Source organism: Cibotium barometz, chromosome 41, assembly GCF_041138505.1.
Source record: "Cibotium barometz isolate CiBa-2024 chromosome 41, ASM4113850v1, whole genome shotgun sequence".
Taxonomy (NCBI): domain Eukaryota; kingdom Viridiplantae; phylum Streptophyta; class Polypodiopsida; order Cyatheales; family Cibotiaceae; genus Cibotium; species Cibotium barometz.
This window is the reverse complement of record NC_141086.1, coordinates 20280201-20352289: the sequence shown is the minus strand read 5'-3', so window position 1 is coordinate 20352289 and position 72089 is coordinate 20280201. Positions and strand designations below refer to the sequence as shown.

General features: G+C 43.5%; 1 protein-coding gene across 1 annotated transcript; it reads right to left on the bottom strand.

Annotated features, from left to right (window-relative positions):
* Nucleotides 1-19967: 19967 nt before the first annotated feature.
* Nucleotides 19968-52673, bottom strand: LOC147614757 (ARM repeat superfamily protein). Its single transcript, XM_086780098.1, has 8 exons — nt 51481-52673; nt 24001-24085; nt 23660-23756; nt 23471-23534; nt 23292-23348; nt 22976-23013; nt 22793-22874; nt 19968-20399 (listed from the first exon to the last, which is right to left on the bottom strand). The coding sequence occupies exons 1-8, from the start codon at nt 52612-52614 to the stop codon at nt 20310-20312; spliced, it is 1647 nt and encodes a 548-aa protein (XP_086636224.1). The 5' UTR covers nt 52615-52673; the 3' UTR covers nt 19968-20309.
* Nucleotides 52674-72089: the final 19416 nt, after the last annotated feature.

The window sequence follows — 72089 nt, the reverse complement described above, 5'->3', positions numbered from 1 at the left end:
ATAAAGAAATTCTTTTTATTTTAAAAATATTATTCTTATTAAATTTGATTTTATGCATAAAAGGATTTTCTTTTATATAAAAGTGTTATTCCCATTGAAGTTGATTTTTATGCATAAATAGATGCATAAAGAATTTTTATATCAAAATTAGAATTCTCTTTAATTATATGTTTAATTTCTATGAGTATTTGATAAATGAATAAGTAAATACTCTGAGAGAGAAATTTCTATCGTTTTATATTCACTCGGATTCTAAAGAGACAATTCAGAAAATCTATCGAAGTCAAAATATTCAGATAAATGATTAATTTATTCCTCATCGGAATTGAAATCAGTTAAGTGAATATTCAATGAATGAAATTCAATAAAATAGTAACTGAAATATCACCCCCTTTTCGAGAAAGATAAGGAAAAATCTTATCAGACTCGAACCCTAAATCAAACTATGACTAAGACCAAACTCTTCCATCCGTTTCGAGGAAAGAAGATGTGACCAGTTCAGGAAAATACACTCAAATCTCTCGCCAAATCTGAAACTAAGTTTGAGACTTTCGAATTGATATGTGGATCAAGGTTACAGAATTCGAGGAATTCTGTTATGGAATTCAGAATTACGATCAAGAAGTTTTGGGGATACTGATTCAAGAAATACTCCTTGTATTCAAATGAAAATCAAACATAAAAACTTGCATAAAAATCCTATTTTCTTAAAGGACTGTCTTACGCCAGAATGCTGTTGGAGGGAGTATTTGGTATATGTGTTTTTCCAATTGCAACAGCTGGTGGGGAGTGTTCAAAGGACAGCTCACGTGGTAAAGCCTGACCAGCCTCGGTACGGTTAAAATGGTGCGCTTCCAGTATGATGGACGAGGGCCGGCAAAGCGGTCCCTGAGTGAAGTGCCACCAGGGCACCTAAGGAGGATCCTAAAGGGTTCTGTGACCAGGCAATGCACGGGCTTGCGGTGCCTAAGACACCCTGCGTATGTCGTGGAAGATATTGTATGATGGACAAATGATTATTGTAATTTGTTACTGGATCTCGTTGTGCTGACCAGCTAGTCTCAACGGAGAGTCCAGAGTGATTCTTTTTTTAAAAAAAACAAGGAACTAGATGGAAATTTTGAGTTATGACATCTGTAACCAATAACTATTTGTCAATGGATTGTTTTATAAGTTAAAGTTTTAAAGAGAAGTGTGTGTGTATCTGTATTCGAAAGCAAAAGTTAAGAAAGGCATTCAATTATGGGTGGGTGAGTAATTGTCTGGTTCTACCGATTCCAGTGGTTGGAACCCATGGGCCAGATAGGCTGGAATCAGTGGAGTTTTAATAATGAAATTGAATAATAGAAATACACTTAGAACTCAAGTAGTTTAATAAAAACCTGAAGACTTCTCAAATGATTAGATCAACGGCTGTGCCTGATTGCGGTTAGGAAAAAAGCGTTGATTTCTTCAAGTTAAGTCTGTAATAGTTTTCCTTCTCTGGTTTAATTAGGCGAAGGATAGTTTAGCCTCTTGACCCCGTTAGAAAATTCGTTTAAAAAATAAAAAAGGTAGAATCGTCCCCGTTTTCCGAGCAAGGGAAATTTTTCCGATTTCGGTTTCGGAATGGCCACCAAATTAGTCTCGTGCCCGGACATTCGAGGGTGAGACCCCGAGTGGGAAACCCTACCCCGTGCAAGAGGAAGCTACTTCCGCTGCTACCAACCGGGAATCCGATGCGCGGAGGGGGCAGAGGGGTCTCACACTCCTGAGTCCTCATCCATGATCTTCCAATTAACCATGCAGACAAAGGTTGTAGGGAGACAGCTCCAGATTCCAAATACTGGGTTCCCTTGGGCTGCATTACATCAATGGTAGCCAACACATGCATCCAGTTTTCATTGAAGTTCGGAGGGGGTAGTGATGCGTACATTTTCATTTCCTCTTCATCCTTGGAATCTTCCTCCGCGGGTTGGCATATCTGTATAAAAGTTGTTTGTTCTGTTTGTGACCAAGTCGTTACGAAACAACTACCCCTCCATGGGGTAGTTGTTTGTTCTGTTGTGACCAAGTCGTTACGAAACAACTACCCCTCCATGGGGTGGGCTTTCCATGTTCTTAGGTCAATCTTTAAGATTTACGAATCCCTACGTACATACATGTGATCCAAGGCCCAATCATGCACCAATTTGGACTCCCTCATGAATGGTCTTCCCAATATTATGTCGTATGTATCCGGTTGACATAGGAAGTCCATGACCACGAATGTATGATGATAACAGAATGCAAAAATCTAAGTTTAACATTTTCCAAAAGCCCCATGGGTCTTGAAGATGTTCCGTTAGCCATTTTAACGACCAGATCTTCTCTTTTTAGATTAGGTTTCCCCTAGTTTTACCAGCAACATTTTGCAATGATACACTAACCCCTGCCCCTCCATCCAGGATAGCCAATACATGGTATCCATTATGATGAATCAAAATGGTAGCGTTTATGTCGTCACTCTCGTAATAGCGTCCCAATTGGTTAATTGGTATCTTAATGACTCGGGTTGTCTTTGTATGCTGCTTCAAGGTTCTTTCTACTAGGGGTAGCAGAGTTTCATTATTTATAGTCTCAGCTGGCCGTAGATTGCCCTCTACCCATTCTTTTATGTCTATCCATAGGGTTGGTGAATTGCGTAGCAATTGCCCTAATGGAATTTGGACAGGCATGGATAGTACAGCCACAAGGCTTCCTATATCCTTGGGTTCTTTGGATGTAGAGGGTTCTTCCCATGTAGATGTCTCGTATTCTCCCATAGGGAAGGAATGGATGGACCCCCCCCAACTCATTTTCCTCAAACATTCTAGACCTTGTGTTTGTTTGGGAATCCTCTTCTGTTCCTTCCGAAATCAGGGCTGGCATGTTCAATACCCTATTTCGGATTGGCTCATCTCATGGATAGATGGTATCCCTTACCTATCTGGTCCTTAGCTTAGTTTCATGAAGTCACTGGTACTCTTCGACTAAGGCCTTGGCATCTTTGAGCTTTCTTATTTCTTCGTCGACATTGGGATATTCGCCAACCCCCTTAGGAGTTATTGGTTGCTCTCCTTACTTTCCCTGGTCAAATCCTCCAAGATTGATCCCTTGACCCCCATCTTCCTTTGATTGGGTGGATCCGGTATCAATTGTATCTTCTTCGGATCCATCTTGGATTGTAACCCGTGTGTCCCCCTTACCTACTTTCTTCACTCTTCTCCTGCGTGGTGGCCAGATCTGGAAATAGTTGCATCTGCCCAGTTTCTTCCCTTTTCTCCTAGTTGAGCTTGAGCTCTTGTTAGGACATTGAGCGGTGTGATCTTCCCAGATTGTACACTAATGGTCTGGATGGTGGCCTGATTATAGCAGTAGAAGTAGAGCCACTTGCTCGGTAGGGACAATACTTGATCAAGTGATTAACTCCACAGTTAGTGCAGGTAAGCACTGGCATGTCATTGGGCGAGGCCACCACTTGTTGTGGTTGATGTGTATGATTCATATTCTTGTTTGGGCACTCAGCTACTCGATGTGGCCCTCCGCCAGCCAAAGCATTGTAAAGGTCCTCTTCTCAAATTAGAGTTTATGTCCTTGCCCTTCCATTGTACCGTGGTTTGAAACATAGGTACTGGCGTGTTATTCTGTAGGACGTAGTATTCTGGCATAACCTCAGTCGTGTCCTTGTAGTATTCCCCACTAAGTTCTATTTCCCGCACCATGTCAACATCTTCTGATGGCTCTTCAATCACTACTTAATTGATCTTTGCCTATGGTGGTTGTGGCGGTAGAACTGGTGGTAGCAAGGGCGAAGAGTCTTGTACCTAGAACATCCCCCTAGGTAAGTAGGAAGAGTTGGGTTGTCCAGCTGTGGGGGCGGTGACCTGCATAGGTGGTGCCGGCAAAGCCGATGGGGAATTAAGTGTTGGTAGTTGTGCCACATTTTGAAACCTTGGATATCTACACATTGAAGTGTCATGATTTCCCAATTTTACACAATGAGCACAATAGAGTAATGGCCTTGCTCTTAACTGTGGACATTCGGTGGTGGTATGATTTAATCTGCACATAGGGCACCACACCAATTCCCTGTAGGGGTAAAGGTGGTTATGCCCATGCCTAGATGTTTCTCTTCCCTCCCTGACTTTTAATTTTTCTAATATGGCGTTACTGAGCTCATCCATAGTCATGTTTCTGACTTAATTGGAGCTCCAATTTCTTGGTGACTCGAGACACGCGAAGTCGTGGTTGCTGCAGATGTTTTAACATCTTCGGGTTGTGGCAATTCTAACATATTATCTTCATATTCGATCGCCAATTTGCAGCATGCATCAAGAGTAGCTGGTCGGGCTAGTACCAGGTAATCATGCATTTTATGGTCTCTAACCCCCCTCCGGAAACAAGGCAACAAATTGATCATCTATCAACCTTTCCGAAAGTTTGCACCTTGAATTTAAGTTCTTCAGACAAGAGACATAGTCTCTCATCGACTCATCTTCCTTTTGTTTGATGTTATGTAACTATGGCACAGGGCTCCATTTGTCACCACTGCGGGCAAAACTGGGCACAAAAATATTCTTTAGCCTTGTGAAGTTAACCTTATCCTTAGTCTTAAGGGTTCGGAAGCACTGATGAGCTTTTCCCTCTAAGGTCAGCGAAGGCATGTATCATTGTCACATCACTGACCGGTCCGCAAGTTTCACATGTGGATTCACAAATCTCTATATGTTGGATAGGATCCCCGTCTCCCCCAGAGAAATTTTGGACAAGTTTTGAAATGATATGGGGTTTCATCTGGGAAGGTCGGGGTTCTAGAGTAGAGGCTAGTTCCTTGACCATCCCCCGGCCCATTTCTGCTGCCATATTTAACAGGTCTGCCCTTGTGGCCACATTAAGGTCCATGGCTGGATCGTTCCTAGTCCTTTGGGGAATTTCTCCCCCCCTTCCTAGACCTCATCCCCTGCCTGTATTGGTTCTTCTAGGTATCTCGGGTTCATGGAATGGTCCACTTGCGGTACCTTGGTGGGATTCCCCATTAATCGCTTATGTGCATCTTTGTATAATTAAGAGCTCCATGTCTTGTGTAGGAATGTAGGGTCCACTTGCGGTACCTTGGTGGGATTCCCCATTAATCGCTTATGTGCATCTTTGTATAATTAAGAGCTCCATGTCTTGTGTAGGAATGTAGGGTTATTGATCATTAGCTCAATATCCTTTTTGGTATAGAGTCGGTCCTCTACTTCTACTACCATATTAGCTAGGTTACCCTCTTCTTCTCTGGTTGTAAACCCTTCCTTTGTTCTGGATTCCTCGTTGATGGGTTCCAAGTTCGGAATTTCTCCCTCACTTCTACCTGTAACTATTTCAAGTTCCTTTCCTCGTGGTTGGAGTGGGTTAACACTTCATGTCTCCTTTCTCTCAACTCTTATCCTACGAGTATCAAGCTTTTGTTTCCTTAAGCTCAATTCTCAGAGTTATCATTCTACCTCACTTCGTTGGAGGTCTAATTCCACTTCCCCGGTGGTGGGAAAGAATATTTGACCCGTCCTAGCCGTAATTTCTACATCTCATCTAATTCGAGTGGTGTTGTGCCAATATTTGACAGCCTAGAATTCAACGTTTGGAATGGCACTTCTTGTCTCTTGGATCGAGTTCAACGCTAGTTGATGGACCCATGCCCGCAGATTGCACTTCTTCATCATGATTGGTTTGGAGACCAAAAAATCCACGAGCAATATCAATGATCCCACTGGACTTGGTTGGGGAATGTGGTTTATCCTCTTCCCCAAACCCAGCGTACCTCAAGTCCTTTTTAGGCTATCGAGTTACTTTGTACTCTTTTCTTTTTTTCTAGAATCATGCCTCATCAAGCCACCTCATCAAGCCGGTAGAGTTATATCCAAGGGATTATTCAGGATGACCTCTGAGATATCTTGCATGGAACCCAACCTGGGATGATCTTAGCAGGCGAAGGCCCGAATATAGGAGAGACTCTGGGAGAATGGATAGTTATAATAAATCCAATAAGAAGTCGATCATGGCCTATTTAAAGCTTTGTGGCCCGACCAAGACTTGGTGGAAGTCTCCATATGCCAAACCCAACAAATAATCTTACATGGGAATAAATCAAATCTATTCTTAAAGAGAGGTACCACCCATCGACTTCGAATTAAAGAAGCTTGATACCTTCTTAGAATGCCAAAGAAGAGGTAGACCTCTGGATGTGTACCATTTAGAATTTATCCAACTTTCTAAGTATACACCTCCTTTCACGAGGTGCAACCGCCGGCGACGACTAAGGCAGTTTATCATTGGCTTGGGTCATCTACTTAATTCTAAAGTTGAATCTCTTCAACCAACCTCCATCTCTAATGATGTTCTCTGAGCCAAAGCCAAAAAGAAGAAGCCCTACAAAGACAAGGCAGGCTTCTTGGGGCAAGTCAAGCCTCAAGTCGGCTTTACACTTTGACTAGAAATCTAAATAGAAAGCATCTTCCTCAAGTTGACCTTACCCTATGAATAGAAAGCATTCTCCTCCTCCTCCTAGAAGTGGGCAATGTTGGCCAAGGTTTAAAGTCCCCTTGGCTTGAGACTAAAAGTTCCCCACCCTTGTTTTTTGAATCTTACTTCTAAACTTCTTCAGAGGGCCAAGGAGGAGAATTGATGCTTCAAGTGATTTGATAAGAACCATCGAGCTCGTGATTGAGGGAGACCCTTGACTTTGCCTCCCCCTCTATGATGAATCGACATTTGGCCCCTTCAATTAACTCTCGCCCCAACCCTCAAAATAATCAATCTAGTGGGAATGTAGCTCATATTCTACCACTCTTAAAGATCAAGAATAAGAAGAGGCCCATGTTCATGTAGTTATGGAGTCTCAAGGGCCCAATAGGCAATATTCTTGTTGGAGTGGAGATCAATGTAGCAACACATGCATAGATGCAGCAAGCAAGAAGAGATAGATAGAAGCACAACACTCAAAGTAGATTAATGAGAAATGAGTGAAGTACATGTGAAGTGACATGATAAGGTCACTTAAACATTCATAAGAATGGGTACATACGCTAGGGGGGGAAAACCTCCTAAACAGGGAAAAAGTGTCCCAACCTATTATTGGCCTACATCCACACATTACTACCATATAAATGCTACAAATCCCCCCATCATCATGTAGTGATGATGTAAACATGTACATGGACCATGTGGCTGAGTAATCCCCAAATGGCAATAAGCCCAAAGCTTTGCAAAAAGCTTCAAACTTCTCTCTCGTTGAGTGAGTTTTCGTGAACATATTAGTCACAATCGTGAACGTAGAGATATGAGCCAAGCTAATCTCTCCTACAATTAGCCTCTCCCTAACATAAGGATAATACAACTCAATGTGCTTTATGTAAGTATAAAACACTAATTTCCTCGGAATAGTTAATGCACTCTAGCTATCAGTGAAGATGAAGGTGGGGGAACTATTGTGTCCAACACTAAGATCTACCAAAAGGTATCTGAGCCATACACACCCCACAGTCACTCTAAAAGTTTCCCTTTACTCAAGAATCACACCTCAAAGTCGCCACTATTGGCTACTTCTTAGGGAGACATGATATACATGAATCACTAAGCTGAAAGAAAAAGGCACTAGTTATGCATGTAGCTAAATGGTATGAAACTCGCATATCATAACATCCATTCCAATCAAAATTATTAAAATCATGTAATTGAACATCACCCCCCTTCAAATCGAATAAGCCAAGGGACTGAGTGCCTTGTAAATATCTAAATACTCACTTGGTAGCCTACCAATGCTCACTTCCAAGACTGTGCATAAACCTGCTCAACTAAGAGACCCCAAATTGAATGTCTCGCCTCGTATTACATAGATAGATGGGGCATCCAATAGACACCTAACAGCGTGTTGATAAAGTGATGCATCAAATGGTTCACCTTTATCTTGGAGAGACTAAGCTTAGAAATTGTCTCTACTGATGTAGCAATAGGTTTATAGTCTTCAAGACCAAACCATGTAAGCAACCTCCATTCATACTTTGACTACAACATCGCAATACCATCATCACGCTACATAAATTGTATACCCAAATAATAATGCAACCTCACAATACCATCATCACGTTGCATAAAGTGTATACCCAAATATGCAACAAGCCCAAATCTGTCATCTCAAATGACACATGTAAATCAACCTTGAAGGCTAAAATCTTATCATCATTGTTAGGGCCTGTGAGAATAGCACGTCATCAATTTATAAAATGATGACCAAAAAACAATATTCACTCCTCTTTATATAGAGAATACTCTCAGTTGGACTATTGCAAAAACCATTTGCAACCAAGTATATGTTTATCTTCTCATACCATGCTCTAGGAGCCTGCTTCAATTCATATAAACTCTTTGTAACCTGCATACTTTAGATTCATGTCCCTTCTCAACAAAACCATGAGGCTGAGATACATAAACTTTCTCATGCAAGTCACCATTTAAGAAGGTAGTCTTGATATCCAACTGATGTACATGCCAATACAATAATACACCTGATCATAGTCATATGAGACATGGGTACAAAGGTGTCATCATAATCTATGCCCTTCTCTTGAGCATAACCCTTTGCAACAAGCCTTGCCGCCTTGTAGAGACCAATGCTACCATCATCTTTACACCTTAGCTTATAAACCCACTTCGTACCAAAGGTGTCATCATAATCTATGCCCTTCTCTTGAGCATAACCCTTTGCAACAAGCCTTGCCGCCTTGTAGAGACCAATGCTACCATCATCTTTACACCTTAGCTTATAAACCCACTTCGTACCAATGGCCTTTTTACTATAAGGCAAATATGCTAAATACCAAGTGTCATTTTTGAGTCGTACTACTCATCCTACATGGCTTGCATCCAATGATCATTTTCCTATGCTTCCTCAAAGGAAACAGGTTCCTCTTCATTATTGCAAATACTGGTAATGAGAGCATGACCCACAAAAGAATAAGATGCATGATGAGAACATACATGTGTCCTGCTAGGTAAAGGAGAGTAGCTAATTTGCTATCCCACACAGTGTCTACACCAGCCATTTTGGCATAATCTTGGATGCATGTATGGCTGCCCTTTCCTCATCCACCACTACATCATCCATGTTGTTGTTGTTGTGCAAAAAACCCAAAACTGAACAAAAATAGTTCAAACTGACACTCCCTCAGGATGCCTGAGAAAACCTTATAGCACGCGAATGAGCCTAAAAACATGCCCAAAATGCTATGAAACATGTAAAAATGCTATTAACATAGTAAACAATTATTAACGTAGTTAACAACACACTATATGGTATACCTTCTCCACCTAAGAGGATAGCTCAAAAGATAAACTCAAGGAGAAGATGACGAGGGGGTAAGAGCCAAGAGAACATGCTCTAATAGTAATTATTGAAGTGAAGATCAATGTGGCAACACACACATAGATGCAACAAGCAAGAAGAGATAGATGGAAGCATAACACTCAAAGTAGATTGGCAACAAGCAAGAAGAGATAGATGGAAGTATAACACTCAAAGTAGATTGGAGTGAAGATCAATGTGGCAACACACACATAGATGCAACAAGCAAGAAGAGATAGATGGAAGCATAACACTCAAAGTAGATTGATGAAAAATGAGCAAAGTACAAGGGAAGTGACATGATAAGGTCACTTACACACTCATAAGAATGTGTACATACACTCAAAGTAGATTGATGAGAAATGAGTGAAGTACAAGGGAAGCGATATGATAAGGTCAATTACACACTCATAAGAATGTGTACAATGTATGCTTGGGGGGGAAACCTCCTAAAGAGGGAAAAAGTATCTCGACCCATTGTTAGCCTACATCCACACATCACTACCATATAAATGCTATAAATTCAATCATTGAGATTTTGGCAACCCTCAAAGGTATAAGTTTTTTCCTTTTTATTGATTTAGGTAGTTCACATTCATTCATCTCTCTATAATGTCTCAAGATGCTTGGTATTAAGGACTAAAGAGAATCATTGAAGTTAGAAATGGCAAGTGGTCACCTAGAGTTCTCTAAGTCAGAGAGACTGATGAGATTCCATTTCTTCTTGATGGCCACCCTACCTCTCAAACTTTTAAGGTTATTCCCTTGTAAATATTTCATGGTATTTTGGGTATATATTGGCTTAGTAGAAATGATGCTAACATTCATTGTAAATCTGGGCATGTGTCTTTTCTCGGTGCATCATCCAACAAAGTACGAGGAAATAGAGTTCATGGGGTAAAGCCAAATTATATATAGTTAAAGCTACCCGTTTAGCCAAAGGTCTTCGAAAAAAGGATTAGTCTTGTATGCTATAAAATTAAATAAAGCTGAAGAAAAGTCCAAATAATGGGAACCACAATGGCTTAGTGAATATGTAGACCTATTCCCTTAAGAGCTTACAGAATTAGGGAAGTTGATCATAAGATAGAGCTAGAGCTTGGCTCTTAGCCTGTTGCCAGAAGGTGGCCAAAAGGGCTTATAAGATGTCAATCCTAGAGGAAATTGAATTAAAAGAGCATCTTTCTCAGTTAATTAATCAAGGGTTTATTCAATCTAGTGTATCACTTTGGGGAGCACCCATTCTCCTTCAGAAGAAAAGAGATGGCACCTTGACACTTTGTGTCAATTTATCGAGGTCTTAACCAATGCACCATTAAAAATAAATTGATTTAATGTGTGTATGTAAAGGCATAATAACTTCTCATAAAGGGTTGTTTAAAATTAATTTTTTAGATTGATATAATTTGCCATCGTTTCTTAGAGAAACTATGTCTAGTGGAACTACACCGACCATCATTAATATCATGTCCACATGGAATGTTTTTTTTCTCTTATATCTTTTGATCTATATGTTGGGCTCAAATATTATGATCTAATTAAATGTGTGCATGTTATTTGATGTATGCACTAAAGTCATAACAACTTCTTGTAAAGGGTTGTTTTTAATCATCGATGTTCTAAATTAACATAGTTTTCCATAGTTTCTTAGTGAAACTATGTCTGGTGGAGCTACCCCTATCACTAATATCATGTCCACATAGAAGATTATTTTCCCTCATGCTCAAAATATCCTACTCAGAAAATGCACAACCTAGTGTCAGTATAGAAGGCCTAATTGTGCCTTTTTTTAGAAGATGATTTACTCCCGACGTTCATTTCCTCAGTTATAAGAAGGGTTATGAAATCCTACGAGTTTGGGAAGTTTTCCCAACTTTGTATAGATGTTCAAAACTGATCAGCCAATATGACTAACACCAAGTTGTTGTCATCATCAACATGAGCTCCAACATAGAGCCGAGGGTATCTACAAGCCCTTTAACTTTCAATGTGAGTAATCAATAATCCTCATTTTATTCCTCTGCATATATTATGTAGCTCTTGTTTTAATTGCATCTTTCTTACCTTAGTACTTGTAATATACGTCTTAACCAAGGTATCCCATGCATCCTTAGGTGTTGATGTATCTTGTATATGACGAATCAAAGCATCGAACACACTAACAAATAGCCAATACATCACTTCGTTATCTCTCTCATATGCTATGACTTAAAGGCATGCACCTATTGGAGGATTGAAATTTTCTTCCAGAAGCTACGGCTCCTTCTTGTCACCTAGAATATGTTCCTACTATCCTTTTCCCATACCAAGGTTATGGTCTTCAACACATCTCAGGTGGTCCTCACAATTATCTTTCTTATACAAAGAGATGTCTGTTTGGTCTTAAGTCAATGTTAATTTGGGAAAATCCAAGATTATGGCCTTCAATGCATCTTAGTTGGTCACCTCACAATTATCTTTCTTATACAATGAGGCCCAAGTAGAGATTCTACATAAATATTATATAGAAATAGGTACCTTGGAGTCACTTTTATAGGCCTCCCAAATTTTGCATGACCATGGCTACCACTAGCGACCAAGCATGGCTCTCTAATCTGTCTAGAGAGAATGTTTCCAAGGAGCACCGTACTAAGTATTGGATCTTTGACACTTTAGTACAACCAATAGTTATGTATGGTGTAGCCTTCTAGGGGCTAGGCCTAGGGAAGGATCAATGGAGGAGCATAGATGGGCTACAAGTGATGATGTTTGTCACACATGATCAGGAGTAATCCATACGTAACATGTGACATTATACACGGCAGAGTTTGGGGTGGCACCATCGGTTATAGATGCCCTCTTTTAGACCGTCACTTACATGCATATTTTGGTGTGGCCCCATTGGTTACAAATTCCCTCTTTTAGAAAATAATTTACATTCAACATGTATACACTCTTCACAATGATCATTTCCCATAGCTAGCACTAGAGTGCTCTATGTACTTATATCACAAGACACACTGAGAGCGGGTGAGACAAGGTAGAGTGCTCTATTGGAGGTGCAAATGTCACATGGGTAGTGGGGATTGCAAGATGGGAAAAGAGTTAATATTAAATACAAAGAGAGTATGCACAAGGAGCGTGGAAGATGAAAGGGTATATTAGTCCAAAGGGACCCCTCCTCTCTTCACCCCCCTCCCCCCCCAAGCTTGTCTTTTATGGAAGAGGGTTGTTGCAAGATCAGGGTATCCAGTTTTGTCCAGTTTATGCAGAACTGGGACATAGCTTGGAGAGCAAATTTTGGGGGGCAAGGTACTTAAAATTAGATCAAGCAAATAATAAAAAATACACTTGCCCTTAAATTAACCTAATATAACTTAAATTAATATAAATTAGTCTAATTAATCAAAATTAATCAAAAATATGATGAAATAATAGACAAATGATCTTTCCATACTTAGAGTGATCCAATTTATTTTTCCATAGATGCACCATTACAAGTACACTAGTCCCTATAGGTTTTAGATGATTCACATCAAAAATGTAATTTTACTAATTAGATTATTAATATTTGCAGGCCTTCTGATAGTCTGGAAGAATTTTAAAAAAGAGATCATTAAAAATCCAACCATTGGATTTGCAATTTTTACTAACCACCACATTCTACTAATGTCTCAGTATCTACCCACTCTTTTGATCTACAAGATTGAGGATTTTAAGTGGTAGCTATTGTGGGTACAAAAACAGGCGTATATTATAACACTTTAGAGACCTTGAAATATTTAAAGAAAATAGACAAATATCTTAAAATTTTCTTGAAAAATCAAGTTAAGCTCCATATAATGTGAAGATCTAAGGTACAAAGTGGGAATCTCATATGAGTTTATATGTAAAAGATATTAGCATTTTATGGAATCAGTTCAAATTTGGGACAGGGTGTATACATTGACTTTGTACCTAAGAAAATGAGGACTTTTGACCATCTAATGCTTAATCAAATTATGCAACTATATTTCCAACTTTGAATATGATGTTCCAACAAAAGAACTTGAAACGAAATTCCTTCATTTACTAGGAGAGATTAGCCACTAAAGGTAAACAAATGCCTGTTTTTTTACTGTTTACAGGGTGCCTGAGTGGACAAAACTGGGCACCCTGATCTTGCAACCACCCAAGACTGAAGGTCTAGTTAGGCAAAGTGGGGGGGGTGTCAATTTCATAGGCAGATACAGAAGTTATTGTCTTAGATTGAGGCATCCTCCTAGGTAAAGGAAGAAGACCCCCCAGGCCTCCCAGCAGTCCTTGGTGATTATGCTAACACCAACACCACCATCCAAGATTATGAAGTCTGTCATTTCAATTTGGGTTTTCTGCACAGCAAAACAACAGCAACATTTTGTGTGCAGATAGGGTCATCATCATCTTTAACATCACATATTCAAGCTCACCCTGCCTTAGCATGCCAAAGCCCTCCCACGCCCATGTAGATGTGCCTCTAGGGGTGCGGCTCTTGAAAGCACCTCTGGGCACAAACGTTGGCTCACCACTGTAACCAAACACCAAACTTGGTGTGTGAACCATGATACATTACAGGAAGTGTGGAAACTCTTGGTTTCCAAGATAGTATCAAGGCCCCAGTTCATGGTCTTGGGCCACTTCCTTCCGTGCTCATTTGGAGGGGGCTTAGAGGTGCAAATCTTGCATAGGTAATGGGGATTGCAATATGGGAAAAGGGATGCCAAGTAATCTTAAATACAAAGGAAGTATGCAAAGGGAGTGTGGAAGATGAAAGGGTATATATAGTCCAAAGGGACCTCTCCTCTCTTCAACTCCCCCAAGCTTGTCTTTTATGGAAGACTAGAGAGCTAGTTAGGCAAAGTGGGGGAGGAGTGTCAGTTCCATAGGTAGACATGGAAGTCGTCTAAGATTCAGGAATCCTCCTAGGTGAAGGAAGAAGACCCCCAAGCCTCCCAGCAGTCCTTAGTGATTATGCTAACACCAACACCACCATCCAAGATTACGAAGACTCTCATTTCAATTTTGGGTTTTCTACATAGTGTCGTGGTCATCTTTTAACATCGAATCTTCGAGCTCACCCTGCCTAAGCAGAGAACCTTTGGGCACAAATGTTGGCCCAACATCACAGGCGGTGTGGCAACTCTTAGTTTCCAAGATGGTAGGTATCAAAGCCCCGATTCATGGTCTTGGGCCACTTCCTTCCGTGCTCATTTGGAGGTGGCTATTTTGGAGGTGCAAATCTTGCATGGGTAGTGGGGTTTTCAAGATGGGAAAGGGATGCCAAGTAATCCCACATGTAGGCAAAGGCAGTGTGGAAGATGAAAGGGTATATATAGTCCAAACGGACTCCTCCTATCTTCAACTCCCCCAAGCTTGTCTTTTATGGAAGATTGGAGAGTTGGTTAAGCAGATTGGAGACCTACCTTAGCATTCCATAGCCTTTGTAGACCCATGCAGATGTGTGTGCCTCTAGGAGTACTAGCGGCTCTAGAAAGCACATTGGGCACAAATATTGGCCCGCCACTATTACCAAACTTCGTATGTGAACCATGACATATCATGGTTCACATATGGAGAGTGTGGAAATTCTTGTTTTCCAAGATGCCCTCCTCCTTTTCCACACAACCACCACCACCAATACTGACACATGCAGGGTATTAGAAGGTTGTTAAGTGGTTTCTTGCACATGGCATTCTGATGGACCATCTCACCCATTTCACTACAACCTAGATTGGGTTTCCCCAACAGAGAGATTTGTAAGAAGTGTGAGTTCTACTAAGATCACTTCTTGAGATTCCTCAAGGATGGATTCATTGAGGTCCCTAGATACATTCAAATACAAATTCACGGTATCCTGTGACCGCCTCAGAGTAGAGAAATACTAGCAAAAAGCCAAGAATATCTCATAACAGGAGGCAGGATATATTGAGCCCCCTCGCATGGGTGATACAGTATGAGGATCAGAGATGCCTATGCATGTACTTGATGGAGCTCAGATGACATAGGGACATAGGGATAGTGTTGAGTCGCCACTCTGAGAGGCCCAAGACACCTTCCAGAGATCCATTATAGATTTCTTTGCATCCACATCAAAATCCACCACCCATGCCAATGCCTATGCTCTGACGTTAGAGACAACCACCCATACCCGTGTTCAAGATATGCGCCCCACAAGAGGTCTTAGCAAGAGAGCTCAATCCATTCTATGATCCAAACGCCCCCCACCCAAAGTATTAGAATCCTTCACCACACAGAGACAGATACAGGACCCACATGACATGCTCTTGGTCTCTGACCCCCGTCTTTTTTCCTTGAGATTGGTATCGGCTAAGGAGCGATCATAGAATAATCATTTTCTACCTTGATGTATACACGCATTGCTATTTTTCCCATTTTTTGATTTCCTCTTCAATTATTCCATGGCTCAGTATATCCATGATACCATTGTATTACTTATGGTCTCATCATAGACCCTTGGGGTTTTCCATAGACACTCACATAACTTTATTCCTTACTTTTTTCTTTGAGATCAGAGGGGGGTACCATTGCCTTTTCAAGAGAGATGTTTGGTCATATTAGCCATATCATGGATTATCCATACCAAAGATGCATGGGCTTATCCTTGTTGGAGCTACGACGTCACACAGAGAGCCTCCTTAGAGAACAGACCTCATGAGTTAGTTCAACCCAGCTCAGGATCACTAGTTTCTTCCAGCCCCAGCATGTTATACCTACTCCATCAGCAGGCAGACCCTGCACCTCATGAGACCAGGACAGTATCTAGGAGCATACCGCAAGCCACAGTGCTCCAAGTTGCAAGATAACCTTGGCCCCCTGGACCACAATCCCATTAGGCCCAGAGCGATGTGATCCTTACACATCACCGGCATACGATGGAAGCCTCTTCTTCTTAGCCTCTATTCACTATTTCAAATCTTGCGTCCTCTCTTGCCCAATGATGGATCTCGTCCATGGACCCCTCCCCTCCCCATAGATTTGGGATAGAGTACATTATGATCATTCTTCTATACTTTATAGAATGCTTCCCTGTTTGTTATGTGCACTTACCTAGGATTCGGCTTCAATTACTATGTTTCCAGTTTTCTTTTCAGTTTTCCATGATGATGATATTCCATGGATACTTGTAATCATCTTTTGTCCCATAGGCCCATTGGGCCTTTTGTAAGACGTAAATATAACTTTCTTTCTTTCTCCCTCATAGTGCTTATAAAGGAGAACTAGAAGTGAGTAATATATATGTGTGTAAGATCAAGTGACAACCTAAGGAGTGTATAAAAAGGGGGGATTTTTTTCATGAACACTTGTCGATGAGTTTTATTTCTCTAGTTTCTGTTGTGGCACTCTTATTTCCATGTATGCACGTTAATTTGTGATATGCATCATTGAAATACCTTACACCTATACCTTGGCATATTATAAGCCATAATTGACAAACTACACGTACCATTGGGATACCTTTACTGGGATTCACTCTATGAAACCCCATATATCATGTGTGTTCAAGAGGTACTTTAAGACCTTATATCTATGAATTTTGGCACATTAGATACACCCCCCGTGTGAATTTAAAGGTTTTAGAATTACCCTTTTGGGCCAAACTTGTGGATCCTTCAACTCCACTCCATTTAACATGGAATGAAGAGTGTGTTGGGTGAAATCATGCCAATATTTCATTTAAAAAAACTCTTTTGGACCCTATAGTTTTCATGTAATTTTAATTTAGAAAACCTTACTAATGTATTTTTTTGTAAACCAATGAAAACAAACACCCCTTATGTTGAACTAGTTTTCTATCTTACATAATCCAAGGTGAATCCACCAAAGACATACCAAACACATCATAAATACACCAAAGACATACCAAACACATCATAAATACACCGACATTTATTAACATAGCATACATCATAGATATGGAATACATTATTGACATGGCATACATTAGTGGGTTGGCTTAGATCATTGATATAGCATTCATCATTCTCCATGAACTTGATCTCACCAATGCAAATCCTCATGTAGCTAATCATGTTGTGCTCACCCCTTGTAATTTGCAACAGCATAAAAATAGTGCTAGTCCTCAAGTAATTGGCTTAATCTTCAAGCCAGACCATTGATGCTTATTCAAATAGAAATCTAGCAAGTGTTTCTAATAGCAAACTAGCAAACATATTAACAATAAATCAAAGTTAAGACTTTGGAAGATCCCATACATGGCTTGCCTAGGAATATGCCCCTAAATGGACATGGTATGCTCTTGCTCATCTTCTTAAACATGTTTGTCAAGGTTCGTGAAAACCATAAGGAGTGTGCTCAGGTAGCTCACTAATGGAAGAGGTCAAGGCTAAAGAGGAAGGCCAGCTCACAAAAAACCTATCAGAAAGCAACTACAAAGATGGTTGCATCAAAAGGAGAATACCTGACATTCAAAAGAAGAAGACAGCAAGGTCAAAGATGCAAAACCACGAGCCCAAGCCCCAACAAGATTGGGTTTGGGGCAGACAAGCCAATGGACAAGGGAAGGCTCCACCCCTGTGTTGTTTAGAGCTTCCATTGTTCCCACCGCGCAGAGCACTTTGTCACCTACCTATACTAAACTTCACTTACCAAAAGATTTCAAGGGAAACGAGGCAGGCAAGGAGAAAGCCAATGGTAAAGCTTTGGTTTCGGAAGCAGGTGCACAAGTTCAATACTTGACACACTCCCACCTCCCTACTCACACCATAAGGTGTGAGTTATACATGTACAAGACTCTTAGAGATGATGTTGGCTTACATGTGTGATGCACTCCCACCCCCCTCCTACCCATAAGGTGTGAGTTAGAATATGTTGGATTACATGTAACACACTCCCACCCCCCTCCTACGCCAGAAGGTGTGAGTTATACATGTACAAGCCTCTTAGAGATGATGCTGGACTACATGTGACACACTCCCACCCCCCTCCTACACCATAATGCGTGAGTTATACATGTACAAGCCTCCTAGAGATGATGTTGGATTACATGTAACACACTCCCACCCCCCTCCTACATAAGGTGTGAGTTACACTAGTACAAGCCTCTTAGAGATGATGTTGGATTACATGTCTTGGATCACTTTTGGACTTGCTGTGATCATTAAGTTATTCTAGTGGGAAATAGACCTACTTTAGGGGTCGAATATTGAATACATTATTAACTGTTGGGAGAGCTTAGGAAGGTGCATCATGGCATCCTTAGGTTCTAAAGGATAAATAAAATTATATGTTCATTAGTCCAAGCCATGTTCTCAAAGCCAAAATTGCCCTTAGATTATTCCACTGCCTTGTAGAGGCCTCAAGGGTTTGTAATAGTAAAAAATTGGATTCAATGTGAATCAGTACCACGGTGGCATTGAGAGAAGACTAAACATCAAATAGATCAAAGAGGGGGAGAATTAAGATAGAAGCTCCTTGCTTTTTTGATGCAAGCTGAATCATTACTCTATTATAACAGTAACTTTCATCAAAATAAAAAATTAGTGTACCCATCATGAGAGACACACAGAGGAGGGGTTTGGGGAGGGGAGTTATTGAGCCTCTGGCAATAGTTCCATGTTTGGAGCCTACATGAATTACATGGCTACAAGCTAACGCAAGAAGAGAAAAGCTCTCAAGTTTGTAGTGGGAAGTGAATGAGTGGCTATTCACAAAGATTGATACTCGAATGTTCAGTTTCTCCATTGTGCAAGGTTAAGGTGTAAGAGTGGTACATGTGGGATCCTCACAGATGTACTTTGGATCAAGCTCTCATGCCATGATAATCATCCAGAAAGTATGTGAGAGAATGTAAGTGCCAAAACTAGTGTTCCAGATTGTTGAAAGGGTTTTTGTTTCAATGTTGTAATGATATTTACACAATTCCAGACGTATAGGACACTCACCTTGATACAGGAACCCGTCTTGAATGGCAAAAGATCTGGTAGCTCTGCATTTGGAGGTTATTTTGAGACTATGAAACTAAGTATGGACTAGAGAGCAGGAGTATGTTATATCCTTGGCTTAGAGGCGAAGGGACTGTCACGCTGGGAGTAACATGGGCATGCACCTGAGTGATGAGCATTAAGAAATTAAGGGGCATGAGTGAACGACGGCTTCTTAGCAGCAGGGTATTCGGCATGCTCACATGGCAAAGCAGGTGCTCCCATGCAGGGTGTTTGGCATCTACAGGTTTCATGCTCAAGTGCTACCTTGGTGAATCTCCCATGCACGTGCTTCATAAACATTTGACCTATAGCTCAGACTGAATTGTTGGCTACGTTCCATGTTAGTATGTACTGTGTGCATTGGCGCTTCAGATGCGGGTTCGATCTATATAAGGTTTAACATTAAGACAAGCTCCTAGCCATAAAGAGATAAAGTGCTAGTCCAAAATGTCAGAAGTTTGACGTAGTAAGGGAAAAGAACCAATAACTGCATGAATGACCAGTTCCCACCATGCTTCACACAAAGGAAAGGTGGGAGAAACTCATCTGCTGCAACTCACATAAGAGCGTCCTCTCTAAAATCTAGGACTCCATAATGAAGAGGTTTTCTCTAGAATCAAACAAAATTGGAGTTTAATGATTATATTATGAAGTTGAAGTTTTGCACTTCTCCAGTTTGGTGAGAGTTCAGGGACGTATCACAAATACAATATCACATGTAGAGCTTGTCACATGAAAAATTTACCAGATTGTCTAAGCTTCACCTAAATAAGCAACTGCTGAAAGAATCGCTGCTCATGTATGTATACGATCAAATCTTAACTCTTAAAAGCACATGACGACTTAGTTGAACCCTTACGCTTGCTCCATCCATAAACGGACTTGGCAAAATTGGTTTGATTCAACTATTCAAAATTACTGTACAGTTTCCCTTTCCCTTGAAAGACTGAGCATTGATATGCTGTGTTTTACATGGAGCTGATAAATTTCTGTAGTTTGACACAAACTTTCTCTCTCTCCTCGGGTCCATCTAAATCTCCAATGTTATCATGATACTCCTAGAGAACAATAAAAACAGATGAGATAAATTAGTTTCAAGGTGCAAAAAAAGACATGTTTTAACACGTGCACACCGGGGCCTCCCTCCAAGGCTGGCCGCTCTCGCAAGGCGGCCATATTGGAGGGAAAGGAGAGAAAAGCCACAATAGGGGCAGCTACGCCATCATCCCCTCACGTTAGGAAGGGATCCACGATCCAAGCACCAAGGAAGGAGACCCACCGCAGGATGCATGTGCTCTGAGTCACCTGTCAAGCACTCCAAACATCTACAGAGAGCATGGACAAGGTCCGGCCGTCCAGATAGAGCAGATGATCTCTGCCAGTGGGGAGGCTGTGCCCTTGATGATATCACTAGAACATGCCCACCAAATATGCCAAGCTACGACGCTGCTGCTGCTGCTGAGCTCCTGCCACTGATTAGTGTGGGTCTGGGGTCCAAGGTGCCACTGAGACCATGTCAGCGGTGGTGATCCAAAATGGCTGAGCTAAAGCATGAGACCCTCACCAGCCTCCCTATAGAGAAATGCCATGCCTGCCTCCACGGCCCACACAACGGTCCTCTAGGTGATAACCCAGAGGGTGTCTAGGTCTGAAGTAAAGAGGCATAGTATTCCAGAGGCAATGTCATTGAGTCTCTATAATCCTGGAAAAAACGCACCGACCACAGAAGGCCGGGTGATCCCAAGCCAAGTGCCTGCGGCAGGGCTGCAAGATGCAGTGTGATCTTCCTCAGCTGGAAACTCTCCTAGAGGCTCCTCTAGAAGACTGCGAGAGGGGGATACCATGGCACCACCAATGAATGGCTGCCGTCAATGCCGTGCAACTAGAAATGTTGGAGTACTCAAAGAAGAGGAACCTTAGGTGCTCTAGCGAAGCTCTAGAATCCCTCCACTGCCACTCATTCAGGTCATCCCCCACTGAAGCAAGGCCAAGGGGTGGTTCTCCCAAAGCCACAGGAGCCACAAGTGGTCAACTACGACTTTGAGAGGGGGTTGGTCAATATGCCCTAGTGGTGGAAGCCGACTATCCACACCTGCTATTTGGGGGCACAGTAATCCTCAGAAGGGGTCCCTGTGTACTGCAGCCGGCCATGTGCCCGGCACAAAAATGAGCAACTTAATGCCAAAGATTGCCAGAGACATGTTGAGCTGAGAGAAGATCACCACCCACATCAGGGGTGGAGGTGATTGTAAAGGGGTCCGCCATTCCAGGAAATGGCAGAGTCAATGTCAAGGATAAGGTCCCCCACACCCTTGAGTCGAGCAAATCTTTCTTTCTACATGGGGAGAACCCTAACTAATTTCCATGAGCCCACTGATTGTGCCGAGCTAGAACTCAAGCAGCCCAAGGATATGAATGAGCGCTCCAAGGAGATGGCCGGAATGGAGCGTTCCAAAACAAAAGATGTCTCAGGCGCTCCTCACCGATGGGAGGGGCGAGACTGGAAGAGTGCTTGCTGAAGTATGTCCCATGCTTGGAAGTGACTAGTTGTAAATTTGTCCTCAAAGGAGGTGCCAAAATTGCAGAGAGAAACCTCTGAAAACATTCACCGGGTGCCACAAGACTGACAGCCACCACAAGTAGGGACATGGGCTATGACATGGGCAAGTGAGAAGTTCCCCACCCCCCAGGCCTTGAGGCCGCAGATGATAAATCATAAGCTTTCTCAACATGGCTTTACTCTGCACCACCAAATCTATGATGCCCAACCTGAGGGGGTTGGACTATGACCCTGTATGCCTGGGCTGCCCAATCCTCTTACCCAGAGGAAGTTGTCAATGAGCCGTTGGACCTGGCCAATGTAGGATCAAGAGCAGGAGGAGTGGTACCATATGGTGGCAAGAGTACCTGATTGACCACCATCACCACTCCCTGCCCAAGGAGAGTCGCACAGAGCTTAGTGCAAAAGCTTCCACCAAACACTCAAGAGAACGGGAATGATGTGCTACTTTGGAGAGAGAGGCCCACCTAACATCCAAGATAGCGCACAAGGGTGCCTCCAGGAACACACTCACAAATCATGATAGTTACTGGGGTCTCTTGCTTTGTGGATTTGGACAATGGTGGTGCTCCAAGAGGCAGAACCCTCAAAGAAAGCCTAGCTAAAGATGTCCAACTAAGATAGGAGCCACAATCTTCCACCTATGCGCAAAGTGCTTACCAGAGGTCCTCATGGTCCTTGCACTACTGTTATGCAATTTCAGTAGGGATTTTGTGACATTGGTTGTGGTGAAGGGGGCACAAAATTGGGGCATGGAATAGCTCTAGATAGCTACACATGTACCAATCACAATGCAAGCAGAAACATCTTCTTACAAGAAGGGAAGATGATATAAAAATCAACTCCAGTGCAGAGCTTATGGCAAAGCAAAAAGCAGTCAGCATCCAGTACCTGAAGTATATTTATCACATCCTTTCGTGATAGCCTTTGCTGTTTTAAGAGAAGGTCTATGCGGTCCCGTATACCCTGGTTCCTGCATATATAAAAACCGATAAGCTAGAACATAGTGCACACTGTAAAGAAGCTTGTAACTCCAAGCAAGACCTACTCATAGGAACATGACGTTAAACTTACTCTGAAGCCCATGTGTGAGCCAAAATTAGAGCCAAAAGCTGCAAAACCAACTCTTCATTAATTCATAACTCCCCAAAGTCAACCTCAAATAAGGCTTGCTTCACAAATAACCACCCTGTCTGGACCTGCCTAGAGATTGGGCGGCAGCTCTTGGAGGAGGCCCCAAGAGCCGCCCTCTTTTCAAGAGGGTCCACACACAACTGCTGCAGTAGGATTTGGCACCTTTTTATGGTCACAGAGAGTGGCCTTTCTGTAGAAGCCCTAATAAAACTAAGCATCAGTATTGAGACAGCACAACTCTGCCGCATTTGCTGACCTGCAGTGTGAAGAGCCCAGCCTCCATTTTGGCCAAGTATCTGTCCTCCTCGTCCATCTGTGTCACAGAAGACACAAGAAAATGATGACTAGTACAACCCCCTCCCAAAAGTTGACTAACATAGGTAAAAACAAACTATTAAATCAGGAACATAGAGTGGAGAAAGGATTCAAAGAAACCTCCACATCATCAAATTCCAGGGTTTCTAACCGCTTGGTTTCAACTTTGACACGATCTGTATACCTAGAAGCACATTGAGAAGATGCACAGTCAGCAGTGTAAGCCACACCATGATCAGCATTACCGAAGTCCCAAAATCCATGTTTCTAGCATCTTTCATATCATAAGAGAACTATCTCCATGCACACCTTGTGTACAATTCCATGAGTCGGTCTATCTTTTCATACTCATTCTCCATGAACTTGCCAATTAAGCGCTCCTTTCTAGAGCCTCGTGTAAGGCCACCTACAAAATAAGGTTGCCACATGCTCACAAAAAGAAAACAAGCCAACCCTGTCCTTGTTTCCTTCTTATGATATAAGTCCATCTCTCGAGTACAAACAATAAGGGCCTTTACAGACAGATTCTTCCATCAGACAGCCGGTGGTTGTTGAAGATGGGGGACATCCCCCGTCCGTGAGCGATAGGCAGGTAAGGGGGGCTTTGTCTGTGAAGATCCTAAAACTAGAAAGTCAAGAATTTTCCATACCTAGGAGTGAGGCAATTATAGATATGGCATGCTCCTCTATCTCTTCTTTAGCTTTGCTGCTGCCGTGCTTCGCCTTTGTGGGAATCTGCAACACACAAGAACCTCACCTGAATAAGCTGCTATGAGTGATGAAGGCACAGATATATCAGTAAAATGTGTGTTAAACCTTCTAGTCAATACATTTAAATCCTCAAAAATAAGCATGTGACACATAGAAGAACTTCCATGGTGTGCCACATCTACTATTACATGCACTGAGGTTGATCGTGTGGTAACACGCAACAAAGCCTTCTTTAAACCTTTACTTTGGTGAGATCTTTAGCATCCATTCACTAAGTAGAGAGAGAGAGAGAGAGAGAGAGAGAGAGAAGAGAATGTAGACGACACAGTATTGGGTCCCAAATACCCACTAAAGCGCCGCAACAACCCAACAACACCCCCCCCCCCCAACAGGGGGCAGTGCAAGCAAGTGTATTTGCTTATATTACTTCTTTCGAGAACTTCTATACAATGCTTGAGAACAAGAGCTATGACTACCCAACGCAAGGACAAGGAGGACTGTACGTCAGCTAAGAATCCACCAATCCAAAGGCATTGTAGAAGACTCTTCTGGGCCACTTAAGCAAGTCCAGGATAGTTGTAGGACTGCACATATGCTAGCTGAATGTTGAAGAGGGGCTTCAATGTTTGCTTGGAGAGGATGAACTGAATTCTCATTTGATTGCTTAATGATTAATGTTTGATGTTTTAGGCTGAGAACTAGACGCATACTTTGATAGGGCTTGGGGCTGCTGGTCGGCTGAGGCAACTGCAGTCGGCTAGTTCGTGTGGGACAAACAATGCTAAAAATGGCATTTAATGCTGCGCAAGGTGATTTGCCACATATGCTGTTGTCGGCTAGTGCTTATGCTCGTCGGCCAAGCTTAATACCCAAAGATTAACCCATAACTGTTGTCGGCTTGTCCTTCATACCTACTAGAGCTGCCGACTAAGCCATACAGCCTGGATTGGTTGTTGTATGGGCTACCCAAGAGAGCCCATGAGGCATGGGCTGCCCATGGCATAATGTAGGACTGCAAGTACTCATTTCTACTCATGCCCTGAGACTCCCCCATTCGGGGTTGAGCACAATCTTGCCTTACACTTAACACAATTAAACAAGTTGAAAATGGCACCACAAAATGAAGCTTAACAAAGCTAAAATTTGAAATTACTCACACTGCACTAAGGCCGAAAAGCACCAACCCCCCTTGTAATAGATTATATTATGAAACTGTTCCATGGTGCATTCTTGCATTGCATCTATGAGTGTAAGGTTTTGAACCTGTTTTCGCATGTAGTTCATGAGTTAGGGATGCCCTCTAGTGAACAGTGTGAGTGAAACTATCTTCTGACTTCGCTTGTGGGATGTAGACAGATGGTAAGTATACTACTTTACTCTATGTTGCTCATTTTATGAGCAAATGGAAAATTTTTCTGTTTTGCAGGTCCACACTTCATTAAAGTTCGGGCGGATAATTCATAAAGAGGTTGGACCAGTTTCCACTCCGGTCGCCCAAGCACATATTCAAATGCCCTTTTCTACATGTTATAAGCTTTGGGTGGCCTCCCACATGTCAAGAGGAGGGATGGTTTGGACAAGTGGCCCAATAGGCACCCTCCACTCATCCTCTACATGTTAAGAAAGCTTATCTACCTTGACATAAGAATGAGGGAAGATAAGCTTTTCCAACATGTAGAGGATGAGTGGAGGGTGCCTATTGGGCCACCCATCCAAACCATCCCTCCTCTTGACATGTGGGAGGCCGCCCAAAGCTCATAACATGCAGAAAAGGACGCCTGAATATGTGCCTAGCCACCAAGAGTGGAGCCTCGTCCAACCTCTTTATGAATTGTCCGCCCAAACTTTAAAGAATTGTGGACCTGCAAGACAGAAAAATTTGCCATTTACTCATAAAATGAGCAACATAGAGTAAAGTAGTATCCTTACCACCTGTCTACATCCCACAAGCGAGGTCAGAAGACAGTTTCACTCACACAGTTCACAAGAGGGCATCCCCAACTCTTGAACTACACGCACAATTCACGCATGCAACAAAACAATTCATGCAAAAACAAGTTCAAAACCTTACCCGCATAGATGCAATGCAAGAATGCACCATGGAACAGTTTCCCATTTCATTTAGCTAGTAACCCATGGTACCATATACTGGATATGGGTGTGGATCAATATCCCTAGCCTACATAACCAGCCTACTGGCTCTTGGTGTTGATAACAAGTCCTCGACCAGGCCAGTCCATTTTATGGAACTCATCCATAAGCCTTAAGCGGAGAGAATGCCCAAATAGTGACATACCCATGTCTGCCTAAATGCTAATGATGCTTCTATATGCTAATGATGCTTCTATAGACAAATACTGCACTAGTGCCAATTTCTACAAAAATAGTGTTAATTTCTGCAAAATAGTGCCAATTTCTACAAAATCCCCAAATTTCTAGTGCAATTATGCACCAAATATGCTGAAATCAATGCCAATGTGTGCCAATGTTGCAATTGCAAGCTCAATGGTGAAAAGCCCCAAATTTCAACATGCACATATAAGATTTGAATAGGTCAAAAATTTGCAAATCCCACAAACCTTGCAGATCTAAGATTTGGAGTTGCTTTGGGCAGATCTAGGATGCAAGTACTATACAAGGCGGCGAGTTGTGAGGCGGTGCACAACAATTCAGCAGGGGCGCAAAGATCTGGGCGATGTTGGGTAGCGTCGTACATCGACGCAGATCTGAAGGTGAAAGAGAAGGCGGCAAAGGCGGTGAGTGCGACGGCGGCGGTGGCGGTGGCGCGGATCTGTCAAATCTGGCGCAGGCAGCTGCTGTACAGTCAAGCGGCGTCGTAGATTTGACAGGCGGCAAACAACGGCAACGGCACACGTAGATCTACCAAGCGGCGGCAACGGCGGCGCACAGCAGCAAGTCGCGAGCAGCGTACAGAAGCGTGCAAAGTACAGTAGTGTAGCAGAAAGAGTACTTGCAGATCTAGAGAGAGAGTGTGCGTGTCTAAAGTGTGCAGTAGGCTGAAGCACAAAGCTGAAGGGTAGCAGGGGGTAAACCCTAACCCTAATGTTGGGGGGTAGCAAGGTGTAACCCTAACCCTAACCCGGCTTTGATACCAATGTTAGGTAGGAGGGCAGCTAGCCTGCACACATACACACACACACGAACACAACCTCAAGCACAGAGAAACGTGAGAGTGCTAGAAAAGATGTACTCAATAATGATATGAAATGAAAGTACAGTGAGCTAAGTGCCCAACACACATGAGTGTGTTCACACGGGAAAAACCTGTGTCCAATCACAAGGAAAAAGTGCCCGTGAGTAAGCTCGGTTCACACCTAAACTAGTTCGGAGTGGACATGACCAACAATACCCTCTTGCTTAGCTCGGCGACAAGTTCAAGGCTTCCATGTAGTCCGCCAATAACTAGGGGTACTCTTGAAAGAACTCTTCGTCCAACCATACCACTTCATGGGTCCCTCGGTCCTTGAACTTCGTATAGAACTGTCTGATTCTTCAACTAGAACCATGCTTCCATCCGTGGTGGAGGAGAATTTGTTCTAGCTCTATGACTTCTATCTCATCGATCATATAAGGTGGTTGTTGTTCTGATACATTCTGCAATGTTGGACCTACATATGGCTTCAACCAAGAAACATGAAAGACATTGTGCATAGTCCACCTTTTCGGCAACTTTAACTTCAAAGAGACATCACTTAACTTCTAAATGATTGGAAAAGGAACGCTTGCTCACTTGCTTCAACGGTTGCTTCATGATCCGAAGATATACCCAATCCCCTTCCTTAAAATTGACATCTCTCTTGGATTTGTTGGCTTGCCGGATATAAGGTGCTTGAGCTTTGGCAAGGAGCTTCTTAACTGACTCAATGATTTCCAAAAATGTTTCGGTAGTCTTGTTGGCCTCTAGGGATGGTGATAACTGTTTTGTCAAAAGAGATGAGAACCAACGACCAAATGTTATCTCATATGACATCTAGCCAATACTGGATAAGTGAGTATCATTCAAGATTGCCTATACCAATGGAAGATATTATTCCCATTTGGACTGCTGGTCGTGGCAGTATGATTTGAGAACATCATAGGCCAATAGATTATATATCCTGTTTGGCCATCTGTCTTTGGATGAAATGCATTGGACAGCGGCAACTTAGTCCCAAACTTGTCATGCAATGCTCTCCAAAAATGGGACGTGAACTTCAGATCTCTGTCTGATGTGATTTATAGTACACCATCAAATTGTAAGCCAAGCCATTGATAATAAGGCCTCCTTCACCTTATCTTGCTACTCTCCATACCATCCTTGATTATAATAATGCATGGATTTGGGACACTAATCAACACACAAATTAGTCCTGTTTATCACTAATTAATGCACAAATTAGTCCTGTTTATCACTAATTAATGCACAAAGTGGAAGTCCAAAGCATAGACTAGGTTTACTTGGAGATTTTGTGACAACTTTCTAGGGTAGAGAAGAGGGGCAACATAGCTCCCAAAAGTGCCTAGAGCACCTACTACTAGCTATATCTCTCCCTCTCATTTGTGTTTTTAGGGAATAGAAGGTATGTGGGGTTAGAAGGGAAAGTCTATAAACATGGCTTCCACTAAAAGGATAAATGAAACAATTGTCCGTGGCAAACCACCGATGGCATACCAAAACCAAATGAACAAGCGAGCTATGTCCTCGACTGTGGTGGTTGTCTGCTTGCATGGAATGAGCATGCAGAACTTACTGAATCTGTCCACAATAGTCATGCCCTATGTATTTCTAGATCCAAATGATGCAGGAAGAGGGCCTACGAAGTCCATACTGATGCCATGGTGAAAAGATCCCTCTGGAATAGGCAAAGGATGAAGTAACCCTCCTTGTTTCGTATGTGTAACTTTCACTTTTTGACATATCTGGCATGTTTGGACATGTTGATAGACAGTCTATCACATTTTGGGCCAGTAAAATGACCACTCTAGCTTCTCCAATGTACTGTTGATACCTCTATAACCTCCAACAAGAGAATCATGGGCATCATGGAGAAGTACTCGGCACTTTTCTTTGAGTACACATCAGCGGTTCTTGTAAAACAACTAGCCATCCTGTATATTGTAGTAGCCTCGTTTTGAATTGAGGGCCAACTGATACTGAGTCCTGAATTATGCCGAATCTGCATACTGTGCCTTCATGCTTTCTAAGTCCTTTTCTTGAATTTCTAGCACAGTGGACTCCTGCAAAGTTTGAATTATGTTGGCCTGTACCATTTCAGGCCCAAGGCTAATACCTAATGAACTAATGATGTATCCCAAGTAATGTATTTCCAGTACTCCAAACTCACTCTTCTTGGCATTGACAAACAACTCATTGCCCTGCAAGAGTTGTAAAACTTTTGCCACATCTTGCTCATGCTACTCTGCAGTCCTTGAGAAGATAAGGATATCATCTAAAAAGATGAAGATGCATTTGCCAATGAGAACCCAAAAACCCGAGACATCATCTTGTTGCCAATGATAACCCGAAAACCCAAGACATCATCTTGTTGAACGTCGTTGGTGCATCAGTGAGTCCAAAAGGCATCACCACAAACTAATAGTGGCCTTGCTCAGTCCTGAAGGCGGTTTTTGGTATGTTGGCCACAAAGATCCAAACCTGATGATGGTAGCCACTCTTAAGATCTATCTTAGAGAAAAATTTAGCACCATTGAGTCACTCTAGGATGTACTCTATTCTGGGCATGGGGAATGAGTTCTTAGGTGTTAGCTTGTTTAGCTCCTTATGATCCACACATAAGTGTGCTCTTATCCTTCTTTTGGACAAACAAGATGGGAGCAACAAATGGGGAGGAGGAAGGCCGGAGAAATCCAGCCCGGAGTAGCTAGGATAACTGCTGCTCCAGCTCGCCCTCCAATGCCTTAGAAAGGCGGTAGGCAAACTTGTTGGTGTAGGCATATGCTCACTTATGGTAGTGCTATGTGTGAACAGGGCTTAACCAAGGGCACTTTTTTCCATGTGGTTTTTCGCCTTGGACATCAAGTGTGAAAGGACACTCTAACATATAATATTTTGTACTTCTATATTATATGGATGTGGCACACATGCAAGGGTTGACTTGCATTTTGTGGATACCACACTTTTTGGCTCTCTCTCTCTCTCTCTCTCTCTCTCTCTCTCTCTCTCTCTCTCTCTCTCTCTCTCTCTCTCATTTCTGTGTGTGAGCTTCTCTACCTTGCACCTAACCCTAATGTGCAGGTTTGTGTGTGTGAGTGTGTGAGTCCAACACCCAACATTTGGTATCAGAGCTGGGAGCTGGCCCTGATATTCTACTGCTGGGAAAATTCCGTCGAAAACAGGCATTCCGTCCGTCGCCTGCGTTTTTCCGTCGACGTCCGTCCGACAGGTCCGTCGTCGCTGCTCCACCGTCCGGCCGCCAGAAACGGGCGGCACTAGTGGGGAGCCCACCGCCGCCGCCCAGCTCGCCGGCGGCTCTTCCGTCTCCAGCCAGCGCCCGGTCCTGCCGCCGCCCAGGCCCGCCTGCCCTCCGTCACAGTAGCCGCCGCGACGGCTCCCGTCGCTCCTGCCGGCGTGGCGTCCCCGTTCAGGCCATCTCAACCCGCCGACCCCGTCGCGCGTTGCCCCTCCGTTCCGTTCGGGTGGCCGTCGACGATGCTGCCCGCCCGCCGGCCATCTCTGCCCCGTCTCGACCTGTACCCGTCGACTCCACGCACCCGCGCTGGTCCAAGCCCGCCGGCGCACCCTGCCCGACTCCAGGCGCCCTCTGTTCGCTCCCAGCGCTAGCCCACGACTGCCTCGTGGCCTTTGTTCGCCGCCTCCGCCTACCTCATCGCTAGCGACTCCAGCTCGCCTAGCCGGCTCCAGCACGCCTGCTCACCTAGCCAGCGCCCGTCTGCTATTCTCCCGCCTATGACTGGCCCGTCGGCTGCCCACAGCCATCCACTCGCCGTGCAACCGTCTGCAGCTCTGCACAGCTCCACCGGCTCCCACCATCAACTGTATTCGACTGTCTGCTCCAAGCCTGCTGCTCTTACCTGAAGGTATTTCACTGTACAAATTTTTGGTCAAATACAAATACAGATTTTGCAGCCATTCCAGTGCAGGTCATATGTAGATTTAGCAGACACTTCTGTGCAAGTCAAATTCACACGAAAATTACAGGTGCAATTTGGGAGATTTCTCAATTTCAGGACAAATTGATAAAATTGGGCACTGCAATTTGGGGGTTTTCAAAATTGAGGTCAAAATTGGCAAATTGAACCTCTTACATTTGCAGAAATTTGGGGCTTTTGTGAAAATTAGCCAATTAGATGCACATTGAAGCGATTGGAGTGCATAAAAATTGGGGATTTTCACATTGGAGCATGTAATTGGGCATTACAGCTGCGATTTGTCGCGTATGTATACACATTGTGTGTAATTGGACAATTTGGTGCAGGTTTACACTTGCTTTGGTTTGCAGGCATACATTTGCACAGGACATTTGGTTGCCTGGCAGTGCACATTGGTGCTTGGTTTGCTTGCAGTTATACTTTGTTGACATGGCACAGAATGCTACAGATGTATTTGGTGTGCTCACCCAGGAGGACAAGCTGGATGGATCTAACTACTCCCTCTAGAGTTTTATGATCCGTAATTTGCTGGTAGCCAAAGGGCTTTGGGGCATCGTGTGTGGTGATGACACACGCCCACTTACCATACAGCCAGCCACGCCTCAAAGGGGAGGTGCTCAAAGAGCTCCTGATGTAGATCCTGCTCCCACACAAGAGCAGAAGAGATGGGACTCTAGAGATGCACAAGCCATGTCATTGATAGTCCTTTCAGTGAAAAGGACTATTATTCCGCACATTCGTTCATGCAAGACATCGAAGCTTGCATAGGACACATTGGAAGCAATGTATCAGGTGCGCAACGAGGCAAGAGTTGCCTACTTGAAGAGGCAATTGGATCTTCTTTCTATGGATGAGGGTGACTCCATGGCAGATCATCTCACCAAAGTGAAAGATTTGCAGGAACAATTGCTCAACATTGATGAGGTTATCCCAGACAAACAGATGGTCACCAACACTCTTCATTCTTAACCGCCTTCCTACTTGGGCTTTCACACCTCTCTCAACCTCTCGATGAGAGGAGGTGGTGATCCCGTCACTTTTGAAGAGCTCGTGGGTTTACTCTTGCAGGAAAAGCAAACAAGAGCAAACATATCGAGCAACCGTGGTGGAGAAAAGGCATTTACAGCCAAGGATAAGGGTAAAGCAAAGAGCTTTAAGCATGGGGGACAACAGTCTAGCAAGGCTGGTCATGGACAGCCCTCTTCTAGTGGTGAAAAGTCTGACAAAGGGGATGCAAACAAGCCCAAAAAGAAGGGCAAATGTCACTACTGCCATAAGCCTGGACACTACATCAGTGAATGTAGGAAGAGGATTGCAAAAGAGAAAAAGAAAGAAGCAAGCAATGCAGTAGCAGACTCTTCGGATGACAAAGCACAGCAATCAGCTAATGTAATCCAGAAAGAGTACACTTTTTTGGTCACATGCACTAGTGACACACCAAGTGCTTCAGACACTGATATGTCTTGCATTGCATCTGACAGACAGAATGCATCATGGTATTTTGATAGTGGTGCTTCGAGCCACATCACTTCATGCAAAGATGTATTTCAGCACTTGGTTTATGCTTCAAATGGCCGCACTGTATCATGTGCAGATCATACTACATATCCAGTAAAAGGAATTGGTAATGTCCTACTTATTGCAGCCAATGGTGCCAATATATGTATGAAAAATGTATTGTATGTTCCAGGGATAAAGAAAAATCTGCTCTCCATCTCAGCCATAAACGACCAAGGTTTAAAGGTTGAATTTGAACATGGGAAGTGTTTGGTAAAAGACCCATCAAAGGGTTATGAAATAGTCACTTCTGGAACACGATACAAAGGCTTGTATAAGCTGGACAGCTATGACAAGCGCACTTATGATGCAAATACAGTGCCTGCCCACACTCCTGCTATGCATGATGCAGAGCTATGGCATGCTCGTTTTGGGCATGTAAATTTTCAGAGTTTGATGCTTTTACAGAAGCATCATATGGTTGATAATATGCCGCCTCTTGAGTCTCCACCAAGACATGTATGTGAGGGGTGTATTTTGGGAAAGATGCAACGAAAACCATTCCCCAAAGATGGAGCTGTTAGAGCTGAAAGTAAATTACAGCTCATACATAGTGATGTATGTGGTCCAATGCGGACACCATCCATAGGGGGGCATCTTTACTTTGTCACATTCATTGATGACTACTCCAGGTTTGCTTGGGCTTACCCTTTGAAAGCGAAAGCAGATGTGTTTACATGCTTTCGACACTTTGTAGCAATGGCTGAAAATATGTGTGGATGTAAAGTCCAAACACTCCGCTCAGATAGAGGTGGAGAATACATGTCAAATGCATTCAATGATTATATGCTTCAAAAGGGCATCAAACACCAATGTACCGTGCCTTATACACCGCAGCAAAATGGTGTAGCTGAAAGGAAAAATAGATCTCTCATGGAGATGGCAAGATGCATGGTGAAAGCACAAAAGTTGCCTCACAAATTTTGGATGGAAGCTATAATGTGTGCAACTCATGTGTTGAACAGGTGTCCAACAAAAGCTTTGAAAACCATAACACCATTTGAGGCTTGGTATAGCCGAAAGCCAACTGTGGATTATATGCGTACATTTGGGTGTTTGGCATATGCACATGTGCCAGAACAACTCCGAACAAAGCTTGATGACAAAGCAATTAAATGCATTTTTGTGGGCTACAGCAATGAAAGCAAAGGATACCGTCTTTATAATCCAACTACACGAAGGATTTTTGTGAGTACAGATGTGGTATTTGCTGAAAATTCAGAACAGCCCATGGTCAGCTTGTATAAAAGCAATGATACAGGCATACAGGACATGTTTGATGGACTTTTACCCATTGCAATTAGGGGGGATTCAGATCAGCCAGCCCCTACACAAGAAAATCCACATGTAGAACATGTGGACCAGCCACCCATTCAGCCCCCTTCTGTGGAAGAAGTGGAAGATCTTGTCAAGGAAGAGCAAACAGCCATAGACACAACCAAGTCAGTGCCAAGATGGTTACTGAAAACTTTGCAAGAAAGCAAACTTGCAGCTCCACTCACAGGTAGAACAAGGGCTAGTTCCAGCCATGCTTTGAATGTACATCGTGGGGAGTCTGCATTCGCAATGGGTAGTCTCTTTGATTCAGAAGAGCCTTCTTCTTATGAAGAAGCACATGAGAATGAGCATTGGTTGCAAGCTATGCAAGCTGAAATTTCTTCTATCATGAAGAACAATACATGGGATCTTGTGGAATTGCCTAAAGGCAAGCATGTAATTGGAACAAAGTGGGTGTACAAAGTCAAAAGAAAGTCTGATGGTACTATTGACAGGTACAAAGCAAGACTTGTGGCTAAAGGCTACTCCCAGAAAAAGGGAATAGATTATGAAGAGACTTTTGCTCCTACTTCGAGAATGACCACAATAAGATCAGTGATTGCATTGGCTGCACATAAAGGATGGATAGTGCATCAATTGGACATCAAAACTGCATTCTTAAATGGGGATTTATAGGAGAAAGTATATGTAAATCAGCCCATTGGTTTTGTAGTTCCTGGTGAGGAACATAAAGTATGCAGGTTACACAAAGCGTTGTATGGGTTAAAGCAAGCTCCAAGAGCTTGGTATGATAAGATACATGCTCATCTAACCAACCAAGGTTATGAGAATAGTCCAACTGAAAGCACATTGTATGTGAAGAAAACCGATGCCGATATTCTCAGTCATCTTGTATGTAGATGACATGCTCATTACAGGTACTAGCAAAGGGTCCCCAATCCGTTCCTGCCCTGTCTCGGAACACCGTCTTGGTCTTCATTCCTAGGAAATGAGTCTAGCACTCTCACTCCACCCCTTGGAGAATCATCCTCCCTTGGGACCGTTGCTTGAAAGCCTTTCCTCAGAGTCACACGGGGACGCGGGGACGGCCCTTAGGGACGCGGGACGCGGGGACGGGGACGGACGGGGACGGGGGGGACGCGCAGGGGACGCCGTGCAGAATGGGGACGCATACAGTCGTCCCGGGGACGCGTTCCCGAAACGCGGGACGGGCAGGGGACGCAGACAGGGGTCATAAACGGTCTGAAAACGGCCAGAAACGGCCAGAAACGGGCAAATTTCCAGCTATAAAAGAAGGCACACTTTAGGACTTTTCTCCACACTCAAGGTTGAAGCTTCAAGCCTCATTGCTCAAGCCTCAAGCTTCCAAAGTTCCAAGTTTCATTGTCCAAGCCTCAAGACCCAAGTGGCAAGTTAGCCCTCTCTCTCTCTCTATACTATCTACATTGTGCCAACTTCCAAGCCATCTCTCTCTCTCTCTCTCTCTCTCTCTCTCTCTCCAAGTTCCATGATCCATCCCTCTTGAGACTTGCAAGCCTCAAGAGTCAAGCGGCAACTTGCAACTCTCTATTGCACCCTTCTTCCCTCTCTCTCACACTATCATCATTCATGGCATCTCAAGGTGAAGGCGCCGCCGCCACATCTTCCGTTGCGGGCTCTTCACGAAGGAGGCCGGCGGTGCACACATGGTCATGGTGGGATGAGGTCCACTACACTAGTCGTGGAGTGGGCGGTGGTTCAAGCCTCAAGGGCATGGAATTGCATGATCTATTGTGATCTATCATCTATGATCTATCTAGTATCTCTATTTTGTACCCACTCTTTTTTGTAACCCTCACTGCCAATGAGGCATGTACTTATCTCTTTGTATCTATCAGACTATCAATCACATAATCAGTGTGCCATCGATGTTTTATTAGCACATTTTGCTCAAAATGACTCTTGTTTTTTTGTCTATTCGGTGTAAAATTTTGTTCAAAGTGTGTCTCTATATGTATGTCATGCATACAACTCCTAAATTGCTTTTAAAAAAGAGGTTTTTTTTTGCCGTTCCCGACCCCGTCCCCGGGACGGCACTTCCCCGTCCCCGTCCCCGTCCCCGTCCCCCGTCCCCATGTGACTCTGCCTTTCCTGGCTCACAGGACTGCCATCCCCTTTGGGCTTTGTGGAACACCACCAACAAACCACCTAGGAGCTCTTCCCGGTCTTGTGTTCCTTGCCTTGGGCTTCGTACCTGCGCACTTTCATGTACCTTGGACCTATACACCTTCATATGGGACTGAATCATAGTTTCGCCTTGCTGAGCCTGATGCTCTGATACCAATGTAACACACGGAAGCTCTGAGAGTCTTCTTTCAGCCTTAAACACCACTTAGAACATGCTGATGCAAAAACGCAGACAAAAGGGAGAGAAGAGAGAGAGAGATGGCTGAAAATTCAGTGTAACTTGGTTGAACACAATGCTAGTCAATACACTTAAATACACTAAGATTTGATGGACACTTGCTCAAATACAAGAAGTAAATTTGCTGAATTGACAAGAGACACAATGAGCCGGAATGGCCGACCCCTCCCTCAAATTGTAATATGCGGAAGCTTCGGAGAAGGATCGGTACTTCAAAACTCAGAAATCAGCACTCTTTTCGCGACGGAATTAACGCACAAACTGAAAGGAGATGTGCAGAAAATAGAGAGAGAAGGGGGAGATGGAGAGACACAGTATTGGGTCCCAATTACCCTCTATAGGGCCCCCACCACGGATGGTGTATTTGCTTTATTAGAATGATGTAAATCTGAAAACAAATACAGAAACTTGACCTTTTCTTGGCTGGAAAACCTGCCCTTGACCTTCAGTCCTTCACCCCTTTGCGTTAGCAACCTCTTGGCTGTCCTGGCCCTTGTTTGCTTGATGCACTTGGTGAATTATGAGATGATTTCAATGATTATTGGCTGGAGTATTTATACTCCCTTCAGCATCCAGTCGGCCAACTTCATGAAGCTCCACGACTGGGTCTTATTCAATAAAATGCTTTCACACTTTAATAAATGCTGGCCACTCTACGCCTGCCTGCTAGACAGTTTCCAGGCTGCTGGGCACCATGCGCATGGGTGTGGGACTGCCCCCTACACCTGGCCGACTTGCTGGGTAGGGTTTCTAACCCTGTCGGCTGCCTGTCCAGCAGCCCTAGGGCTGGCCGACAGCCCTTCCAGCCCAAGCCATGGCTGGTGGGCACAGCTTGGGCCCTCCTGGCCCCTTGGGTGGTTCTACACCTCCCCCATGCCCACACTAAGAGTGCAAGTGCAAATCTTCGCACTGGGGTAGCCCTATGGGCTGGCCCCATCTCTACATGCAAACCTACATGCTTGCAAAGGTCTGGCATCCAGTTGCAAACCAGATACACAGAACATCTGACATCATTCCAGAGGGAGACTCACAGCGCGGACTGGCACTGTCTCATGTGCAGGACAGTGCACACCTGACCTTGGACTCATGTGCAGGACAATGCACACCTGACCTCGGACGACTGAGATGGATCCCTGGCTGACTCGTCCCGGACTGGGCTCACATGGGACCAGTTCACCATCCCAGGTCCTGCACCTTCTGAACAGAAATGTCTACGTGGCATCCAAGTGCGGGATGCACGTGACACAAATAAAGTATATTGATTTTGGGAGAATCAAGTACATAGTGTCATGGGCATTTCTGACCAGATTTCCATACCAATGCATATGAATACAGTATTGCAAACAAGTGGTTGTCGATGTAGACTTGCAATCCACACTACCCTCTCAAGTGTCCATTTTCCCTACCATCTGCTCACTATTGTTTCACCAACACATGGTAGCAACAATCTGCAAGAGAGCACGTAGGACAAGAGAACACTACACATGGTATGTGATCTTGTAATCCGGTTCCTCCCTCCTGCTACTTGCTTCCATATTTAAGCATAAAAGCTTACCAAATGCAAGTAGAGTCGATGACAGCAGAAGTCTTCGTGATGGAAGTCCTTGGAGTGTTGAGATCTTCGATTTGTCGCATTTCTTCACGACAAAAGTCTTCAAGAGGATGAAGGGAACCTTGGGAAAGCTTCCCCTATGGTTCAACTTGAGAAAGGAGGGTTGAAATTAGGGTTTTCAACAAAAAGACCAAAGATTACAGCAATAAAGAGAGCTGTTTTACTGAATTTCAGAGGAGAATGTGCAGAAAATGCAGCCCAGCAGCCCTCATGAAGGAGGCGCCAATCTCTAGAGAGAGGAGCGAGGTGGTGAGTTGTCCAATGTAGGTGGCAGGCAAGTGCTTTGTGGAGAAAGCTAGAGTGGACACATTGCTGGTTACTCCCTTTGTACAAAGGGGATAAGGTCTGGGCAGTGGACATTGGGTTATGTCCACCTCGGGACATCAGTGTGTGTGAACACCGGGCTGGTCATAATTTATAAGTGAGTTTTGGTCGCCCAAAACTTAATGAAGTGTGTACACAGTCGCTTATAAATTAGTGCTAACTCCTAAGGCTAGGTTTATGACCAATACTTACCACCTGTCACATGCCACATAACCATGTCAACAGACAGTTTCACATGCAAGGTTCACGGGCGGACGTCCCCTTACCCGAAACTACACATTGGTCAAGCAAGCATGAAAACAGCATGCAATTTCAATTGCAAGCAAGCACATAAAGATGCTATGCAATGCAGCATTGGTATGGACAATCCCCGTTCATGAGACTATACCAAAATAGACGTGCTCCAGGAAAGTACACGAGGTACCAGACCCAATGAAACACCAATCTACCAAGCATTTCCAGGCATGTACACAGAGGCACAAGTCCCAACGAAAAGCCAAGTCCACAGTATCACATGAGTGCAATCAATCCCCGGCATATACAACTGCCATGGACACCAGTCCAATGTACATACATGATGAGAAAGCTTGGGTGGCCAAATGGTGACACAATATCTTCATAACATAGATTCTACAACCATGGGCTGCCTTGAGACGTAGTGAAAAACCCTATTCTAATCCTAGTCTAGACCCACACCCAAAGGGGGAGTGAATGACCTTAACTATGATCATCTCTGCCTTTATATAGGCCTTTGGACAATAGGAGTGCTGGCCGACTGCTGGTCGGCCAGCTGACTGAGCTTATATTTTCCAAAACGCAGATCTGACCAGTATCCATGTAACCGACAGCAGTTATCTTGCCCTTCTACGCACGATTGGTCCCCTTTGTCCTTCTCCTAGTCCAACACTTGCCACATCCGCACTTTATGCTCCAAATCCTGGTTCTAATCATCTTTTTCTGGCTGCCCCTTCTGGACTAGCTTCAAGACATGTCCATGGGCAAAACTTGCACATGACATCCCCCTCTACTAAACTTGATGATGGGATTTCAACCTGTTCTTGGATGACTGTCATTATCCCATTCTATTCCCGAAGTCCCTCTGTCATCCATCCATCTCTGGCAACCCTTTTCACTGAAAACCCGGCCCGGTCTCCAAAACCACTCTGACTCTGAATAAGATCTATGCATCTGTTCCATCCAGTCCCCAATCCCTTCCTACCCTGTCTCTGAACACCGTCTTGGTCTTCATTCCTGAGAAATGAGTCTGGCACTCTCACTCCACCCCTTGGAGGATCATCCTCCCTTGGGACCGTTGCCCGAAAGCCTTTCCTGGCTCACAAGACTGCCATCCCCTTTGGGCTTTGTGGAACACCACCAACAAACCACCTGGGAGCTCTTCTCGTTCTTGTGTTCCTTGCCTTGGGCTTCGTACCTGTGCACTTTCCTATACCTTGGACCTGTACACCTTCATATGGGACTGATCGGTGTTTAGCCTTGTTGAGCCTGATGCTCTGATACCAATGTAACACGCGGAAGCTCTGAGAGTCTTCTTTCAGCCCTTAACACCACTTAGAACATGCTGATGCAAAAACGTAGACAGAAGGGAGAGAAGAGAGAGAGAGAGAGAGAGAGTGAGATGGCTGGAAATTCAGTATCTTCATATGGTACAAAAAGGTACATAGATTCTACAGCCATGGGCTGCCTTTAAAAGGTAGTGAAAAACCCTATTCTAATCCTAGTCTAGACCCACACCCAAAGGGGGAGTGAATGACCTTAACTATGAGCATCTGTGCCTTTATATAGGCCTTTGGACAATAGGAGTGCTAGCCGACTGCTGGTCGGCCAGCCGACTAAGCATATATTTTCCAAAACGCAGATCCGACCAGTATCCATGCAGCCAACAGCAGTTATCTTGCCCTTCTACGCACGACTGGTCCCCTTTGTCCTTCTCCTAGTCCAACGCTTGCCACATCTGCACTTTATGCTCCAAATCCTGGTTCTAATCATCTTTTTCTGGCTGCCCCTTCTGGACTAGCTTCAGGACATGTCCATGGGCAAAACTTGCACATGACAATGGCATTCTCATAGCTGCTCATGTCGAAGAGGACAATGAACCGTCGTCCCTTTTGCAATGCCATGGGCACTGATGAGAGCCTTCTTTTGTCCCTCAGCCTCACCCTCCTACTTATTATCAAATACCACTAGTGGCACCAGATTCAAAGCTGGCAATAGCTGAATGGCATTAGAGGCTGATGGTATGGATACTCCAGTCACTGCTGTGGAAGTGGGTGCCTTGGCAAACTTTTCAGCTTGCCATTTTGTGTAATCCTTCTTCCCGTGTTCCATAGTGTGGCAGAAGAAACAACGGTTCTCTGCCTTGTATATATATACCTAGATGAATCCAAGAACATGCCCAAATTCACCTTTTAGGAACATGCACGTTATATACTCATGGTAGTCAACCCACAAGACTAATCAACTCCATTATGCATAGTATGGACTAGATACTACGACATCCCCACTGACGTCATCAGTGCCCAATAGTGGGTGTAGAACTCTGTATCAAGATATGCTCTCACACACACACACACACATAAGAGCATATATTCACACAAAGCCCTTCGTACTGTGTTTCTGTCAAACCTCCGGAGATGCAGGGCAGACTCAGCCATAATGAAGCCTAGCATTAAGGGAAGAAGCAAATAGAAAGAATTAGAACAGCAAATAAGTAGTTGATAGGGCAAATGCACTGCTAAAGATAGAAAGAATAAGCACAATATCAACTAGCTGTGTTGGGGGAGACTTCAACATGCTTGAGGACCCGGCAGATAGGGTGGGAGGCAGTCATGTTACAGTGCACGGCACGGAGCTTGCAGCTTGGGACCGGTTTTGCATGTCACTGAGGATCACTGATGCATGGCAGCATGGGGCTTTCTCCCGGTCTCAGGACAGTCTTAGTTTCTCTCGATCGGATCGCCGGCAGGGAGGGACTAATCTATCACGGATTGATTGCTTTTATGTGGGCGATTGGTTAGGGGAGCGAGGGGGCTCCGTCGGCATTCTCGCTGGCACCTCATTTTCAGATCATGCGCCAGTTATATTGACATTGGAGGAGGGGACACGGGAGCCCAGCTTGCAGTTGAGGATCCCAGAGAGGGTACTTGCAGATCCCAGTCTCGCTAGGATATTGAGAGGATCTGGCATGATAGTCAGTGCTCTGACCAGGATGCAGCGGGCCAGTGTGCCCAGGGACTCATTGATCTTAGCTCTTTTCTGCACGCTGCAGCTGTGACACGTCTGGGAGAGATTCGCGAGCGGGAGCAACGGCTGAGACGCAGCCTTGCTTCGCTACAGCGCCTTCAGGAGCAGCAGCCTGCATGTGAGTGGGTGGCGTCCCAGTTGAGCCAGGCACGCCAGGAGGTTAGAGAGGTAGAGGAGCAGAGACATGAGCTTTACTATCGTCGTCAGGCCTCTCAGTGGACGCAGCTTGGTGATAGAGTGACTGGGGAGTTTTTTGAGATCACTGGACCCCGTCATGCGCGAGCAGGAGTCCGCCAGCTTGGTAGACCGGATGGATCGGTGTAGACAGTATTGAGGATCGTAATAGGCCTCCAATGCCGAATGTCATCTGATACTCCCTCCCCCTTGGGGATAAGATAGATCAAGCCCTCTGAAAAGCTCTGCGGCATCACCCCAGTGTCCAAAACATGCTGAAAGCCCCTGCGGAGGCCTGGCCCCAAAAGGTCCCAATAGCGCATAAAAAAGGCCGGCGTCAGTCCGTCCTCCCCTGGGCAACTATGTCGCGGCAGGACCCTCAAGGCCTCGGCAAGCTCAATCTCTGACAGAGGCGCACCTAGAACTGTACGCATATGGTCTGTGACCCTCCTCTGCACATGGGCCCACACAGTCTGTCTGCAAACATCTCGATCCTCAGTGGCTGGCTCCGCTGAAAGCAGGTCACTATAAAAAGCAGTGGCAATGGCTCTGATCTCCCCAAGCTCAGTTGTCGGAGGAGTGGAGGATGGAGTGTTTCTAATGTGCTTATTATGCGTTTAGATGTCCTGTAAAATAACAAAGGAGCGCAGTATCCTTGACAACATCTTTACTTTCTGGGAGGCGACGGCCCGAGCTAGATTTCTTGGCGAGGACTTGGTCGTGATGCTTCTCGATTTTGAGAAGGCATACGATAGAGTTGATTGGGGATTCTTAGAGGGCACTATGCTTCGCCTGGGCTTTGAGCCAGGATGGATCAGAGGGGTGGCAGCTTTGTATTCCACAGCTCGCAGCCAGGTGCTGATTGCAGGAGGACGGGGGCCGAGTTTTGAGCTGACCAGATCAGTCCGTCAGGGGTGTCCTCTCGCCCCTTTCCTTTTTCTCTTCTTTGCGGAGGCTATGAGTATGTATTTGACGGCAGAGGAGGTTGGTTTGAGAGGACTTCAGCTCCCAGTCCGGGGGGAGGATTTGCTTGATGCTGAGTTTGCAGACGACACGGGCTTATTTTTGCATGGCCAAGAGGCCAATCTTATGCGGGCTGAGCAGTCGCTCCAGGTTTTTAGTGCAGCTTCGGGAGCATTGATCAATTGGCGCAAGACAGTGGCCTTTTGGATCAGTAGTGCTCCCACTCCGGCATGGAGCCCGGACCCCGGTTTTAGATGGATTCCTCCAGGCACAGCAGTGCGGTATTTGGGATGCCAGATTGGCCTCGATTTGTCACCTGAGCAGCAGATTGCCCCGCTTCTTCTGAGCATTCGGAAGAAGCTATTGTATTGGAGTACAGCTCGACTATCCTTGGCAGGGAGGGTGGTGGTGGCAAATCAGGTGCTGTTAGCGACCATGTGGTACATTACGTCTTGCTGGATTTTCTCGAGCTCTTGCATCAGCCAGGTACAGAGGCTGATCAGGAACTTTCTGTGGTCTGGGCGGGACGGTCAGCCAGCTCGGGCAAAGGTTGCATGGGCAGTTATTACACTTCCGCTGGCTCAGGGCGGTTTGGGTATTATAGATCCAGTCGATCAGAGTAGAGCCTTATTGGGGAAGCTTATTGTTCGGGGGTTGCTTCCAGGCGCTGAGCCTTGGAAAGAGCTCCTCTTGCAGCGACTGCAGGCTCGGGCGCCCCCTGCAAGGGGTACTTGGGCACCAGAGATTCGCTGGATCTTCATAGAGATGAGGAGGACAAGCCTCAGTAGAGGATGGGAGGACAGATTTGCTTTGAGTATCCTGAGAGCTTGGGAGCTGCTGAGACCGGGGCTCTCTCAGCGGCCTCCTTCTTGTGTTCAGGAGCGGGCCAGGCAGCCGCTCATCTGGAGCCCAGCGGTTCGTACGGAGCAGGGTCATATGCTGGGTTCTCGGCCTCGTCTAGCCTGGGGACCTTTAGCGGCAGGCCCAGCTCGTAGTTTTGGAGACTGGCAGGCTTTCTGCAGTCTACCAGAGGAGATCCAGATGGAGAGGCTGAGTTACTTCAGAGGGGGGTTGATTATGAGGGATGATATTCAAGAGGCACTTACAGAGGAGTGGTTCACACCTCTCGAGCCAGTGGCCCCATGGTGGATGGGAGCCTTTACGCAGTTGGAGATCCTGATTGCTGTCAGAGCTAGCACTGAGGATGGCAGATGCCTCTACTATGAGATTCAGGATGAGGGCAGACTACAGAGAGTGGAGGTGGAGTCGCCTTTGGTTGCAGAGTGCACCTTCCAGAGGATTCGGGTAGTGGCTGCCGCTTCTCGGAAGTGGCATATTGACCCCGACCCTGCTGATGTGCTCCCGGATTGGCGCATATGGGCATATGCAGCGCGCCCCTTGGCTCGGCTACAGTGGGACCCCGGGGAGTACGAGTGGCATGATCCTTATGCATCCCTTGAGGCCACAGAGATCACCTTTTTCCAGTATACTGTTCGGCTGGGACGGCATATTTTGACGGCGAGGAGGACGGTTTCTCCAGCGGCAGCGGGGCATTGGCGTCTACAGGGACTCTCACAGGAGTTCCTGGAGGATTTCTGGGCTCGGCTCTGGGCTAGTCGGCAGGCCCGCAGGATCTCGGCTTTTCAGTGGCTGGTCGCCCACAGGGGCTCAGCAGTTGGCACTTGGCTTGTTTACAGCGGTCTTCCGGCGGCCTGCGGCCGATGCGGCCACCCTATGGAGACACAGAGACATTGCCTTTGGGACTGCCCTCAGGCACAGCAGATTTGGCTGCGGATACTGCGTATTCTGGCCCCCCTCTCTCCAGAGGGTATGTTTACGTGGGGTGCTGCTGCTTGGTCGACTTCGTCAGGGCCTGCTATGGGCTGAGATGGAGCAGGGTAGTCAGGCCATCAGATTTATTAGGGGCCAGCCTCGCCTGGTTCCGGCACCGGATTTCTCGTCCGCCAGCTGGACACAGGAGAGGGATTTACGATGGGAGCTCCTCAGCAGCCTCACCATCTGGTTCACCTGGAGGGCCCGGTGCTTTACGGCCTTTGAGGGGAGATTAGAGCCACCAGCAGAGACTGTTCGGGGGATTTGGCAGGAGTTGATCCACACCCTGCGAGGACAGTACGACCGCATCCGGGGAGACTCGGATGAGGCGATCTTACGGCGCCAGGCCTTTCACACCACTTGGCGCTATGGCCCGTTCTACACCCTACACACGGGATGCCCCCGTTGGCACTACAGGCCACCTGTTTGGCTCTTCCCCCCCCCTATTGTATGATCTAGCCGCTCAGTTTTTTATACTGATGCTTGTATTTTGCAGCACCTAGGGAGAGTCTCCCGGGCTGCCATGATGTATTCACTGCTCTTCTCTCTCTTAGGAGCAGGAGAGATCTTTTGTAGCCCTTCGGGCGTTTTTATATAACTAATGAAAGGATCTTTTCTCGGAAAAAAAAAAATATCAACTAGCTGCAACTCGGACGAAAACTTCACAATGTGAAATCGGCATGTCCGCTAATATGGCTGAATTATATACCTAGACGAATCTAGGAACATGCCCAAATTCACCTTTTAGGAACGTGCACCTTAGATACTCATGGTAGTCAACCCACAAGACTATATAACTATCAACTCCATTATGCATAGTATGGACTAGACACTACGGCATCCCCACTAACATCATCAGTGCCCAATAGTGGGTGTAACGTGTCTGTTCATCCGGTTGGAGGTAACCTCTAACCGGTTGTAACATGTCTGTTCATCCGGTTGGAGGTAACCTCCAGTGATGCCCTCCTTAGATTTTTCCTCATGAATTTTCTTGGGTACGGAATCTTTCTTATTGCCCGATCGACCCTCGGATTTTTTTTTTGGGTCCTTATAGTCTTTGTTGTTTTGAGTCCCCTTACCCTAGGTGGATGATTGTTGGGTAGATGCCTGTTTGCTGGGGCTTAGGACTAGACTATACCTGCTTGGGCTTACCTCCATTCAGCATCAGATCTTGATTATGAGCGAGGGTTAGTGCCCGTGCATAAGTCTAATGCTTAAAGTTCCTGACTGGGTACCTAATGTTTGTGTCTAAACCTCTAATGAGCTGTTTCAGCTTATCTTCTTCCAATATACCCCACTGCTGTTGGGCTATGGTAATGACCTTGTTGAAATAGGTCGGAACATGGGAACCACTTTGAATGAGTTTGTAAAACTCATCCTCAAGATTGATCATATACTACGGTGGAAGAAAACGGGCCTTGAGATCAACCACAAAAGTAGCCCAATCAAACTGATATTGGCTTGTTAAGGGGTCTGTGTGGAGATGAGACCAATGTTGCCACCAAGTAACAACTTCCCCAGTGAGTTGAGGTGCAAGCGATGCCCAAAGTTGTCTTTCAGGAGCTTCGGACCTTTTCCCATCCAGAAAAAGATTAATGAGGTGTCTATGCAGTTAAAGCTACCTCCGAGTTGGACTATGCACGATGTATTTCATGTCAGTTGGTTAAAGCCATATGCAGGTCCACCCCCTTCAGAGGTCAAAGACGAAGCGGAACCAGACATTGTGGATGAAGCAGAAGTAATGGTTCTAGAACAGATCCTTCTGCACCGTTTCAAGCATGGCTCAGGCCGAAGACTGCGACAGTTCCTCACGAAGTTTTAGGACCGAGGAACCCATGAAGCGGTATGGCTCGACAAAGAGTTTTTCGAAGACTATCTGGCGTTATTGATAGATTATTTGGAGGCTATGCAGCTTCCGTCAAGTCAAGCAGAAGGGGATGTCACGTGCATCCCGCACTTGGATGCCACGTAGACATTTCTGTACAAAAGGTGCAGGACCTGGGATGGTGAACTAGTCCCATGTGAGCCCAGTCCGGGACGAGTCAGCCATGGATCCATCTCAGTCGTCCGAGGTCAGGTGTGCATTATCCTGCACATGAATCTAAGGTCACGTGTGCACTATCCTGCACATGAAACAGTGCCAGTCCGCGCTGTGAGTCTCCCTCTAGAATGATGTCAGTGATTTGTGTATCTGGTATGGTACCGGATGCCAGATCACTGAGTAGATAGTGGTTAGGACAAGGGGCCAGCCCATAGGGCTACCCCGGATCTTAGTGTGGGCATGGGAATGGTGTGGAACCACCCCATTAGGGCCAAGAAGGCCCAAGCTGAACCCACCAGCCATGGAGGGGCTATAGGACAGCCCTAGGGCAAGAATAAGGCAGATTCCAGGACAAAACAGCCTTTGCATGGCTGTAGGGCAGGTATGGGGCAGCCCATTCAGGCTGCCCAGCCCTCTTGAGGTTTGCAAAAGCTGTGCCTAGTCCTTTAGAATCAGGCACATCACTTTCAGCTTGTTAGGGAAAAAGGCAGCATTTTTTGGGATTTAATTCAGCATTTATTGCTGAATTTCTGGTCGTGGGAGCATTTAATGCTGGCCGACTGCAGTAGCACTGGCCGACTGCTGTAGTTGAGCTAGTATAAATAGAATGGCCCATAATCCCATTCAATCATCTCATTCTCCACCAAGAGCTCAAGCATAAGAGGCTAGACAAAGCCAAGAGGGTGCTAAGCAAAGGGGTGAAGGATTCAGGTCAAGGACAGGGTATTCCCAGCCAAGAAAAGATCCAAGATTGCTGTATTTTCTTTCAGTTTTCTCATCATTCTAATAAAGCAAATACACCATCCATGGTGGGGGCCCTACAGAGGGTAATTGGGACCCAATACAATGAAGAAAATAGATAAATGCCCATAAAATAGGCTTTGCCCAAATACACTAAAATGCACAAATTCTAACACTCTCCACCTGATGCATCTTCCGACTTTCTGGATGATCCATTCCCGGGCAATGTTAGTTATCTTATACCTCTTCCACGTCCAGCTCCTCCTCCTCCTCCTCCTCCTGCAACTCTAGTGCCAACTGCTCCTTTACAACAACCACTTCCTGTTGCACCAACTTTTGCATCTCCCAATCCCTCTACGAGTCATGCTTTGACTCCGGGACTACCCCCACCAGTGCTTACTTCATCACCTCTCCCAGCAACATCGGATGAGTCCTCTACTGCACCTGGATCTTCTTCTTCACACTTTGAGAGAGAGGTCTGCCTACCTCAGTGGGTTCATCAACTCTTTCAAGATTCTGGTCTCGGTCTCGCTGATGCACAACTCCATAACCAAATCTCTACCACCACCCTTGGACCTCGCCTTTCATCTCGGGCTTCCACATCTCATCAAACAGTGAATTATGCTCTCATGAGTTCTCTCCAGGAGATCGATGAGCCTAAGAGTCCAGAGGAGGCTCTTTCACAGCTGCAGTGGCGGCAAGCCATGGAAGCAGAGATGTCCTCTATTGAGAGGAATCACACTTGGTCTTTGGTGCCACAGCCTTTACATCGTCATGTGATTGGTGTCGAATGGATTTTCAAAGTCAAGTTTCATTCAGATGGTACTCTGGACAAGTACAAAGCCCGCCTTGTTGCTCGAGGATATGCTCGGAAGGCAAGTGAAAACTTTGATGAGACATTTTCTCCTACAGCCAGGTATACCACCATCAAGATTGTTTTGGCTCTGGTTGCACACTTCAGATGGCCCGTGTTCCAGATGGATGTCAAATCTGCATTTCTGAATGGAGATTTAGAGGAGGAAGTTCATGTTGAGAAGCCTCTTGGTTTTGTGATTTGAGGATAGGACACCCATGTGTATCTTCTGCAAAAGGCTCTTTATGGTCTCAAACAGGCACCCCATGCCTAGTATCAAAAGATTGATGCCGTCTTGTTATCTCTTGGCTTTGAGAGGACATATGCTGACAGCAATCTCTATGTGCTTCTTTCTGATGGGGATATTTGTGTCATTGTTTTGTATGTTGATGACCTCATCCTTTCTAGCTCCGATACTGAGTTGGTCACACATGTTCAGTCCAAGCTTTCAGCGACATTTGAGATGACTGATCTTGGCCTTCTTCATTATTTTCTTGGACTAGATGTTTGGTAGAAAGATGACTGTATCTTCATTTCTCAGTAGAAGTATGTGAAGAAGCTGCTCCCACTTTGTGGGTTGCCAGATTGTACACCTCTCTTGTCCCATGTATCCAAGGAGGAGGATACACCCTTGGAGGATTCCACCAAATACCGGTAGATTGGTGGCTCATTGCTTTACCTAGCCAACACCCGTCCAAATATCTCCTATGCTATGAGTGTTCTCAACCGGTTCTCATCAGCCGCTCGAAGGTCTCATTGGCAAGCAGCCTTAAGAGTTCTTCGTTATCTTCAAGGTACTTCAGATTATGGCATCACCTATTCCAGTGGTGTTGATTTGGTTGGTTTCACAGATTTTGATTGGGCAAGTTGCATTGATACTTGGAGGTCTACCATTTTGTCATTTTATAGCATTTTTATGCTACAGGACAACTGTTGGCCTGCTAGAACTGGCCGACCACAGGCGGCTATATGGATGAGAAACGCATAGAAAGGGGTGCTACATTGCAAGTAGAGAGAAGGTAAAACGCAAGTAAGCAGGACAGCATATGGCGGCTAAAAACACAACAATGTGAAGGGGTGGGTCATGAAGAGAAAAATGCACGGATGCTCATGGAAGGCTGAAAACACAAAAACCCGAAAGATGCAGAAGGGGAGAAGGTGAAGCATGGCAATGGAATGGAGCCTAGATCTGATACCATGTTGGAAACATGGCCATGTCGAGGAGGGAGGGAGTGAGTGAGAGTGGAAGGAGAGATAGAGAGATCAAGGCATGGTGTGTGGAAGCATAGACATGGATATGGAAGAGAGAGAGAGAGAGCGAGAGATGCAATAGACACAAGGAAGCAAGATTGCAAGACCTCAAGTGATACTCATTACTTTGGCAAGAATGAAATACGACCCCAAGACCCTGCTTTTATAGGCACCAAGGTGCCCTTATCTTTAAACTCTTAATAAGAGGTGATTCCTAAATGTGTTCACACCAAGACTTAATAACCTTTCACACCACTAAGACTTCGATTATTCCAACAACATATACGGGAAATGGAGCTTCGGATGAAGGCGAACTGTGACGCAGCAACTTGTGCCACCGCACAAGACCAAGGACAACACGTGGAACACGAGTGATTCCTTCCAGCTCTAGATGCTACCGAAGACTTCCTCAACTCATCTTCATGAGAAGGTGAACTTCGTAAGTATAATGGAAACTCGATCCCTCCGCTTTGTATTCTTGGATTCATCAATTTGAAGCTTATTTTGCTACGGGTAGATAAGGTAGTATTAGCTAATTGCTACATTGAGGGTGAGGCCATTTTTTGGTCGACTCATTAGGCCCAAGCCAATTTCCGTTTCGGAGTTGTTGCCTATGTATGGGACCAATTCATCACCGACCTCAAGAAGCGATTTTTACCGCCTCATTATCTTGAGTAGCTTGAGGATGAGTTCAAGGCAAGGTAGCAACACACAACAGCGTCGGCAGCCAGCCACGAGTAGGTGCACTAAACAACAAAGCACCAACATATGGATAAGTTGACTTTATTACAAAGGTTTAGTTAAGGTGCCGACCAGCCCACAACCCATTTAATAATGCCGACAAGCAATGCGGAGCCTTACAAAAGGGATCCCCAACCCCTCACATAAATCATCAGATATTCTGCACTCAAGGCCTTCCAGTGAGCGAGAAGCACAAGCGCTGCAAGCAGAGGATATGGCAGCCGGCGTTTGCTTGAAGATCTGGAAGCTGCAACAACTTGGCAGCCAGCATTTGCTTGTATTTGAAAACATTCAATTGTATTCCATTCATTGTACATAGCACACGATTAACGTTAGGATTATTAGTGTGTGTTTGTGTTTGTGAATCTCCGCTGCACTCCTCCCTTTGTCAAGCACTTTGACAGCCCTAGTAGTCTTACACTTTTTATGGGCAACTTGACTGTATTATTCAGATCATGGCCAGACTGCAATAAACCCACAAATAACCTTATCACTAAAATACCAAGTTCATATGTGTGGGTGCCCATCGCTGACCGGCCCAAAACTGCTGCCCAACATTTAATTCCATGAGCCTGTGGCTGACTTCTACCCAGCCAGTACATACACTGCCCAGCCTGTCCTATCCCGCCTACTAGCTGTCCATCACCCGTCCCCGACAGGGCTGCCCGACCAGGACTCTACTAGCCTGCAGGTTTATCACATGTTCACAGAGCAAAGATGGGCTGCGTTTTCCTTTTGCTTGTTGCTGATGAAGATGAATGAGGGTGAAAGGGCTAACGGGGTCCTTTTGTAGGTAATTTACCTGGTCAGTTGATCTGCTGGCAAGCAATCGGGCTGCCTTGTGGGGTATTATCACCTACTAAGCCCTTTTATCAAAGCTTTTCACACTTTTTGGCCTTTCCCACCTGGGTGGCCAGGCTTAGGGATTTTAGATGTCCAAAAACTGCCCCCGGGCATCCCAAATCCTGCCCACATCTGCTTCTACCCCTGATTTGATCATCATGCATGCTCTCAGTTATGCTTGCCACTTGAGTGTTCATGACCGCAAATGCCAAGAATGTCCAACACCTGATCTTCAGTTTTGTTACTCACTAAACAAGTAACTATAAAAGTAGCTACTCAAGATGACTATACAATATGCATCAAAATTTAAAACTTACCCAGCTCACTTGACTATAATGTATGTGGGCAGCCATTTTCTGTAAAATATAAATTACCACTTATGAGTGAAATGCGCAAAACAATCAAAGCTTACCCTGCCCATGAAGGCGGCAAAAAGCGTTTTCAGGCCCAATACATCTACAAAACGCTCGCAAGCTTGGGAGCAGCGAGTCGTGGCAAAATCCAAGGCCTTCATAGCAGACCCATAAGCCAGTCTCTTCTGTTTCATGATGATAATCATGAGCTCCACCCCTTCTGCCTTGACAAACCTCTCTTTGTTTTCCAGGGGCATCACCACACTGCAGAGGCAGTCGAACAAGTTCTCCAGCATTTCCTCTTCTTCACCAGTTTTGGGATCCCTGGACTTGTAAAGAGCTACAGCTTGCAGAATTGTGTCCACACCATTGAGCTGCCCTACTCGCTTCTGGTTCACGGCACTGTTCTGCAAGAGAATGGCCAAAATCTCACTGGCATAGAGTTTGTTGCTGTCGAATTCCCGGGCTTTGATCCTGTTAAGAAGCCATCTGAGAAGCTTGGTTCTCTCACATGCCATCTCAGCCACCGCGGGCCTGACTTCCACCATGTTCTCGAGCACAGAGAGGGTATTGAAGACAGCCGCAGCTTCGTCGGGCTCGCTTTCTTCCAAGCGAGAGAGGTTCTGCACAAGCAGTTCAAGGGCATTGTTCTCTATGAGGGCTTCAACGAGGATGACAGCAGAGTCCTCAGTGGTTTCACCAATGACATCCTCATCAGTGAGGTCGCTGAGGAGGCTAACGACATCAATGGCGATGTCAGTGTTTTCATGTGTGAGCAAGCCGAGGAGGGAAGGCACAGCATTGAGTCTAACAAGTTCAGGGTAGAGGTCAGGGGCAGCAGCTAGGGCATGGAGCTTCTTGATCTCTTCATCTAGGTCAACTTCAGACTCCACAAATTTGTCTGGCTGATCAACGTACTTCATGCGGGCTTCGAGGTTATCACGCAGTTTTCTCTCAAAAGCTAAGACGAGCTTCTTCAAACCTCGAAGGTCCAAGACCTCACCTGTGTCGTGAGCACTCTCGAGGGCCTCCAAGAGGGCGAGGTCCACTCCACCATAGCCATCACGGACATCATGGTCATCGTCATGGTCATGGCCGTCTTCCTTGACATGCGAGCGCCCGTTCTGTAATCTTCCTGTTGGATCGTCTTCTCTCTTTCTTTTCCCCTGCTGTTGCTGCTGCTGAGAAGCCATGGCTACCGCCACATGCTCGCAGACACTCCCCCGAATGTTTGTAAATGAATTATTTCTCTCTCTAAGCTTTATTAAAATTAATTGATGTAAAAATCAATACCCTCCAAATTCCTAGCTCTTTTTTGTTTTGTTTTTTTATTTTTATTTTTATTTTTATTTTTTATAGTAAGGACCACATGCCATATAGGCATGCGGGAGGAGGGGCCGGGTATTGAACCCAAGCCGTGGCGGTGTAGGGCAAGATCCCTTACTGTCGGGCTATCCCCCCCACCTCCTAAAATTCTTGTGGATTTAAATTTTAAAGAGCTAGAGACGAAGATTTTGATGACATGGGTTTCCATGTACGAAAAAACGCAAAAGAAGAAGAAAAAGAAAAGGAAGAGGATAAGGGGGGTGGGGAGCAGGGGTAGGGGCAGGGGCACAGAGAGAGAAGAAAGAGGAAAGTTTATGTATTATCATCCACAAGAGACCAAAAGATGGCCTCTGGGACCACACATAAATCCATCCCATAATTCAACATTGGAAGATGGTTTTGCCACAAAACGATGAGAGCGCACTTGTTTTCATTCAACCAAAAAAAAAATCATCCAAAGTACGGAGAGACCAAGAAAGAACTCAATTGAAAGCCACAAAACCTAATCTCGCCGCTTCAGTAAAACATTCAGAAATATATATTTTACATAAACTTTGTAATCAACATTAGTTCCACGAAGCACGTAACAAAATTCTTAAGCAATAGGGAATGCCCCTCTTAGCCAACTTAATATGATGTAACATGGCCAATAAATTTAAAAGAAGCACATAGTAGGGGATGCCCCTCTTAGCCAACTTAATATGATGTAACAAGGCCGATAAATTTAGAAGAAGCCCACAACAAAACTTATAACAAGTTATGTATCATAACCAAACTAGGCTGCCCCTCTCAGGCCAAGTGAAAATGATGCATCATAACCAAAATGGGGTCCATGAGAGTGTGGTGGGTAAAATATGCTAGTTGCTCTGTTATTTCAATGTTTTATGTTGCCTTGCATAGGGAAATGACGATCACGATGATCAATATGTTGTTCCAACAACCAATTCACCAAAGTCAATGTGGAAGTTGGTTAGTTGTTGCAAGTCAAAAGAAGAAAATTGGACTTTTTAAGGCATGCATATAGCTCTATTATAATCATAAGTATACAATATTCTTGAATGGACAACTATTAGTCATAACCTCTATTAGGATGCCCATCATTTCATTTCAGGATATTTTATTTTAGATGCACCTTTTATTTATGTCATGTACTAGGATTAATGTGTTTAATCGACTATGTGCACTGGTATGATATAATCAAGATTAATGTGTTTAATTAGTTGTGTGTACTAACTAATATTATTTTGGATGTAGGCGATGATTGTGTGGTAGATTATGTGTTAATTACGGGTGAAACATGTGTGGTAGATTATGTGTTAATTGCGGGTGGAACATGTGTTAATTGCGGGTGGAACATGTTAATTGCGGGTGGACCACAATGAGATATTTTGGAAGACATGTGAACATATTTTATGGTTTCATATTTAGGCATATTTTATTTTTGTAAGGCCTCAAACCTTTGTACATACCAAATAGTATTTTATACTTCTGGTAGGCCCAAGACTTTATATTTGTTGCTTGCTATATTTTTGTAAAGATTTTATGCTCAAAAACTCAAAAGCACTTGTCCTTTCTTTTGGAGTTATCTTTTTGAAAAACAAGCTTTCAAATATATATAAATATGGGTAAGTGGTACAAGGGCCATACTTATCCAAAGGAGATTCAACCCAATCTTGTGTCGACGATGTTCTCTTTCTTATTCTCTAGATCTCTTGTTTATTAAGGTTTATGCTTTTAATTTGTGCAAGGCTATGTCATGTTCTAATTTTTGTGCTTGAGAATTAGTGAAGCACGTAGGAAAAACAAACTTCTTATCTTTTTCTTCTTTTTGAAATGTACTTAAAGAAATCCTCCCTCACCATCCAATATAGATTATTTGGTTTTTGTTTATTAAGGTTTATGCTTTTAATTTGTGTAGGTCTATGTTATGTTTTAGGTCACCGTCGACACAAGATTGGGTTGAATCTCCCCTGGATGAGTGTGGCCCTTGTACCACTCACCCATATTATATGTAGTAGAAAGCTTGCTTTTAAAAAGATAACTCCAAAAGCAAAGCACAAGTGCTTTTGAGTCTTTAAGCATAAAAGCTCTACAAAAATATAGTGATCAAAAATATAAAGTCTTGGGCCTAACAAAAGTACAAAATACTAATTGGTATGTATAAAGGTTTGAGGCCTTAACCTTACAAATTAATGCCTAAATATGAAACCATAAAATTTGTTCACACGTCTTCTAAAATATCTCTTAGTGGTCCCCAACACATGTTCCACCGCAAATTAACACATTATTCGCCACACAATTATCACCTACATCCAAAATAATATTAGTCAGTGCACACATAATCTACCACAATTATCACCTACATCCAAAATAATATTAGTCAGTGCACACATAATCTGCCACACAATCATCTCCTACATCCAAAATAATATTAGTCAGTGCACACATAATCCGCCACACAATCATCGCCTGCATCCAAAATAATATTAGTCAATGCACACAGCTCATTAAACACATTAATCTTGGTAGATATCATACTAACGCACATAGTTGATTAAACACATTAATCCTGGTAGATGATCTAAATAAAAGGCACATCCAAAATAAAATATCTCAAAATGAAATAATATGCATCCCATAGAGGTTATGACTAACAATAACATTTGGAGTTGGACTTACTTTAGAGGAGCTAAAGTGAAGAAAAGATACTTCAAATGCAAAGAAAGGTAAGCATAAGAGCATTGTTAGTCAAATTAATAAATTAACAACTAAGATGGGGGTTGCCTCAACCAATGTTTTGAGCCACAGGGACCTATATATGATAAGGAAGAGAGGAGGCAAAGCAATGGTGGAGGAGGTTGATGATATGTATAGCCATAATCTTGAATACATTTACTTAACAATGAAAGCAAGAAAAAAAGTTGCAAGGAGTCCCCAAGGAGTTCTAGTTGCAATTGGGACATTAGTTTCAGGAGCTCATAATTGAAAAGCTAGATGCAAATGATGTAATATGGGCAATATAAAGAACCAAGCCATTCAACAAGGTAAGATGCACAATTGGGACATTAGTTTCTAAGGAGGTGATCATTGAAGAGGTGAATGCAAATGATATAGAATGGATAACATGAAGAACCGAGCCATTTAACAAGGCAAGGTGCACAATGGCCGTACTCAAGGTTCCTCTTCAAAATGTAACAAACTTATTTCAACAATTCCCATTGGTAAAGGTGGTGGTGCTCCATCACCTTCTAGGTAGTAGACATAGCACACCTCATAGTATAAAAAACAACAAATTTGATTTTGTGTGTAGATAATGCGAGTCATGCATGGACTTCCATGTCTTAGTTATTATTGCACCCAAAGCTACACTAAGGGAATGGATTATCTCACTAGGCACTAATATGACTAAGGAAGAGGCAAATTTTTAAAGAAAGAGTGGATATGTGTAAAGATGGGAATATAAAAAACTAAGGGTGAGAGGGAGCGAAGTGTTGAAGAGAAGAGCCTTGATTCAATACTGATATAGCTACAAGGGGAGAAAAGATTCAGAATAGCAAGATCTCGCATGTTGAAAACTATTATAGAGAGTGTCAAAGTTTTGTGGTTCAAGTATCATGTCATGCCAAGAATATGCATTGTAAGCACATCTACTACATTTTTTGAGCACATCTTTAATCCAAAAGAACACACCTTCATGCATAACATCAACATACCCATACATTTCTTGATGGGGTATTATTGAAAAGGCCATTATTTGAGTTGAAGAAAAATGGAAAGGGGCATAGTAGTGAGTTTCTTTGCTTTTTGTAATTTGGAGTTGATGTATCCTCTTAAGAGGTGGACTTGGAACATCCTAAACTTTGTGTTTAGACGATTATGTTTGCTTGGTTATGATGGATTTTTTATAATGGGTGATTTATGGATTTATGTTTATTGAATATCGAACTTTCTTTCCGCTTATGGAAGTATGTGCATTTAGTGCCTTGATAAATCTTTCTTACTTGACCAATTTGGGAGGCATGTTTATGCTATGGCTCTTGCATTTAGTGGCCTTGATACATCATTTTCACTTGGGCCTAGAAATTCTTGAATGTATGGATCACAAACGTGTGCCCTCATGGTTGATCAGCATTCCACTTTATGGAAATATACAAAGAACATCCACAATTTCTCCAAGTTTGTATTCCATTTACCAAATCCACCCTCAGAGCCCAGTTTCTTTATAGACATCTTAAACATGATGCACCTAGTTGGATCTTCATATTAAAGCATTTCAAGAAAAAGAATGCCATGAATATATTCATAAGAGCATATTTTCTTTTATTTGATGCTAAATTGATCCTCTAGACCCAACCTCTCCATGTCACTCTCCCCTTCCACCCATCATCCTACCCTATAAAATCAAATAAAACATGTCATTGGTTATCTAATCAAAGAAAGTATCAAACTTGAAAGGTGGCATATCCGACCTTTTCCTATTGGCCAATAGTGTTATCCTTGTAATAATAGATTGAAATAGAGCTTCATCCATGGCAATGGCAATGGCCATTGCCATTGACGATGGAGATAGTACTATTGATGGAACTATCCCATAATCAAAAGCTTGGGCATTTCCCTTTCCTACATTTACACATATAAAATCCATATATATATACACACACATACATACATGCATACCTATCTACCTACATATCATCTTGGCATGGTCATCACCATGCCAAGATGATATGTAGGCATGTATGCATGTATTTTATGTACATATATATATGTGGATACTATATATATAAAGCTTCATCCATGGCAATGGCCATTGCCATTGACTATGGAGATAGTACTATTGACTGAACTATCCCACAATAAAAAGCTTGGGCATTTCCCTTTCCTACATTTACACATATAAAATCTATATATAAATCCACATATATATACACATATACATCCATACATATATATATATATATACGTACCTACATATCATCTTGGCATGGTCATCACCGTGCCAAGATGATATGTAGGTATGTATGTATGTATGTACATACATACATACATACATACATACATACATACATTTATATAGTTATAAGCATTAATACGCATATGTGCACATGCACGTTTATATACATATACATATATATATATATATATATATACATATATATATATATATATATATATACATATATATATATATATATATATATATATGTATATATATATATATATATACATATATATATGTATATATATATATATGTATATATATATATATATATATATATATATATATAAACCTAACACACACGCATCAGCATTAATGCGCATATGTGCACGATGCGTGTGTGTGTGTTAGGTTTTTATATATATATATATATATATATATATATATATATATATATATATATATATAAACCTAACACACACACACGATGCATATATATATATATATATATATATATATATATATATATATATATATATATATATATATATATATATATATATATATATATATATATAAACCTAACACACACACACGCATCGTGCATGTGCACATATGCGTATTAATGCTTATAACTATATAAATATGGGCTATAAGATCATGTTTGTGTGTGATACATACACTCATATAAACATATGTATCTATAGACACATACTATATATAAAAATATACACACATATCTAGTATAAAAATATCTGTGTATAATTAATGCATGTACAATTAATATATATGTGTATAATTAATGTGTGTGTACTTGTGTAGGTATATGTATCTATATAAATAAGTACATACCTATATAAATATATAAGTACATAACTATATAAGAGTGCATGTATATGCATACACAAAAGTATCTATATAATTATATAAATGTATTAGTGTGAATATTTATGTGCATGCGTGCACACGCACGCGTGCATGTGTGTGTACATATGTATAAGTATATATATAGATGTGTGTGTGTGTGTGTACATATGTATATGTGTTTATATATGTATATATGTGTGAGTGTGTACGTATGTATATGTGTTTATATATGTATATATGTGTGAGTGTGTACGTATACATATACATATTGTATACACACATGCATACATGCATATATGTGTATATGCATGTGTGTGTGTGTGTATATAATATGTATATGTATACAGATACACACACACACACACATATGTATATATATGTATACATATATATAGATATACCCACCTTAGCCTGATGGCCAAGGGAATATTAGGCCTTTGAGTAATGGATGCATGTCCTGATATGTTGAAGAGCCTCATGGATCTATATATGTTAGGTGGAGAGTCATGATACTTTGGGTTAAGTTTGGACTATGGTTGGTGAGCTATGATGTGGATACATCTAGTGCAGGTGGTGAGCTATGTATCTTCTCATGCGACTGAAGCTTTTGAGAATCATAAGCAATAGGATAACCTTGTTTGCGTCCAGATAGCACTAAGTAATACCGCTAGCATCAAGCACACCACCTCTAATGGCTCGTTGAAGTTTGGAAGCTTTAATACAAGTTGATAAGCAAGCACCACCTTTAGCTTCTCAAAACTAATTTGACATTCTAGTGACCTCTGGAAGGGTAGCTCCTTCTTGAGCTCAAAAGTAAGCAGTGCGGGTATTTTAACATAGTCTTTTACAAAGATTCAACGCCATCCTATTTAACATAAGAAACTTTGAATATCCGTGGTCAGCTTAGTGGTCAGCTTAGCAGAAGGCCAATTAGGTTTCTAAATCTACTTGAAAAGGCCAGCTCTATGAGGTCTTGAGACACATTTATTATGGGATTCTCAACTAGTGGATCCAAATGGAGCCCTATTGCACATATCTATAACCTCAAGTAGGAGAAGGGCGAAACAATGTAGGAATATATTGGTAGAATCAAATATCTCCATATGAGACGCGGTATTTGTAAAAGACTAGATGTCTTATCACTCACCTATTGATTTATGATCAGTCTTAAGAGAACAAGGCTTCACAACCATCTCTATAGGTCTAGGCACTACATCTTTGATGAGATAATAGACCTAGTAAACAACCTTACCTTTAAATTGAGAGATAAAGAGAAATACCTTTAAATTGGGAGCCAAGGAGTTATGTTTATTCAATTACACAAGCACAATGGATCATATTTCCCGGGTATGTTACTCAAAGAGAGAAAAGAACATACGAGTAAATTGACCTTTATGTAGATTTAGTATCACTCTCTTAGACCTTTATGTGGATTTAATATCACTCTCTAATAGGGGCCTACAATGAGTGAAAAATAAAATTCATTAATTAGTTGGAAGAATATCAATCTTGCACCTTTAACAAACCTTGAATCATTAAAGCTACAATTATCAAGAGCTAAAGCATATAAACCTAAAGTTATAAAGGTGTGATAAAGGCGTCGACGGTTGTTTGTTGATGACATCCTGTTGCTCCTTCTCTAGGATGCTTCTCTAGATGCCATTGGAGGTGCCTTGGCCCTTCAAGCTAATGGGTCTACCACAACTTACATCCTCAACGCATCTGCTCCCACCATGCTGGCAAGATAAACAACGGGCTTAAGGTCATTAATCATCTGACAGTTGCAAAAGTTAGGACTGTTAATGTTGCAACGAGAGGGGTCTGCACGAGCATGAGAGAGGTTTGTATCAATTAGAGGATAAGTAGCAGATTAGTATAGTAATGTTTTCCAATTATAATCATAATTATGACTATGATCAAGAAGTCGTCATTATGATTATGATTGAGAAGCAGGTGAGGAGGTTGATGCCATTGTGAAAAAGTATGTTCGCTTACATATGCATGCATCCATTGTGCACAAATGCCCATAGGTGAATGTAGAAATTGCTTCCATCCTACACATGTATGTATTTGAATTTGACATCATGAATACACGTTATGGATTTGACGTGATTGGGCACATCAATCCATCGCATGTAGTAGCGAATCAATCCATCGCATGTAGTAATCCACAAATTGCCTCCATTGTGTACATACGTAAATCCCATACTGTAGAAATCACACCCTTGCCATGAAAAAGCACACTCTCTAAACACATATTACTCGTTATGAATTTAGTAATGTCCTCATTATGCCTTTGATGAATTCAGCATGTCCTCATTATGCCACGTATGCTTTAAGATACAAACTTGCATATGTTGTCCACAAACTTGCACTATATGGTTTTTTGCAGTCGCTCAGTTTGGGTCTTGCTCCTCGGTTATGTTCGCTCGATGTCTTCTAACACTCAGCAACACTCAGCAAAACCCAACCATTGACTATACCTCTCTATTTGAAGCCATGGTGCAACAAAGGGCAAGGGATCTCAACAATATGGCAATGTTTCCATTGCAAGTGCCCACACCGTGTTACTGAGTATCCTCATAGACCATCGCACCTAGCTCCCAAACTTCATCCCTGAATCCAATGCCAAATCCTAATGTCATTCCATATGGAGGCACATGTTACAAGTGTGGATTCAAACATGCCTTTAAGCATTATCCCAACAGAGTGACAATCATCCTAGTGGAGCATCCCCACTTCGATAATCCTTAACTTGTTGAATGTACAAGGTGGACTTATTTATACATTTCCCCTTAATGCTATCAAAAGGCTCCAAAACCAAGTCACAAAAATATCCAAGAAGGTAACACAGAAGTAGAAAACTCAAGCTTTGACCTCAAAGCCAATAACCCCAAAGCAAGAGGTGCAAACCCTAAAGACTGCATCAGCCCCTTAAAAAGCTAATGAACTAGACCCAAAGGTCCAGAAGAAGAACACCTCAAAGAGCTTGCAAAAACGCAATACGTAGTCAGTTGTTAAGGGCAACGATATCATTCCATTGAAAGTGGTTCGAATGATAGCTTTGAAGCTCCCTCCCTTATAGAGATAATAGCTAGCGTTCTCCCACTCAAACCCTTTCTTCCCAAAGAAGAGAAACCCATAGACTACGAAAACCTTTGGAAGAAACTTAAGGAGTACGCAAACATGTTGAAGAAAGAGAATGAAACAAGCCTAGAGCTTGTAAGGAAGGTATAAGCTAAACTTAAGGAGTACGCAAACATGTTGTGAAGAAAGAGAATGAAACAAGCCTAAGAGCTTGTAAGGAAGGTATAAGCTAAACTAGAGCCAGTCTTAGAGCACGTGGTTGAGTACGAACCACTAACTACACCTGAGTATATCCCAGACCACTTGAGTATAAGCTAAACTAGAGCCAATGTTAGAGCACATGATTGAGTACAAACCACTAACTACACGAGTACTAATCTATTGCATATAGCCAATTATGTAACCAATGAGGGATCCTCATAGTTTTCCCAAGGCCTCAAACAAACCCATTTAGGCTGCAAACAGAACCAGTTTTGGAGCCTTTGCCTCTAGAACCAATTTGACCAACATGTTGGAGAAAGAGAATGAAACAAGCCTAAGAGCTTGTGAGGAAGGTACAAGCTAAACTAGAACCAATGTTAGAGCAAGTGATTGAGTACAAACCACTAACCACATGTGAGTATACCCCAAACCCTATCGCATAGAGTCAATTATAGAACCAATGAGGGATCCTTAGAGTTTTCCCAAGGCCTCAGATAAACCCATATAAGCTGCAAATAGAACTAGTTCTGGAGCCTTTGCCTCTAGAACTAATCCGACTAGTTCTAGAGATAGAGGCTCCAGAATTGCAGCCTATACGGGTTTATCTGAGGACTAGTTATGGAGCCTCTGCCTCTAGAACTAATCCGACCAGATTTCACATTACTAGATGCGATGAAGGAGGACTTAGGTGAAAGTTGGCCTTCCATGAGTCATCATAGTCACCATAATATTTTCTTCGATGTGATAGTTGACAACTTCATTTCGACCCCATCATAGGCACCACCTCCTAGGGAAGTATTAGTGCACATCCCCTACACATTGGCAGGTCCAAGACCACCTCTGAGTGAGAATAAGCTAAGTGAGAATGAATGTCACACAGGGGACATAGGAGGATAGCAAGTCTCATAGGCTGAATGGGAATTTAAGAGCGTACATAGCTGAACTCGAACTAGAAGAAGAGGAGGATGAGTTGTGCCATAGTGTGAGCTCTCTTAATATACTAAAGGCTGGGGCACTACCTCAAAAGCGACGAAATGAACGTCGTGTTACCTGCCGTTTATAAAGGAACGATAATCTCCAAAATCTTGGATAGTGGTGTTGGTGTCAACATAATCACTAAGGATTGCTGGGAGGCATGGGAAGCCCCTCACTCATAGGCACAAGCTTCATGGTTAAGCTTGCCAAGAACACAACCAAACCATTGGTGGGAATCCTACAAGATGCAAAGATTAAGACCTGTGGGCTAAGCTTCCACCACACATTTGTGATAATGGAATTTCAGAGAAGAGGGTTATACACCATGGTCCGCTCAAAAGGCCTTACATAAGAGATGCAAGGCTAGTTCATGATTGGGAAACCAATCACATTTATATAAGCAAGGGTAAAAAATCATCTTGGAAAATATACTTGAAAATAGGGAAGACACATGCCATGGGGGGGTGAGGCATTCTCATACATAATCTCTCAGACTGATTCAATCTCGATATTTGTAGAGCACGCAACATTGATTGATATCCGTAGAGCTTGTAACAAGATGCTGGATGGTGAAGATGAAGACCAGTAATATGAGTCCCTCCTAGAGCATTCCGATTCTGAGGATTAGATTCATGTCCTTGCAACCATGGACACACTTCCATAGAAGCTTGGGACAAGATTTGCATAATTGGATGGTGCCAAAATCACATCCCTGTTCGTGCTTAACATATTTGAGATAGAACTAGCACGGTAGAACCGGCTCGCTTTAAGCTAGAGTTCCCCCAATAAGATCACCAAACTATATGGCTCACCTTGGTTGATGCCAGGGCTAGCCACAACGTGTTACCTTAAGGTGTTACCTTAAGAGATGTGGACCTCATTAGGCCACCCACCCCTCAAACCATCTATAATAAACCTTACAGTAGCAATAAATAGTTCCCAATCTATGACCCTTGGTTGGTTTAAAGTGGAGTTTCTTATCGGATCTAAACCTACATCATGCAAGTTTATGTGACCCTCGTGGTGGGTACATTATAAGAGAGCATGATCCTCGGGAGGGGATGATCACGACCATGGATTGCATTGTTAGTGAGCGGCGGCGGCAAGCAAAAGAGGATTGCAATGCTTGAGCTACCCTTTGGAATGGTTATTATACCCCTCGTGGTGGATAAGGGCAATTCGTATTAATCAATATCCCAATCCTCTTCCCCTCCACCTACTATGAGCCACCACCTTAGGTAACCCCTAACACTCAACACACCTCTCGCCGAATTGTGTTCGCTACCCCCTCAAACCATTATGGAGATCTAAAACCTCACCGATGAAGATGAAGACCACCTCCCAAAGCTCAACCTTAGCAACCCTTTAGGGAGCCCTTCAGGGAGGTTACCAAGAGAGCATGGGTACCTGGGCTAGCCAAGGAAGGTCTGATACCCATGTAAGGATCTGGCAGCTACCATTTGGCTCAAAGCCTAACCGTGGCCAGAGACCTCATGGCCAGAGACCTAGCAAGCGGGCACAGTAAACAACCCCAAGCAACAGAGTTTTACCCAAACCCTTAGCACTGTTAGATCCTCATCAAGCTGCTAGAAGCCCAGGGCTTCTACAAAGGAAACTTGTTTGTCTCGGTCCCAAAAACCTCATCATCCACAAAGTCCTCATCAAGTTACTAGAAGCCTAGGGCTTCTAGTAACTCTACGAAGGAAACCGTCTGTCCGGGATACCAAAACCTCATCGTCCACACAATTCAAGAAGCCAAAAATATCCAAGCGGCAACTGCCTAAGTACCTGGTACCACCCCAAAAGTCTACACTTTGTTGGATCCCAATAAAATTGTTTGATGCCCAAGGATTGTTCTACGAAGGAAACCCCCCAATCTGGGTGCCAAGATGGAAGAAAATTGTGTCCTAGACCCCCGTAAACGTACCCCCAAATGTCAAATCCAAGTGGGTGTGGAGACCCAAAGCCATACTTCTCATGCAAAATCCAAACGTCAATCCAAGTGGGTGTGGAGACCCAAAGCCATACTTCTCATTGAAAATCCAAAGCTTATATTAAGCAAGAATGGAGAGGAGTGGCTATCCACCTTGACTCAAGTGTCGGCACCACCTTCAGAAATGTCAAAAGAGCCCATGGATCCCAAGCAGTAAGAGGCAACACCTTGTCCATGTGCGACGGCCCTACCTAGCCTCGTTCACATCGGAGAAGAGCCACCCATGGTGCCAAACACCAAAGAGAATAGTGCACACACTTTTATGGCACCGCCAAGAAATCCTAGGGCTAAAAAAGATCACCACATCCCCACAACACTTATGTGTATGCCATTGTAACACCAACTTGCAAGATGGAACTAGAAAGACAACATTCAATCATGCGTACCACTAGTAAAGTTGACCATGGCACTGGCATATTAAAGCTTTTATCATGTGGGGATGGGCAAACGATTCTCCGCCCTTGCTCTCGCTGAGTGTGCACGGTAAGCCTCGAACCCTAGCCCATGTGTACATATGTAACGTAATCTTCCTTGCTCAAGTGTATAGTCGCTACCTTCATCGGGGATTAAAAAACACAAAAAGCATAAAACATATTAAGAATCATTTGTTGATGTGGTCTCAAATGTTTGATCGCCCGATTTGCTGATCTAGACATGAATTAGATTTTGCGACAATTTGAGGGTTCTAACAATTTGTAAAGTTGAATCATCAATGATCAAAGATGTGAGATTGGTGTGGTTGCATCATCGCAATGAGATCGTTGATTAAAGATAATGAATCATCTCTCGAAAGTGGGATCGTCCAGGAGAGTCGAATAGCCACAATCCAAGAATCGACGATCACAAAGATGTCAGATCAGTGAGGTTCGATTGTGCTCATAAAAGTGAGATTGGTGAGGTTAGATCGCGATTGTAGAAGTGAGATCGATGATTAAAGATGTTTAATCTTCTAAAAAGTGGGATCGTTCACCATGATCCAGGAATTGATGATCAAAGACGTGAGATCGGTGAGGTTGGATCGCGGTCATAGAAATGAGATCACAATTCAAAGATATTGAATCATGAACGAATTGCGATCGCTCGATCAACTTTCTTGGATCGCAAGTTAGTTGCATCATAATTTAGCTGCCTCATTAATTAGTGATTGATGGGTCCATCTTGGATCGGATTGGATCGGGATTAAGGGAATGAATCGTTGCACGATTAAACTACTCTGGTAGATCGCAATTCAGTTTTTGAATTACATGATTGAAGAAATCGGATAGGGCTACAAAAACTGGAATCATGATCGGGTTTCTTTGTAACATGCCCATCTTCAATAATAATATATGCCCATGAATTTTTGGTCTTTTGTGGTGTAAAAATCAACAATTTTAATAAATGAGCTGTTTCCACTTAGAATCTTAGAATTTTGAGTCTAAATTTGGAATCTGTGCATGATTTTATCCTACTGTAAGATTTTACAACATCCAAAACGGACACCGGATCAAGCCTATACGTAAATTTTTAGTTAAAATACGGTAAACTTAAACATTAATAAATGCATGGCCGGGTGTCCGATTGACAGATGCCCACACAAGGACCAAAGGCTAACCGCCCTAGTGTACAGTTCACACAGACCGCCACATGGATGCCCATGCTGCCTCTGACCTGGAAGGTACATGCGCACCATAGCTTTTGCCCGCGCATAGGTACCATTCCTTTCCCCAACCCCATGCAAGCCACAGGTTGGTGTACTTTCACCATCCATCGTCCTTTGCACCCATGCTTTGCCCTTCTTTTCCCGACACCTGAACTCGTACCACACCTTGCTCTGCCTGCACCTGACACTCTGTACACACAGCAACTGTACCCAACAAGCCATACCTGACACTCTGTACGGGACTGTACGCGACAGCCCTCTGCACCCCTCTTCCAACAAGCCAATTTTGCCCCATCTCCAAGTAAGCCCTCTACATAATATTTTTTGCCTCCTCTCACCCTTGAGGGGGTAGAGTGTCCTTAATTGCTCTCCCCCCCCCCCCCTGTGTGAATAGACTGAAGGGAGGACTCCCCCTTGTAAATCCAGTTTAAGGACACCTTTCCTCCCCATTAGCGGTGACTTTAGTAAGGGATTTTAGGCTCTTAGAGGTGGTTGTTTTTTGCTCATTTGCTCATAACTTGAGCAAATGAGCTCTGATTGAAGCGTTAGATTTGCGGACGATGTGGGCTACAAGAAGGCGGGCATAATGGCTCTTTCACGAAAGCACCAAAATATCGCCTCGAGAGCCGTACACAATGTTCTAGATGCCGCGCCATCTCTCCCCTTGGGAGTCCCACAAGGAATTAATGGCCAGGTTAGCTTGATTATCATTTAAAAAGAGATTTTTTTTAAATTAATCTTTAATGTTAACTTTAAGAAATTAAGAAAGAAGATGCCACTTTTCTTTATACCAAAATTTCTGTGAAAATTATTGTTGTCTCAAGAAAAGTAATGATACCTATCATATTCTGTAGTTTAGTTTATAAATTGTTATCTCGATTGAGTTAAGAAGTACAGGTACATCTTCCCCACCTCGACGCTAACCCTATTTCTGTGCTTGTGTAGCTGGATGGCGATGTTAGCGAGGCTCGAAGTCGACCCAAGGTATCTCTCTTTCCTTTGGGAGAATGAGATTTTGCCAATGGAGGCGAGTATTGTGATGGTGCCTAATTCTGCAGGCCTAGGCAAGTGTGGTGAATAAGCCCTCCCTAGCGCGTAGATAGTGGTGGCGGGAGGATGAAGCGATGGAGCCTGAGAGGACGACAGGCTGGCTTGAGTCCTCGCCAGCCTGCTGAGACGATGAGGTGTATGGTCTCGTAGGGATTGTCGAGTCTATAGAGGCTGGAAGGCCGAATTCTAGATCATCGGCAGAATAAAGTAAAGAGCCTGGATTTGGCTATGAATAATTTTGAACATTATATCTATTTTTTAAAAATCCTTTGTTTGTAAACATTGTATATCATTGATAAAGACTGTTTAAACGAACAATGTGTAAGGCCTTGAATTAAGGAACTTGTTTATTTATGTCAAACAGTGTGGTAGGATTAATTAGAAAATAGTGTGGTAGGATTAATTAGAAAACAAATTGATGCATGAATCGGGTGAAAAGTGGGAGGATGGAATGCCCTGACGGCAACATCCTATGGATGGGTGGACCTGATTAGTCGGGTAGCTTTCTAATAAATTAATTGAAGCTCTACATTAGACAAATAAGTCCCTGGGCAACCCTACTCTAGAGGACTAGGTTAGCGGTTGTGCCTTGCATAGATGAGGAAAAAAGCATTGTTTCTGGAAGTCAAGAATAGAGGTTGCCCGAATTAAGGTCGATCACTCTATGAGTGGTTTGATTTTAGAAATCCTTTAGAAAGACCATGCTCCCCCTCCTGTGAGATAGAACTGCATCTTACCTACTAATTGTATCCTTGTATCTTACATGGTCAAGGTGTCAACGAGTAGGAAATTATCCCAAGTGAGACTTAGTAGACTATCTTAAAGGTGTCGACGAGTAGGAAATTATCCCAAGTGAGACTTAGTAGACTATCTTAAAGGTTTCCCCTATTTAGGAAGGGGGGGACCTTACAATTGGTATCAGAGCCGATCTTAGTTCCTAGGACTTGTTAATTAAGATTGCTTTGGAATATATGTTTTACCTAATGCTGATTGATAAAATAACTTACTAGAACATCTTGAATTGGTTATTGAATGATTGTAGGAGAGGGTGACGCCTACTCGAGATTCTTAGTCTTCTTCTAGACGGCCTGTCACTCTTCAAATTTTGAGTTTCGTGATACTATGGTGCAGATACTTGAGAGATTGTCCCTCCCTCATACCTCTCATATCCAAAGAGGGTGGGGTAGAGATCACCTTTGGAATCGCGAGCTGAGGTATTTTTTCATCAGAGCGGACCAAACTGGGAACATCACCACCAATTTAAAGTGGATTTGTTGCATCAAAAAGTTGAGAAGATGGTCCGTTTATTTTGGTTCATGGGTACTCCCAGGCCTAACAGTTTTGTGACCATAGATGGGAATCGCATATACCACAAGATCGCTGGGTATATGACTAAGTAATGTAGGTCTTTCTCGTCAGCAGAGTACCCGTTTTGGGACATAGCCCAATCTAGAGTCTACCACTCTTACCATCAGTCTTTTGTGTCTTAGAAACTATGGCGGAACCCCCATATTTCACCTATGTGGACTGCTTTAGTCTCATGTCTAGTTGAGCCTAGGATTTTCTTTTATGATGAATAAGACTAATTATATTAGTCTCAAATCTTTGTAATAAAACTTGTCCTTGTAAATATTTAAGAAATAAAATGATTTCAAAGTTTTACTTTTAAAAGCATGAGCGTAATGTAAAGTATGAGTCTTGTAATCCTAAAACTTAATCTTACGAGATGATGGCTAGGATGATCAGCCTCCACTCCCCAATGCACTATATACAAATGTCCAGGAGAAGAAGCTCCTACTCAAGCAAATGCAACTTCCCTCCTTTAAGGGAGAAGGTTTAAATATTAAGAAGGCTGATGAGGTTTGGATCGAAGCAATTCATGATTATTTCTCAGCTTCCGATGTACTGGAGCGGCAAACCAGTCCATGCTTGCATGCCTCACCGAGGATGCTAACCTCTGGTGGAAGCAATGGTGATGTGGCAAGAGAGTCACTGAACACTCCCAAACATGGAAGGATATTAAGCAAGCTCTGTGAAGGAACGATATCTCCCACCATCTTATGAATCCATCAAGATGAATAAGTTTTTTTAGTCTCAAGCAGCTCAGTTTTACCTTGGAAGCATATTATTCTAAATTCATCACTCTCCGAAAGTATGCCCTGGCCATGACGACTTCCCCACAGCAAGTGGCTCATTTATGCCAAGGCTTGAATGAACCCTTGGATTCTCGCCTCAAAGCAATGAGGCCAAGCACATTGCTAAAGAGTATATGGGGGAGAGGGAGAGCTTTAAACCCTAGGAAGCAAACACACACACACACACAAGAGAGAGCAAGACACAAGAGAGATGGATAGCTGAATTTTCTTCTATCTTCTTCTTCTCTACTCAACCAACATAACATAAAGATAAGAGTACACACTATATGGGTTAGTACTCAACTACTATAACATACAAGGGTCGGTCCATAATGTGAACCCGACTAAATGAGATGGCGCTATAACTATGCCAGTCTCTAGTAATCCAAAACGGCTGTCACACAGCTTATCATCCCACTGGTCACATATCACCCATAATCTCACCAACCATGCCAGTGGTGTAGATGCGGAAGCTATCACCCAGGCGGGTCATCAATGTCCGCCATAGCACTAGTTGAGCTCGATATCTCAACACTCCCCCTCAAGCTCAACTCCACACACTGCACTCCAAATAAGCTCCTAAACCTGTGGAGCTTCTCTGTGCCCAATGCCTTCGTGATGAAGATGTCACCCACCTGATCCTCTGTGCTGACATACACTAGATCTACATATCCTGCTAGAACCTTCTCCCTCACAAAGTGATAATGCACCTCAATGTGCTTCGTTCTAGCCATGATATACTGGGTTACTGGCCAACTGTATGCTGCTCATGTTGTCACAATATATGATAACTTCCACGGGCTCTACCATATCACCAAGTAGCTTCTGAAACCAAGCTACCTCACAAGCTGCCATAGCAGCACCCCTGTACTCTACCTCTCTACTCGACAAGGCAACTATTGGCTGCTTCTTATTGCTCCAACTCACAGCAGCACTCCCAAATGAGAACATAAAATTATTGGTAGATATCCTATCTGCAATACTACCAGCCCAATCAGCATCTGTGTACCCATGCAATTGTATCTCTGTACCAGTCTCATAGAAAAGTCCATAACCAAATGTGGACTTTATGTGCCTGAGGATTCGTCTAGCCACATCCAAGTGTGGCTTCCTAGGGGCTTGCATAAACTGACTCACAAGTCCAATAGCATAGCTCAAGTCTGGCCTTGTAATGATCATGTAGATCAAACTACACACTATGCGCCTGTATGTAGTGGGGTCCTCCAAAAGCTCACTTGTATCTGTGGAAAGCTTTGTGTTTTGCTCCAATGGCACTGAAATAGCTTATAGCTTGTCATACCATACTTGGACAACATGTCCAAGCCATACTGCCTTTGCAATAGCAAAATGCCATGAGGTGATCTCACCACCTCTCCTTACACCAGGAGTAACCACATACGGAATTCCAAGCTCCTCATCAAGGCTCTACTCAGAGCCACTAGAGTCACCATCCACATATGAGTGACCTGCTGACAGATCAGGCACAAAAGGTTGATCTACCTTTTCCTTCCCTTTCCGTGATACATATGTACTTACATCATTCCTCACCTTGCATGACCATGGGCTAGCATTGGATCCACTGCTCGAGGACTCCCTAGGTCCACTCAACACCTGTGATTGTTGCTCTACATGTCGTGCAACATCAACACCGCTTACATCTGCATCTTTTGTTGCCTTCACTACTGGTGCATACCAGCTACTCATCTCATCGAAGACAACATCTCTGCTTACTCACATCTCATGAGTGGTAGGGTTATAGCGTCTATAACCTTTTTGCTCTATAGCATAACCAATGAAGATGTATTTCTCTGCATTTGGATCCAACTTTGTTCTCACTTCATTAGGAACATGTATATATGCAATACACCCAAACACTTTCAAGTGAGACACATCCGGTCTTATGCCTATAAACTTCACTTCATTAGGAACATGTACATATGCAATACACCCAAACACTTTCAAGTGAGACACATCCGGTCTTATGCCTATAAACTTCTGTTCATGAGTCATACCATGAACAGTTGCAGTGAGTATCTTGTTCATAATGTATACAGCAGTTGCTACTGTTTTTGCCTAGAAGTAATGTGGCATATTCCTTTTAGCCACCATCAAGGCACGTGCCACTTCTACAATGTGCCTGTTTTTCCTTTTTGCAACACCATTTTGTTGCAGAGTGTAGCCACCATTTACGTGCAAAGTGTATCTGCACGTAAACTGCCTCTTGATTTCCAGCTTTCTTAGGAAATCGCTAAACTTATTAGAGAAATATTCTCCCCCACCATCTGATCTTAGGCATTTTATTTTCATGCATTTTTCCTTTTTGACCAAGGCTTTAAATCTCTAAAAGTGAGCAAACACCTCACTTTTCTCCTTCATGAAATAAACCCACACTTTCCTAGTGTGGCCATCAATGCGGTGGTGGAACATCAAGGTCCAAATCAACAATTTGGTGT

Bases quoted from the DNA above. Each gene is read 5' to 3' on its own strand.
- LOC147614757 (XM_086780098.1), bottom strand. From the start codon at position 52,614: ATGGCTTCTCAGCAGCAGCAACAGCAGGGGAAAAGAAAGAGAGAAGAC. The intron at 23,757-24,000 runs GTATGGAAAATT...CTTATTTTGTAG, and splicing joins TATAATTGCCTCACTCCTAG to GTGGCCTTACACGAGGCTCT. The intron at 22,875-22,975 runs GTAAGTTTAACG...TTATATATGCAG, and splicing joins GCTCACACATGGGCTTCAGA to GAACCAGGGTATACGGGACC.